This window comes from Peromyscus maniculatus, chromosome 8, assembly GCF_049852395.1.
Source record: "Peromyscus maniculatus bairdii isolate BWxNUB_F1_BW_parent chromosome 8, HU_Pman_BW_mat_3.1, whole genome shotgun sequence".
Taxonomy (NCBI): domain Eukaryota; kingdom Metazoa; phylum Chordata; class Mammalia; order Rodentia; family Cricetidae; genus Peromyscus; species Peromyscus maniculatus.
The window spans coordinates 59,553,981-59,626,069 of NC_134859.1; the positions used below are offsets into that span (position 1 = coordinate 59,553,981).

At 39.9% G+C, this 72,089-nt stretch overlaps 5 protein-coding genes across 9 annotated transcripts in view; all 5 read right to left on the reverse strand.

Annotated features, from left to right (window-relative positions):
• Positions 1 to 16,014: 16,014 nt before the first annotated feature.
• LOC102909386 (olfactory receptor 1468-like) lies at positions 16,015 to 16,959 on the reverse strand. Its single transcript, XM_006998215.3, has one exon. It carries the CDS (start codon positions 16,957 to 16,959, stop codon positions 16,015 to 16,017), a length of 945 nt encoding a protein of 314 aa, XP_006998277.3.
• Positions 16,960 to 31,242: 14,283 nt separating this feature from the next.
• On the reverse strand, positions 31,243 to 32,321 carry LOC102908769 (olfactory receptor 1). The gene has a single exon (XM_015991109.2). The coding sequence runs from the start codon at positions 32,289 to 32,291 to the stop codon at positions 31,347 to 31,349; it is 945 nt and encodes a 314-aa protein (XP_015846595.1). The 5' UTR covers positions 32,292 to 32,321; the 3' UTR covers positions 31,243 to 31,346.
• A 13,321-nt stretch (positions 32,322 to 45,642) lies between these two features.
• LOC102908140 (olfactory receptor-like protein I9) lies at positions 45,643 to 46,644 on the reverse strand. The gene has a single exon (XM_006998213.3). The coding sequence runs from the start codon at positions 46,642 to 46,644 to the stop codon at positions 45,700 to 45,702; it is 945 nt and encodes a 314-aa protein (XP_006998275.3). The 3' UTR covers positions 45,643 to 45,699.
• Positions 46,645 to 58,000: 11,356 nt separating this feature from the next.
• Positions 58,001 to 64,669, reverse strand: LOC143266912 (olfactory receptor-like protein I9). 5 transcript variants are annotated; one of them, XM_076542872.1, is made up of 3 exons: positions 64,376 to 64,669; positions 61,220 to 61,295; positions 58,001 to 59,849 (listed from the first exon to the last, which is right to left on the reverse strand). In XM_076542872.1, exon 3 carries the CDS (start codon positions 59,831 to 59,833, stop codon positions 58,889 to 58,891), a length of 945 nt encoding a protein of 314 aa, XP_076398987.1. In that variant the 5' UTR covers positions 59,834 to 59,849; positions 61,220 to 61,295; positions 64,376 to 64,669; the 3' UTR covers positions 58,001 to 58,888. The 5 variants fall into 5 exon arrangements, with proteins under 5 accessions (XP_076398987.1, XP_076398986.1, XP_076398988.1 ...); XM_076542871.1 differs by lacking the exon at positions 64,376 to 64,669 and adding an exon at positions 63,165 to 64,316; XM_076542870.1 differs by having other exon boundaries at positions 58,011 to 59,849; positions 61,231 to 61,295.
• A 7,096-nt stretch (positions 64,670 to 71,765) lies between these two features.
• Positions 71,766 to 72,089, reverse strand: part of LOC121831587 (large ribosomal subunit protein eL37-like) — an 854-nt gene continuing 530 nt past the window's right edge. Inside the window, exon 2 of the mRNA XM_076543991.1 lies at positions 71,766 to 72,089. This exon is cut by the window's right edge and continues 124 nt beyond it. Within this exon, the coding sequence (XP_076400106.1) occupies positions 71,821 to 72,089 (269 nt within the window). The 3' untranslated portion in view covers positions 71,766 to 71,820.

Consider the following 72,089-nt stretch of genomic DNA (forward strand, 5'->3'; position numbering starts at 1 on the left):
CACCCATCCCCTGAGACCCCAGGAACTCTCTGAGACACAAACACCACCAGTGCAAATTTGACCAAGTGTGGGTTCCCAAGACACAGACACCACTTGCACTGATTGGAGAAAGAGATGAGTAGATACCAGTGTAGGAATACAATCAACAACATGAAGAGCAATGTGGCACCACTAGAACCTAGTGGTTCTACAGCAGCAAGACCTGAACATCCCAATATAGAAGAAACCCAAGAAAATGACCTTAAAATGGCCTTATGAGGATTATAGAGAACTTTAAAGAGGAAATGAAAAATTCCCTTAAAGAAATCGAGGAAAAGACAAACAAAAATTGGAAGAAATCAATAAATCCCTTAAAGAAAGTCAAGAAAACAAAAAACCAAACAAAAAAATCAAACAGGTGAAGGAAACAGTTCAAGACTTCAAAATTGAAATAGAGGCAATAAAGAAGACCCAAACCAAAGGAATGCTGAAATTGGAAAATCTGAGGAAATGAATAGGCACTACAGATGCAAGCATAACCAACAGAATGCAAGAGATAGAAGAGAGACTCTCTGGTGTTGAAGATATGATAGAGGAAATACATTCATCAGTCAAAGAAACCATTAAAGCCAACAAAGTCATAAAACAAAATGTGCAGGAAATCTGGGACACCGTGAAAAGACCAAACCTAAGAATAACTGAGATAGAAGAAGGAGAAGAATATAAGCTCAAAGGCACAGAACATATATTCAACAAAATCTTAGAATGCTTTCCCAAACTAAAGAAGGAAATGCCTATGAAGATACAAGACACATATAGAACACCAAATAGATTGGACCCAAAACAAAGTCCCCTCACCACATAATAATCAAAATACTAACCATACAGAATAGAGAAAGAACATTAAGAGATGCAAAGGAAGAAGGCCAAGTAACATATAAAAGCAGAATAATACCAGACTTCTCAATGGAGACTCTGAAAGCCAGAATGTCCTGGACAGATGTTATGCAGACACAAAGAGACCACAGATGCCAGCTCAGAGTACTATATCCAGCAAAACTCTCAATCACCACAGATGGAGTAAACATATTCCATGATAAAATCAGATTTAAATAATATCTATTCACAAATCCAGCCCTACAGAAGTACAAGAAGGAAAAATGCAACCTAAGGAAGTTAGATAAACCCATGAAAACACAGGAAATAAATAATTCCACACCAACAAATCTCTAAGAATGGAAACACACACACACACACACACACACACACACACACACAATTTCCAAAAAATTGCAGGAATTACCAATCACTGGTCATTAATATCACTTAATATCGCCGGGCGGTGGTGGCGCACGCCTTTAATCCCAGCACTCGGGAGGCAGAGCCAGGCAGATCTCTGTGAGTTCGAGGCCAGCCTGGGCTACCAAGTGAGTTCCAGGAAAGGCGCAAAGCTACCCAGAGAAACCCTGTCTCGAAAAACCAAAAAAAAAAAAAAATATCCCTTAATATCAATGGACTCAATTCACCTATAAAAAGACACAGGCTAACAATGGATATGAAAACAGAATCCATTCTTTTGCTGCATACAAGAAACACACTTCAACTTCAAAGACACTACCTCAGAGTAAAGGGTTGGGAAAAAACTTTCCAATCAAATGAACTTAAGAAGCTGGTGTAGTTATTCTAATATCTAGCAAAATAGACTTCAAACTAAAATTAATCAAAAGGGATTGAGAAAAACATAACATATTAATCACAGGAACAATCCATCAAGATGAAGTCTCAATTCTGAATATTTATGCACCAAATACAAGGGCACCCATACATGTAAAAAAAATAAAGTTTAAATTGCCTATCAAACTCCACGTACTAATAGTGGGAGACTTGAATACCCCATTCTCACCAATGGATATGTCTGCCAGACAGAAACTTAACAGAGAAATAAGGGAACTATCAGATTATATAATTTAAATGGACTTAACAGACATCTACAGAACATTCCACTGAAACACAAAAGAATATCCCTTCTTCTCAGCACCCCATAGAACCTTCTCTATAACTGAGCACATACTCAGTCACAAAGAAAATCTCAACAGATACAAAAAAATTGGAACAACATTCTGCATTTTTTGGACCACCATGGTTTAAAGTTAGAATTCAATGACAACAAATTACAGAAAGCTTACAAATTCATGGAAACTCAGTAATGCTCAACTGAATCACCACTGGGTCAAGGAAGAAATACAGAAAGAAATGGAAGACTTCCTAGAATTCAATGAAAATGAATGTACAACATAACCCAAACCAAACTTATGGGACACTATGAAAGCAGTACAAAGAGTAAAGTTCACAGCACTAAATGCCTACATAAAGAAGTTGGAGAAATCTCACACTAGTGACTTAACAGCTCGCTTGCATTTCCCATTTTTTCAGGTATTATTATTTTCCTTCTCAGGTCTTTGATGGAGTTGAAGACCAGATAGTTACAGTTACAATCGTCTCATAGCTTAGCTAGAACATATTAGTATGAGAGAATCTTCAAGATAGCTATTGGAGTAATCTCGGTAATTTGTTCTGGACATTTCTGTTATTTTGTCCTTTTTTTTTTAACAGAGCTGAGGACCGAACCCAGGGCCTCGCGCTTGCTATGCAAGCGCACTACCACTGAGCTAAATCCCCAACCCCTGTTCTGGACATTTCTGGATATTTAGCATATCTTTCTTGTTTGATGTTATTCTTGTTGGATGTAGTTCCATTTTTGTTTATGTTATTACCCTTTGTTTTTCCTAGACAATACTTGATAATCATTCTTATTGTATACGGTTTGCATTAAGAACTTTCTTATTTAAACAAAAAGGGAAAAGGTATTTGCTCCGCCCATGACCTTGAGCTATATGGTCCGAAAGAAGTGGTGCTTCCTGCCATTGTACATGATCTCTTAAAAGTGGAGGGAGAAGGGGAATGTGACATGTACTTGTGCGTGTTTACAGACACCAATGCTCTATCAAACTAGAACAACAACACCTATTAATCTTCCTCAACATGGATTTGCTAGCATTAGCCCTTTACCCCTAATTTTGACTTCCTATTATAATGTACAATTATGTGACTTTGCAAACATGGACAATATAGTGGAGTTTTATGTATGAGACTTACTCAATTTACCAATTCAAATAATACTCTAAAAATCTTTATACTTGATTCCATTTCTCCCTGGTCCTGGCTGTGAGATGAATTTGCTCCTGGTCAGATCAGAGGACAACTTCAGCTGTCTGTTCTGTTCTGTATTTGTGAGTGTATTTCCTCAATTTACCTCAATAAATTTCCCTAATAACTTCTTAAACATACCTCCATGGGTTTATTGCTTTATGAAATTTTAATAAAAAGATGAAAATCAATATTTGAATAAAATACCTTGGTGATTTTCAGTCACACTAAATTTTAGAAGCACCATCTTATGTGATTCTTATGTTAACTGTAGCCAGGGAACTTGGGGTTTCATGGGTCAGGAGACATGGAGCTGTTGTCTCCTCCACACAGCATCTGCTTGTGAACTTTCTCATCTATGATTCCTAATCACTCTGGTGACTAGCAGGTCTCCTCAGGTACAAGGGGAGCAAACTTCTGACAAATTGTGTGAGTTTTCAGTGGATATTTTCCCCTTTAACACCAGCAGCTAACTTGCAAATATAAAAATTATTACTGCAGCTGAATTAAGCATTTTAGGAGGGAGACCTCAGAAGTTGGTCTTCTGAAGCTTTTTTTGTTTTGTTTTTTTTGAGATAGGGTTTCTCTGTGTAGATTTGGAACCTTCCTAATACTTACTCTGTAGCCCAGCCTGGCCTGAACTCACAGAGATCTGCCTACCTCTGCCTCCCGAGTGCTGGGATTAAAGATGTGTACCACCACTACCCATTTGTCAGATTTTAATTCACAGTGCAACTTATTGAAGTCAGAATATTGTAGAGAGTGAAAACAATGATACCACACTGTTGGACCCTAAAATCTGGGGGTCTCAATTGGGCGCTCCAAGAACCAGACTCCAGTGCAGTTGATGCAACAGCAAGAGGTTTTTATTTAAGCATCTGTACAGATGGGCAAACTCTTGTCCTGAGAGCAAGAGTCACATCTTACTGCAGCCCCATAAGGCCTTATAAAGGAAAAACCCACAAAACCCATAAGATTACAATTCCCATGCAATTTCATGGCCTGATCACAGAGTGGGTACAGTCATGTCCACATGCACATTCTTCCTGAAACCTCAAGGTGGGTATCAGGGCGGGAGTGGAGTTTACACAAAGGTCACAGTGGTACTTCCTGGAACACCTGCAACTATCCCAGTCATAGTTGAGCACATCTCTTAACAGAAATCTTTTTACATTGTTACATTTTGGTAGGGGTGATTGAATAGTGGCTGAATAGTGGCTGAGTCAGGTTGCCCTTGGAACTAGATTTTTAGTTTCTCAATTCCTGGTGCTTGAAGTTTCTCTTTTCCTGAGGCTTGGGGGTGTAAGCCTGAAGGGCTAGGGTCTTTCAACACCACATATAAGTGTACATAAAGGATAAAGGGAGAGAGAGAGAGAGGGAGGGAGGGAGGAAGGGGAGAGAGAGAGAGAGAGAGAGAGAGAGAGAGAGAGAGAGAGAGAGAGAGAGAGAGAGAGAGAGAGAGAGAGAAGAGAGAAGAGAGAATTAAAGTTTGTTTTAAGAAATCATTTCCTTGGACTACAGAGACTGGCCAATCTGGAAAGTTAGGGAAGTGAGCTGATGTCCAAGGCAGTCCTAGAACTACAGGCCTGAAATTAAAGGCACTCAGCAGCAGAGTCTTCTCTTTCTTGGGAGATTGCAGATTCTTCTGTTAATACCTTCCATTAACTGTATGAAGCCAACTATATAACATCAGGTAATTTGATTCACTCAAAGTATACTGAGGTAAATATTAACCAAATGGCACAATCAGTACAAAACAAAATGTAGGGCCAAGCTAAATTGGTCCATAAAATTAATGAGCACTGGGGGCACACATATTAGAGGAGCTCACACAAGTGGAGAAATATTCCCACACCTACTAAAATTGCCACCATATTTCTGTTTATTATACTGAAACCAATGGCATCACATGGAATCAAGTATAAAGATTTTTAGAGTATTATTTGAATTGGTAAATTGAGTAAGTCTCATACATAAAACTCCACTATATTGTCCATGTTTGCAAAGTCACATAATAGTACATTATAATAGGAAGTCAAAATTAGGGGTAAAGGGCTAATGCTAGCAAATCCATGTTGAGGAAGATTAATAGGTGTTGTTGTTCTAGTTTGATAGAGCATTGGTGTCTGTAAACATGCACAAGTACACTTCTAGTGCAAAAGGAAACTGATAATATTAAAGGCATTTTGGGTGAATGTAGTCAGCCTTTAGGGTGTCCCTACTCCAAGACAAAGGCATACATGCCTTTTCTGAATGTTGTTTATAATCTTTGGGGAGTCAGTGGTAAATATCTGATTAAGGTATCAAGAGCTGTAGGATGAGTACCAGACACTGGGAAAATTGCGACAGGTCTCACTTACTCTAGACTCAGGAGATTTATCTTTTTTTTTTTTTGGTTTTTTATTATTATTATTATTATTATTTTACAACACCATTCAGTTCAACATAATAGCCACAGAATCCCCTGTTCTCCCCCTCTCGCCCACCCCTCCCCCCAGCCCACCCCCCATTCCCACCTCCTCCAGATCAAGGTCTCCCCCGAGGACCGGGGTTGACCTGGTAGACTCAGTCCAGGCAGGTCCATTCCCCCCTCCCAGACCGAGCCAAGTGTCCCTGCATAAGTCCCAGGATTCAAACAGCCAACTCATGCAACGAGCCCAGGACCTGGCACCAATGCACAGCTGCCTCCCAAACAGATCAAGCCAAATGACTGTCTCACCCGTTCAGGTGGCCTGATCCAGTTGGGGGCCCCTCAGCCTTTGGTTCATAGATCCTGTGCTTCCATTCATTTGGTTATTTGTCCCGGTGCTTTATCCAACCTTGGCTTCAACAATTCTCGCTCATATAAACCCTCTTCTTACTCACTAATTAGACTCCCAGTGCTCCACCAGGGGCCCAGCCGTGGATGTCTGCCTTCAGATTCCTCAGTCCTTGGATGGGGTTTATGGCACCACTATCTGGGTGTCTGGCCATCCCATCACCAGAGTAGGTCAGTTCCTGTCGTCTCGCGACCATTGCCAGAAGTCTTTTGAGGGGGTATCTTTGTGGATCTCCGTGGGCCTCCCTAGCTCTCTGCTTCCTCCCCATCTCACCTTCTCATGTGGTCTTCATTTACCATGGTCTCCTATTCCTTGTTCTCCCTCTCTTTTCTTGATCCAGCTAGGATCTCCCACTCTTTCCCTCGACTGTTGCCCTTCATTGTTCCCACTCATGACCAGGCTATTCATGTAGATCTCGTCCATTTCTCCGTGTCTTTTTTTGGGGTCCCGTTTTCCAGGTAGCCTCACTGGTGATGTGAGTAGCAGTCTAGTCATCCTTGTTCCACATCTAGCATCTTCCTATGAGTGAGTCCATACCATATTTGTCTTTCTGAGTCTGGGTTACCTCACTCAGGATGATTTTTTCTAGATCCATCCATTTGCCTGCAAACCGTGTGATGTCGTTGTTTTTCTCTGCTGAGTAGTATTCCATTGTGTATATGTGCCACAATTTATTTATCCATTCTTCAGTTGAAGGGCATCTAGGTTGTTTCCAGGTTTTGGCTATTACAAACAATGCTGATATGAACATAGCTGAGCAAGTGCTCTTGTGGTATGATTGAGCATTTCTTGAGTATATGCCCAGGAGTGGTATAGCTGGATCTTGGGGGAGATTGATTCCCAATTTTCTAAGAAAGCGCCATATTGATTTCCAAAGTGGTTGTACAAGCTTGCATTCCCACCAGCAGTGGAGGAGAGTTCCCCTAGTTCCACATCCTCTCCAGCATAAAGTGTCTTCAGTGTTTTTGATCTTAGCCACTCTGACAGGCGTAAGGTGGTATCTCAGAGTTGTCTTGATTTGCATTTCCCTGATGATTAGGGAAGTTGAGCAATTCCTTAAATGTCTTTCAGCCATTTGGGATTCCTCTGTTGAGAATTCTCTGTTTAGTTCTAAAGCCCATTTCTCAATTGGACTGTTGGTCCTTTTGATGTCTAATTTCTTGAGTTCCTTATATATTCTGGGTATCAGTCCTCTGTCAGATGTGGGGTTGGTGAAGATCTTTTCCCATTCTGTAGGCTGTCGCTTTGCCTTGTTGACCGTATCCTTTGCTCTGCAAAAGCTTCTCAGTTTCAAGAGGTCCCATTGATTGATTGTTTGTCTCAGTGTCTGCGCTACTGGTGTTATATTTAGGAAGTGATCTCCTATGCCAAGGCGTTTAAGACTATTTCCTAATTTTTCTTCTAGCAGGTTCAGAGTAGCTGGATTTATGTTGAGGTCTTTGATCCACTTGGACTTAAGTTTTGTGCACGGTGACAGATATGGATCTATTTGCAGCCTTCTACACGCTGATATCCAGTTATGCCAGCACCATTTGTTGAAGATGCTTTCTTTTTTCCATTGTACACTTTTAGCTTCTTTGTCAAAAATTATATGTCCATAGGTGTGTGGGTTAATGTCAGGGTCTTCAATTCGATTCCATTGGTCCACATGTCGGTTTTTATGCCAATACCAGGCTGTTTTTATTACTGTAGCTCTATAGTAGAGCTTGAAGTCGGGGATTGTGATGCCTCCAGAAGTTGTTTTATTGTACAGGTTTCTTTTAGCTATCCTGGGTTTTTTGTTTTTCCATATGAAGTTGAGTATTGTTCTTTCCAGATCTGTGAAGAATTGTGTTGGTATTTTGATGGGGATTGCATTGAATCTGTAAATTGCTTTTGGTAAGATTGCCATTTTTACTATGTTAACCCTGCCTATCCATGAGCATGGGAGATCTTTCCATTTTCTGAGATCTTCTTCAATTTCTTTTTTCAGGGACTTAAAGTTCTTGTCATATAGGTCTTCACTTGCTTGGTTAGTGTTACCCCAAGGTATTTTATGTCATTTTTGGCTATTGTAAAGGGTGATGTATCTCTAATTGCCTTCTCAGCTTCTTTGTCCATTGTATATAGGAGGGCTACTGATTTTTTTGAGTTGATCTTGTATCCTGCTATGTTGCTGAAGGTGTTTATAAGCTTTATCAATTCCTGGGTGGAATCTTTGGGGTCACTCAAGTATACTATCATGTCGTCTGCAAATAGGGAAAGCTTGACTTCTTCCTTTCCAATTTGAATCCCCTTAATCTCCTTATGTTGTCTTATTGCTCTGGCTAGAACTTCAAGTACCATATTGAATAAGTATGGGGAGAGTGGACAGCCTTGTCTCGTTCCTGATTTTAGTGGAATTGCTTTGAGTTTCTCTCCATTTAATTTGATGTTGGCTGTTGGTTTGCTATATATTGCCTTTATTATGTTTAGGTATGTTCCCTGTATTCCTGATCGCTCCAAGACTTTTATCATGAAGGGGTGTTGGATTTTGTCAAATGCCTTTTCTGCATCTAGTGAGATGATCATGTGGTTTTTTTCTTTGAGTTTGTTTATATGGTGTATTACATTGATGGACTTTCGTATGTTGAACCACCCTTGCATCCCTGGGATGAAGCCTACTTGATCATGGTGGATAATTGTTCTGATGTGTTCTTGGAGTCTGTTTGCCAGTATTTTATTGAGTATTTTTGCATCAATGTTCATGAGGGAGATCGGTCTGTAGTTCTCTTTCTTTGTTGCATCCTTGTTTGGTTTAGGAATCAGGGTAATTGTAGCCTCATAGAAGGAGTTTGGTAATGTTCCTTCTGTTTCTATTATGTGGAACAATTTAGAGAGTATTGGTATTAACTCTTCTTTGAAGATCTGGTAGAATTCTGCGCTGAAACCATCTGGTCCTGGGCTTTTTTTGGTTGGGAGACCTTTAATGACTGTTTCTATTTCCTTAGGGGTTATTGGACTATTTAAATAGTTTATCTGGTCTTGATTAAACTTAGGTATGTGGTATCTATCCAGAAAAATGTCCATTTCTTTTAGGTTTTCCAGTTTTGTGGAGTAGAGGTTTTTGAAATATGACCTTATAATTCTCTGGATTTCCTCAATGTCTGTTGTTATGTCCCCCTTTTCATTTCTGATTTTCTTGATTTGGATTCTCTCTCTCTGTCTTTTGGTTAGTTTGGATAAGGGCTTGTCTATCTTGTTGATTTTCTCAAAGAACCAACTCTTTGTTTCATTAATTTTTTGTATTATTCTCTTAGTTTCTAATTTATTAATTTCACCTCTCACTTTGATAATTTCCTGGCGTCTATTCTTCCTGGGAGACTTTGCTTCTTCTTGTTCTAGAGCTTTCAGATGTGCTGTTAATTCACTAGTGTGCGATTTCTCCAACTTCTTTATGTGGGCATTTAGTGCTATGAATTTCCCTCTTAACACTGCTTTCATAGTGTCCCATAAGTTTGGGTATGTGGTGTCTTCATTTTCATTGATCTCTAGGAAGTCTTTAATTTCTTTCTTTATTTCTTCCTTAACCCATTGGTGATTCAGTTGAGCATTATTCAGTTTCCATGAGGTTGTAGGTTTTCTGTAGTTTTTGTTGTTGTTGAAATCTAGCTTTAAACCATGGTGATCTGATAGAACACAGGAGGTTATTCTGATTGTTTTGTATCTGTTGAGATTTGCTTTGTGGCCAAGTATGTGGTCGATTTTAGAGAAAGTTCCATGGGGTGCTGAGAAGAAAGTATATTCTTTCTTGTTAGGATGGAATGTTCTGTAGATATCTATTAGGTCCAATTGGGTCATGTCATCGGTTAAGACCTTTATTTCTCTGTTAAGTTTCGATTTGGGAGATCTGTCCAGTGGTGAAAGTGGGGTGTTGAGATCTCCCACTATTAATGTGTGGGGTTTTATATGTGGTTTAAGCTTTAGTAATGTTTCTTTTACATATGTGGGTGCCCTTGTGTTTGGGGCATATATGTTCAGAATTGAAACTTCATCTTGGTCGATCTTTCCTGTGACGAGGATGTAATGTCCTTCTTGATCTCTTTTGATTGATTTTAGTTTGAAGTCTATTTTGTTGGATATCAGGATGGCTACCCCTGCTTGTTTCTTAAGACCATTTGATTGAAAAGTCTTTTCCCAACCTTTTATTCTTAGGTAGTGTGTATCTTTGAATTTGAGATGTGTTTCTTGTATGCAGCAGAAAGATGGGTCCTGCTTTCGTATCCATTCTGTAAGTCTATGTCTTTTTATAGGTGAATTAAGTCCGTTGATATTAAGGGATATTAATGACCAGTGATTCTTCATCTCTGTTATTTTTGGTGGTAGTGTGTGTGTACTTCTCTTCTTTGGGGTTTACTGTTGTGGCTTTATCTATTGCCTGTGTTTTCAAGTGTGTATCTGACTTCCCTCGGTTGGAATTTTCCTTCTAGTGCTTTCTGTAGGGCTGGGTTTGTGGATAGGTATTGTTTAAATCTGGCTTTGTCTTCGAATGTCTTGTTCCTTCCGTCTATGATGATTGAAAGTTTTGCTGGGTATATTAGTCTGGGCTGACATCCATGGTCTCTTAGTGTCTGCATTACATCTGTCCAGGTCCTTCTGGCTTTCAAAGTCTCCATTGAGAAATCGGGTGTTATTCTGATGGGTTTACCTTTATAGGTCACTTGGCCTTTTTCCTTGGCTGCTCTTAATATTCTTTCTTTATTCTGTACATTTAGTTGTTTAATTATTATGTGTCAAGGGGACTTTTTTTGGGGGTCTAGTCTGTTTGGTGTTCTATAGGCTTCTTGTATCTTCATAGGCATTTCCTTCTTTAAGTTGGGAAAGTTTTCTTCTATAATTTTGTTGAGTATATTTTCTGTGCCTTTGAGTTGGTATTCTTCACCTTCTTCTATCCCTATAATTCGTAGGTTTGGTCTTTTTATGGTGTCCCAGATTTCTTGGACATTTTGGTTCATGACTTTGTTGGCTTTAGTGTTTCCTTCGACTGATGGAACTATTTCTTCTACTGTATCTTCAATGCCAGAAATCCTCTCTTCCATCTCTTGCATTCTGTTGGTTATACTTGCATCCGAAGTTCCTGATCTTTTACTCAGGTTTTCTATTTCCAGCATTCCCTCTGTTTGTGTCTTTTTTATTTTTTCAATTTCCCTTTTCAGTTCTTGGACTGTTTCCTTTGTTTGTTTCATTGCTTTTTCATGATTTTCTTTCAGTGCTTTATTGTTTTCTTCCAGGATTTTAATGTTTTCTTCCAGGACTTTATTGTTTTCTTGGAGGGCTTTATTGTTTTCTTCTAATTTGTTTGCCCTTTCCTCTAGTTGTTTACAGCGTTCTTCCAATTTTCTTGTCTTTTCCTCTACACAAGCCTCTACCTTTTTCATGAAGTTACTCATAAGGCTACTTTCTTCTGCTTCTTCCAATTTTTGGTGTTCAGGTCTAGATGTTGGAGGCGAGCTAGGTTCTGGTGATGCTGTATTGCTCTTCATTTTGCTGTATGTACTTCTGCTTTGACGTCTGCCCATCTCCTTGTGGTTCCTTCTTGGTCTTATCAGTGGACTTGTTTCACAAAGAGCTGACAGACTCAGGAAGACTCTCTCTCTTGTCCAAAAGGGAGTTCTCTTGTCCAACTCTTTGGTCCAGAAGGGAAGTCAGGGGCAAGCTCTGGTCCAGAATGGCAGTCGGGGACAGGCTGGGAGCTGGGGGCCGGTCTCTAAGTCTCAGGAAGTGGCTGGGGTCTTGGGCAGATGGGCGTGGGGGCAGGGCGCGGAGACTGCAGGGGCTGCCGGGGGCTTGGAAATGGGGATCCCTCCCGGTGGGGCTAGAAGGGGAGCTGCCCGGTGGCCAGAACCTGGTGCCAAGTTGGGCAGGCCTCTCAGGAGTGGCTGGTGGCCAGGGATGGGGTCCAGGCTGGACCCAGGCACTCACCTCTGGTCCAGAAGGGAAGTCGTCAGGGGCAGGCTGGGAGCTGGGGGCCGGTCTCTAAGTCTCAGGAAGTGGCTGGGGTCTTGGGCAGATGGGCGTGGGGGCAGGGCGCGGAGACTGCAGGGGCTGCCGGGGGCTTGGAAAAGGGGATCCCTCCGGTGGGGCTAGAAGGGGAGCTGCCCGGTGGCCAGAACCTGGCGCCAAGCTGGGCAGGCCTCTCAGGAGTGGCTGTTGCCCAGGAATCCAGGAGATTTATCTTAGAAAGCCACTCTTACATATCTGAAGGACAAAGGGTAATTCTGGTGAATGGGAGCAATGGGAAGGTACTAATAGGCAGATGAACTTCACACCAGAAAGTCAGCTCATTGAAAGATAGCCCGTAAAATCCAGCATAGCCCGCAGAATGGAATGTAAGGGTCACTGTGTGGCCAAATTCAGCAGTGGATATAGGGAAGACTGGGCTCAAGCGTGCCTATGATAGAAATTTAGCTTTATCTGAAGAGCAGTGAAAATTAACCAATGATTCATTCAACAAGAAAAGATGACTGGATTTTCACTTTACATGTAAAGAGCAAGAGAAAGCTGTTTGAGATGAGTACTGAAGATCAGAGTCAAGAGATAAATTGAGAGGTCAATAGTCCAAGTGAGATGATACCTTTGTCTAGGTATTAATATTTAGGACAAAGATGAATTAAAGTAATAATGAAGTTTAGGATCTATAGGACTCATTAAATAGGATATAGATAGTGAGAGAAATACATAAATGCACCAAAATTCTCAGATTTATGGCTTTGTTCTTCTCTCTTAGTTAGGGATTCTATTGCTGTGAAGAGACACCATAAGCATGACAACTCTTGTAAAGGAAAAACATTTAATTGGAGTGGCTTGCATTTTTAGATTTAGTTCATTATCATCATAGTGCAATATGGTGGTGTGTAAGCAGACACAGTGCTGGAGCAAAAGCTTGGAATCCTACATCTTGATATAGAGGCAAGAGAAAGTGGTCTGACCTCAGCATAGCTTGAGCACAGGAGACCTCAAAGCCTGCCTCCACAGTGACATTTCCTCCAATGAGGCCACACATCCCAATAATGCCACTCCATATGAGCTTATGGGGAACAATTACATTCAAACTACCACATTCTACTCCCTGGCCCCCATTGTCTTGTAGCAGTATTGTAATGTAAAAATACATTCAGTTCAACTTCAAAAGTACCCATAGTCTGTAAGAGTCTCAAACTTATTTAAAAGTCAAAGCCTAAAGTCTCTTCTGAGATTCACACAATCTCTTAAGTACAATCTACTGTAAAATCAAATTCAAAAAGCAGATAGATCACATACATCCAACATGTATTGGCACAGAACATCCATTACTCTTTCAAAACATAGGAAAAGGAGTATAGTGAGAAAATACTGGACCAAAGCATGACTGAAAACCAGCTGGGAAAAATACAAACTCTGCATCTCTATGTTTGATGTCAAAGCACTGTTCAGATCTTCAGCTCCTTTCAGTTTTGTTGACTGCAACATACTTCTTTCTCTTGGGCTGGTTCCATTTCATGTTAGTAGCTTTCCTTGACAGATATCACATGGCTCTGGCATCTCTAGCATCTTGGGTTCTCCAAGGCAATCCATGATTCAACCTCACAGCTTTACATAATGGTCTCTATGGGCTTCCACTAAGGGACACCCCTGACACATGCCTGGCCTCAGCACCTTTCCTTAGTTGCTCCTTGACTCTAAAGTCAGAAACACATGGCCAAAGCTTCCAAGTCTTGCTGTTTGCTGGGCTGAAACCTTGCCCCCTTGTTCAATTACAACTTTACCAGTTTTCTGTCCTTGAAGGTTTCCTTCACTGCCTAAGCTTGTCTATTCTGAAACTGGATCAGTAGACCAGGCTAGCCTCAAACTCAGAGATCTGCCAGCCTCTGCCTCTGGACTGCTGGGATTTAAGGCGTGAGTCACCACACCCAGCTCTGAGCTTTTCTTCAATTCCTTTTCACAAGTTGAAACTCTAGCATCTTGCCTTGAGGTCACCACTACTTTTATTCCATTTCTTAATTTGTTTATATCCTTGAACACACGACAGCTTCAACCCACTTCCTGGTGCTCCTTTTCTTTACAAATTGTACATTTTGTATTTTTCCTTGCTCAGTTTGCTCCTTTTCATTATAAATATATTTAAGAGTTACTGCTAATAACCACATGACAGAGTTTATATTAGACTGTTTTGAGATTTCCTCAGCTAAGGGAATTAATCCAAAACTCTTCATTTTAGCCTCAAGCAGACTCTTGGGAAAAGGGCAAAAGGTAGGCACATTCTTCACCAAATTAATACAAGAACAATCTCTAGACAACATATTAAAATTCTTCTCCTCTGAGACCTCTTGACAGGCCCCCATAGTTCATCAAATCACACTCAGCATCATTGTCTTCCATGCTCATACTAATGTTGCCCATTAAGCATCACTTAAAGCATTCAACTGCTTTTTAAATTCATATTCCCAAGGTCCATACTCCTTCAAACAAAAGCATAGTCAGTCTTATCACAATGATACCCTAGTCCCTAGTCCCTGGTACCAACATCTGTCATAGGGTATCTATTGCTGTGAAGAGACCCCATGACCATGCAACTCTTATAAAGGAAAACATTTAATTAGGAGGTGGTTCAGAGGTTTAGTCCATTTTCAACATGGTGGTGTGCAGGCAGACATGGTGTGGAAAAGGAGCTGAGAGTACTACATCTTGATCTGAATAAAAGACCCCAAAGCTCACTCCCACAGTGACACACTTCTTTCAACAAGGCCACATCTACTTCAAAAGCCACACATCCTAATAGTGCCATTTCCTATGAGCTTATGGGGGGCATTTACATTCAAACTACCACAATTATGGATTCCTTTTTTAATATGGGAGCCTCAAGGTGGATCGCAAAGTAGAGGAATAATCTGAAGATGAAAGTTTTATTTGTTATTTTCTGTAGATGGAAGGCAACTTGCCTTGGACAGCCAAGGGTGACTCCTAAATCCTGATAAAAGATCTTGCTCTTCATATTCACTATGGCCACAGGAAGGTACCAAGTCTGTAGTATTCTTCAGGGTCTACACCACATTTCAAGCACCTCCTTTCCTATGCATCCCTATATATGAGGCTCTGTGTCCCAATGGTGTTTAGGTGCTGCAGTAACTCATTAGAGACAGTAAATATCTAAGACATCTATAGAGGGGAGTAATAAGAGTCAGTGATCTTACATCTGGCTACAGTTTGGAGAGGAGAGTTTGAACAATTGTTAAAAGTAACTAGAAACTACATGATAAAAGACATAATATTTTTTAGAACTTTTTTTTAATAAATAGATGTTAAAGACATACCATTTTCAATTGTTGCTCCTGGAACTATGTGGATACATTGTAACTCCCTGTAAATAAGCCCTTTGAGGAATGAGTGTTTTGCTGGCATGGATACTACTTCTATGACACAAATTTTTATAGTTAATAATATATATTAAGGATAGTAATATCTAAAAATTATACTTCTACACATCATGTTTAATTGTTAAAAATGAAACAATATGCACAGACAATACATCCACTTACATGAAATAATACTAAAGATTAAAAAGTTTTAAGAATGAATAAAAGGCAAGATTTTCTCAGAAACAGCACATAGAAGATATTAGGAGATGGGAGGCTGAGATACCGGGATGTTATCATTGACTTATGATTTTGGAGGGAAATTTAAAAATTAGACCATAGTTAAAGCAGAATTCAACTGAACTGATAAAATTCTGGGATGACTTATGGTATAAGAACTGGAGGTCACTAAAATAGTAGCTCTAATATATGCCTTTTCAGGATCATCCAAGAAAAGCAAAGTAGAATAGTCAGGTTCACAAAAACAGTTTCTGTCTTCAACTTCACACTTAGAAGTCTCCTCTTTTACATGCTGGACAATTGCTGTTCTATGCTTTTAACAGAATCTTGGATGGCAATGAGGAAATCTGGAATACCATCCCCACATTAGTACATTCTATTAATTGGGTGAAAATTTCCAAAATTGTCAAGTGTGGTTATCAAAGACAGATGGGAATTTTCTTCTTACAAAGGACTCTTACCAGGGCCTCCTTCATGTCTCTGTTCCTCAGACTATAGATGAAGGGGTTCAGCATGGGTGTCACCACTGTGTACATCATAGCCATGACAGTTTCCTTCACAGTAGAGTTATTAGATGATGGACATAGGTAAAGGCCAATTATTGTCCCATAGAAGAGAGACACCACAGACAGATGTGACCCACAGGTGGAGAAGACCTTGTAGATGCCTCGAACAGAAGGAGCCTTAAGAATAGAGGAGACAATTCGTGCATAGGACATGACAATGAGAAGGAATGGAATGACAATAGCAAGCCCCCCCATGATAAATATCACCAGCTCATTAACATGTGTGTCAGAGCAGGACAACTTCAGCAGAGAAGATATGTCACAGAAAAAGTGTGGGATCACATTGTTCTTACAGAAAGATAATCTGGCCACAAGGAGGGTGTGCAGCATGGCGTGGAATATGGTCAGCACCCAGGACAGCAACACCAGACTCACACAGAGCTTAGGACTCATGATGTTTGTGTAATGAAGGGGGAAGCAGATGGCCACATAGCGGTCATAGGCCATGACCACAAGGAGGAGGCTCTCAAGGTCTGCAAAATACAGGTAAAAGTACAGTTGTGCCAGGCAGCCTGCATAAGGGATGGAGGGGACTTGGCTCTGCATGTTCTGCAGCATTTTGGGCATTGTGACAGAGGAGAAGCAGAGGTCAGAGAAGGACAAGTTGCTGAGAAACAAGTACATGGGTGTGTGGAGATGGGAGTCCAGTAGAATGAGGATGATGATGATGAGGTTTCCCAGGACAGTAGTGAGGTACATGGCCATGAACAGGGCATAGAACAGCTGTTGTTGCTCTTTGGGGATGGGCAGGCCCAGGAGGAGGAACTGGGAGATGACACTTTGGTTCTTTTCTGTCATATTCTTTCTCCTGGACTTTAAGGAAAAATGATATAGATCCTTAGAAATTCAAATAAAAATAAACAGATTTTTAGGCTCTTTATCTATTATTTATTTTAAAACAATTGATCTCACAACCAAAATTATAAACTTACAATATCTGTAATCACTGATTATCTTTTTTAAAAGCCTTCTTGCGTGTTTCAGTATTTTATCATTTTCTGAACACATTCACCTGTGAGCTTCTGCGACACAAATCATGTTAGTTGTTTTCCTTACGTGTCTGAATGGCCATCCTAGGCAGCTGTAATTGGCTTCTTTCTCTTAGTGTCTCTTACACATTGGTGGTCCTCAGGATTCTGAAAATTTATTTTTTAATAGGATTCTGAAAATAAAATTTTTAAATAACTCCATATATATGTATACATATACATATATGTGTGTATTTGTCTATGCCAGGGGCTGAAATTGACATCTGAAATTCAGCAGTGAAGTCTCTGTCTCCTTCAGAACTGTATCCTGTTGCTAAGTAGTTGTAACTTCTTGGATATGTCACAGGCGTGTCAAGTGCAGCAGATCCAAGTGAAACACAGGATCCCACTTTGCTCTTTCCCAGCTGCCCCTGTTCCGCTCTCGGTTCTGTAAAGAGGACACTGGGGACTCAGTTCTGTAAAGGTGACACTGGAGAACGGATAAATCCAATGTCTGCAAGGCCTGGATCCAATAAGAAATGTGTCCATTTTATTTCTCTTCCTAGCACTGTCAATCTAGCAAATCCTGGAGCTCCTCTTCGTCTTTCTACTTCCTCCATTCATCTCCTCAACACCACACTCCTAGAGCAGGCTGGCAACTAGATACTGCCAGGATTGTATTAACAAGATTGCCAACATTTAATTCATTACACTTTGAATAATTTAATGTGATGAACCTCAGGAAACCAGTTAAAGGACTGACCATCCTTACCTTCCCCCTTATTCAAGCCAACTTTCAACACTATCCAAGGGTCTTATCATATTCACAAATGATGCTTTGTTACCAGAGCCATGATACACCTGTGCGCTGCTCTTCTCCAATGCTAGTCTTAAAAGTCACATTTTCTTGCTTCTGGCATTTTACACTTGTTGTTTCTCTTGCCTGTAATTTCTTCCCCTCTTTAGCCCCTTCACCAATGTTATCCTCATTTATCTTTGGTAGATATTATATGCCACTTGCTAGTCAAAAATTTCCACACCAGATTGAGATCTGTTACCATGATCTCACAGCAGCCTATGTTCTTCTCACATGCCTCGATGCCCCTGATCACTGATTCATGTAGGTTTTCCACCAGACTGTGCACTAAATTCAGGAGAGGCCATGTCCTCCTTTATCTTGCAGCATGGCCAGCCCATGGCATGATGCTTGTGTGTGACCAGTGTTCATAAATGATTTTTTTGTTTGGTTGTGTTTCAATCTGAAACAGACTCCTTAAATATTAAATGCTACCGGCCCCCCACTAAATTAGAGCCAATACCCATACTAAATCTTGAGTTGGCACATGCCTTTAGCCCCAGTATTCTGGACACAGAAGGAGGCAGACCTTTGTGAGTTTGAGGCCAGTCTGGTCTACATAGAGTCCCAGGCCAGTCAGGGTAACACAGTGATACCTGTCTCAAATCATACTATCCATATTAATAATCACTAGACTTGATCATTTAGCACTATTTTTCACACTTGCCAATGTGACTAATGCTATTTTGTATTTAAAAAATATAGGAATATAGGGATAGATCTGATGTGCTGCTCTGCTCAGTAATGGTGATGATTCAAAATAAAATTCTTATGTTTCATTCTATAAGAATTGATGTCCTGACTAATTTACGTGTGAGTTGGACTAGACTCTGGCACTGATTTTTGTGAAATACAAATCCTAATGTTGCTAAGAATGTAGTTTTCAATGTCATTAGTATTTAGGAAAGCAGAGTCAAAGTAAAGAAAAATACCCTCTGGAATAGGATGAGCCACCCACAGTCAAAGATAAGAGAATAAATGTAGTCTACTGAGTAAGAACTCTGACTCCAGACTGCTTTGTGCTCAGGTGTGCAACCTCAACTCAGCCTAGGGGTTTATCTACTGACTGACCTCAAAGACAGACATTTATCAGTTCTCAGCATCATGTGATACTTAGCTTAAAACTACTCATCTGGACCAACACACACACACACACACACACACACACACACACACACACACACACACACACACTCATGTAAGCACATGTTTTATTATCAACAACACCAACAAACTCCATATGTTTTCGAAGTTGACCAAGAAAACAGAGAAAGAGCATTAGGGAACGTTGGAAGCCTTTTCTCTAAGAAATATACTAAGTCATGATTAACTTATGTATGGATAGACTAGGCTCTGGTACTGATTTCTAATGGTGTTATAAATGTGATTTTCAATATCATTAGCTTTTAGAACAGCAGACTCAAAGTAAAGTAAAAATAGTTTGCCAAAATTCTACTTCCCTTGTAAGTGAGAGGGACCAATGCAGTTTAGGGATATATGTAGAGGTCACAAACCAGAGACTTCACCTGTGGGTGCTGTCCCAAGTGATCCAGGGAGCTTCCTATCTTCTTTAGCCATTAAATTGGTAATTCTCAACCAGGTCAGCACATAGGAATCCCCTAGGAGACAGTGTGGTTCACATTAAATACAAATCACCTAGAATTCTGTGAAAACATGGATTGTGGTTCTGTAGCTCAGATTTTACTTTATAAATGAAACATCAGGTGATGACATCTGGATGTTGGAACAGGCAGCACTTACATTATCCCTAAAAATACACATTAGTGAGTCCCATGAGATAAACTGAAACAATCTTTGATGGGAGGTCTGCTTAAGGTTTATTAATGCTCCACAGCAAAGTTAAAAAATGTCTTTATAATCACAATGCTGCTATGTTGATAGAGCTTTATCTTAGGAGAATAATTACACAGTTCTTAATAAGAGGAACCACATAGTGAACAAAATATTACAAATGGCAATCATTAATTCAAATACATCTGAGGTGTGGCAAAGTCTCTGAAGGATGAGGGATTACAAAGAAGGAACATTATTATCTCTGAAAAATCTTACAGAACATCATATCCTGCAGGATATTGAAACTCCGTGTTAGAAGGACAGTAAAACATCAGGTCATTCACCCACCTGCCAACTCACCCAGAATATCTGAAGGTGAGGCATAGTCCCTGATAAAATACCATACTTCCCTTTATTCACTGTGCTCACAGGAAATAACAGTCTCTGGTCAACACCTAGATCTGCATCACCCTTTTACCTATGTCTCCTTCTAGTTACCTCTGGGCTTAAGAGGTTCTGTGTCCCAGAGGAGTCCAGGTCATGAACAACTAATTAGAGTAATTATCCAGGACCTTTCTAGGACCAATTCTTTCAGAGTCCTGTAGTTGTGACTGATTAAGGTTATTGATCACTACACCCAGGGGAAGGTAAAGAAGAGAGATTCATAGGTAGATGCTTATTCACAACTTGTTCAGGGAAGAGCAGCTTAACAATGTTTCCAGAGTCTGTAGTTTGAAGAATAATTAGGGACTATGGATATGAAAATGTATTGAAGAAACCATTTTTTGCTATTACAGAAACATCACCATGAAAAACATGTACTTTGGAAAGGTTCCCAAATGGCATTCTCTGAGTAAAACATAAAACTGTATAAACAGCCCTCAAGATATATAAACATCCGAATGTTTGAGGCCAGCCTTGTCTCCAAAGTGAGTTCCAGAAAAGGCACAAAGCTACACAGAGAAACCCTGTCTTGAAAAACCAAAACCAATATATACATAATGCTAATAAGGACCAGAATTTATGACTCAACTTTATGTACCTGGCAATATATGTTAAGGATAGGAATAAAAACAATGTTTGATGAATTCCTTAAGATCATGTTAATCTGTCTTCAGGCCAAGATATAAGAAGAATCCCAGATTCCCACTTCTAATCAGTTGTTTTTGGCTCTTCATCTCTTGTGGTGGTATTGTGTTCCCCAAAATATTGTGCACCCTAATAAACTTATCTGGAGTCAAAGAACAGAACAGCCACTAGATAGAGAGGCTAGAAAATGGCGGTACTCACACCTTTAATCCTAACATTCGAGAGGCAGAAATCTGTCTGGATCTCTGTGAGTTCAAGGCCACATTGGAAACAGCCAGGCATGGTGACACACGCCTTTAATCCCAGGGAGTGATGGCAGAAAGCAGAAAGGTATATAAGGTGTGAAGACCAGAAACTAGAAGCATTTGGCTGGTTAAGCTTTCAGGCTTTTAGCAGCAGTTCAGCTGAGAGCCATTCAGATGAATACAGAGAGGCTTCCAGTCTGAGGGAATAGGATCAGCTGAGGAATTGGTGAGGTGAGGTGGCTGTGGCTTGTTCTGCTTCTCTGATCTTCCAGCATTTACCCCCAAAACTGGCTTCAGGTTTGTTTTTATTGATAAGAACTTTTAAGATTCATGCTACAATCTCTCTAGGAAAACCTTAATTGTATCCACCACCATTACTCCAACCACTTTCTGTGTCTGCATCAGTGCATCCTAGTGCATGTTCCACATCCCTGCCATTGTGACTGAAACCACCGCTGACAGTTATAAGCCTTGCCTTTGCTATCTGTCCCCTGTGTTTAACAATCATCAGCTGAATGAGTTTCTGTCCATACTAATAAAAAGCACATTATCATCCTAGCGAACCTGGGTCTTCATTGGCTTTACCTGTATTGGGTTGCTATAGATGACATTAACATTTCATTTGGGACATTAAGCTATTAAAGATGTTAAAACACTTCCCCAGGATTTTAGACAGAATGATGCTTCTTTTGAGCAGGAATCATGTTGTCCATTGGGTATCAGCATCAACCACACCAGGTAGAGTAGTACCACTATTCTCTGATAATGGTTTACATAATAACCCAAAGTGGCTGGGTGGTAGGTTCAACTTTGAGTTCAGTGATACTGGTGTTCTATCTACTGACATAAAAAACCCATATATTGAAATATACTATTAACCTTTATAAAGTGTATAATTATTGGTATATTCAAAGCTGTGCAAATATCCCACCATCATTTTTAAAACCTACTCATTACATCTGATGGATCTCCTGAGTTTATTCTAACTTTGCATTAATTATTTGTCTTGTTGCTGTGACAAAATACCCAACAAATGCAACTTAAGGAGAATGGGACAATTTTGGCTACAGTTCCAGGAAATAAAACTCATTATAGCAGCAGGAGCAGGAGGCAGATGGTCACATTGAGTTCAGAGTCAGGAAGAAGAGTGATGAATGCCTGGGCTCATTATGTCTTCTCTTTTTCATTTAGTCTGAAACCCCACACCACAGAGTGACATTGCCCACATTTAGGGTAGGTTTTCTTACCTCATCTAACTTAGCTAAATAATCCCTCACAGATGGGCTCAGAGATTTGTTTCCATTGTGATTCTAAATCTCATAAATTGACAGTTAACATTAACCAACACTTAGCTCCCCTACACTTTCCCTACTTTGTCTATCCTGACTCAGCCACAGGCAATTACAGTCTATTTTGTATCTTTTTGGATTTTCTTGACCTTAACATTTTTGCATACACACAATCATACAGAATAATGTATCTGCTTCCTTCCAGCTAATGTGGTTGTTTGAATGAAAATGGCCCCTATAGACTCAGAGGAATTAGCATTATTGGAGATGTGGCCTTGTTGGAATAGGTTTGGCCTTATTGGAGGAACTGTATAATTGAGGGTGGGCTTTGAGGTTTTAGAAGTGCAAGCCAGACCCAGTGGTTCTGTCTCTTTCTGCTGGCTGCTGATCCAAATGTAGAACTCCTAGTTACTTCTCCAGTACCATGTCTGTCTGTATGCTGCCATACTTTTTACCATGACGATAATGGACTAAATCTCTGAACCTGTAAGCCATCCCCAGTTAAAAGCTTTCTTTTATAAAAGTTGCTGTGTTTATGGTGTCTCTTCACAGAAATAGAAAACCTAAATATGGCAGTTAGTCATATTCAAGGCACATGCATGTGTCAATAGTTCATTTGGTTTTAATACTGAGTGGTATTTCATGGATGCCCCATGTTTTATTTGGGCAATGATCAATTGATATCTCTTTGTATATCGGGACTGTGATGAATAGTTCTCTTTTGGATATTAATGTAAATTTTTGGCTTGAATATAGCAGTTCTTTCATGTATATACCTAAGAATAGGAATTTTGGATGATAGAACAATAATTCCATGTTTAACTTTTTGAGAAATCACCAAATAATTTTTACATGGCGGCAGTACCATTTCACATTTCAATCAGTAATATTTGTGTGTTCCAGATTCTTCATATTTTCATCAATGTTTACTTTCCATTAAAAAGAAAATCAAAAGCCAGGTATGTGAGCACATGCCTTTAATCTCAGCACTTGGGAGGCAGAGGCAATGATAGGCAGATCTCTGTGAGTTCTAGGCCAGCCTGGTCTACATAGTGAGTTCTAGGATAGAGCTATATAGTGAGACCCTGTCTCAAAAGGAAAAAGAATAGCAAGTAAGCAAGAAAGAAAGCCAATACACACACCTTGGCTGACATGAACTTGGATCAGCCTTATTACAACTAAGTTTATGTACAACAAATACATAGTCCACATTATACAAAATGAAGGAAAACTCAAAGCATTTTCACTATAATCAGGAAAAAAACAAAACCTATCCTCTTTCCATTCTTGTTCAGTATAGTTCTTGAAGTCTTAGCTAAAGAAATAAGCAAAAAGAAAGAGATAAATGTGCTGCAAGCCAGTAAGCTAGTTGTTGTGGCCAATGATTGTAATCCCAGCACTCAGGAGGCAGGGAAGAAAGTGTTACCATGAGCTCTAGGTCAGTCTGGTGAACTCAGTGAGTTCCAGGCCATTCAAGACTGTGTTGAAGACCTAAGTCCTTGTCATTGTCTTTCTCTTTTACACGCTTGCGCACGCACGCGCGCGCGTGCGCGCACACACACACACACACACACACACACACACACACACACACACACACACACTTTAAAAGATGTCTTAGTTTTAAATTTAGCCATTTAAAAAAATAGCTAGTGTAGTTATTCCCTGCACAGGGGAGTTTTTATCTTTAAGAAAAAGGCTGAAATTTCTTTGGCCACATTCCCAGTACTGTGATTGTGAGCTATATGATAGTTCTATTTCACATTTACCAGGGATCTCCACAGTGTAATGTAAATGCTAATTTTTATTCCTACCAACAATTTCCAAGGTTTCCTTTTTCTTTAAAATCTTACAAGCATTTGTTATCTTAAGTCTTTTTTTTTTTGGTTTGTGAATCTTCTTTTCCATTTTTCTTTATTAAGAAATATTTTACTCACTCTACATACCACCCACAGATCCCACCTCCTCCCTCCTCCCATCTCCCAGCCCTCCCTCCCAAGACACCTCACATCCCCCAAATAAAGGTCTCCATGGGGAGTCAGCAGAGCCCAGCACACCGAGCCTAGGCAGGTCCAACCTCCTTCCCACTGTACCAAGGCTGTCCAAGGTGCCACAGCACAGGCACCGGATTCCCAAAAGCCTGCTCATGCACCAGGGATGTATCCCCATCGCCCTGCCTGGGTGCTCCCCAAACAGTTCGAGCCAAACAACCGTCTTCTATATCCAGAGGGCCTAGTCCAGTCCCATGAGGACTCCACAGCCACTAGTCTACAGTTCATTGGCTTCCTCTAGTGTGGCCGATCATCTCTGCACTTCTTTCTGTCATGATATCGACATTCCCCAGCTGCAGAATCCCTCTTCTCTCATCAATTGGATTCCTGGAGTTCAGCCTGGTGCCTGGCCATGGATCTTTGCATCTGCCTCCATCAGTAACTGGACAAGGCTCTATGATGATAGTTAGGGTATTCACTAGACTGATCACCAGAGTAGACCAGTCCAGGCACCCTCTGGACCACTGTCAGTAGTCCAAGGTGGTGTCATCCTTGTGGGTTCCTGAGAGCCTCCCAAGTACCCTGCCTCTTCCTTTTCCCATGATGTCCTCATCTATTATGGTATCTCCTTCCCTGCCCTTGCACTCTGTCCTTGTTCCAGCTCTACCCTCCCATTTCTCAATGTTCTCATTCCCCACTCCTCACTCTCTACCAACTACCCCCTCAGTCCACTCATGTAGATCTCATCCACTTCTCCTTCGCTGGGTCACCCATGTGTCCCTGCTAGGGTCTTTCCCTGTTAGCTAGCCTCTCTGGAGCTGTGGGTTGCAGTATGGCCATCCCTTCACTCACATCTGGTATCCACTTATGAGTGAGTACATACTATGTTTGTCCTTCTGAGTCTGGGTTACCTCACTCAGGATGATATTTTCTAGTTCCATCCATTTGCCTGTAAATTTCATCATATCATTGTTTTTTTACTGCAGAGTAGTACTCCATTGTACATATGGGCCACATTTTCTTTATCCATTCTTCAGTTGAGGGGGCATCTAGGTTGTTTCCAGGTTCTGGCTATTACAAATAAGGCTGATATGAACATAGTTGAGCATGTGTCCTTGTGGTAAGATTGAGCATTTCTGGGGTATATGCCCAAGAGTGGTATTGCTGGGTCTTGAGAAAGACTTATTCCCAATTTTCTGAGAAACCGCCATCCTGATTTCCACAGAGGCTGTACAAGTTTGCATTCCCACCAACAGTGGAGGAGTGTTCCCCTTGCTCCACATCCTCTCCAACACTAGTGTTTTTGATCTTAGCCATTCTGACAGGTGTAAGGTGGTATCTCAGAGTTGTTTTGATTTACATTTCTCTGATGACTAAGGATGTTGAGCAATTCCTTAAATGCCTTTCAGCCATTTGAGATTCTTCTGTTGAGAATTCTCTGTTAAGTTCTGTAGCCCATTTTTAAAATTGGATTGTTCAGTATTTTGAAGTCTACCTTTTTGAGTTCTTTATATATTTTGGAGATCAGCCCTCTGTCAGATGTGGGGTTGGTGAATATCTTTTCACATTCTGTAGGCTGTTGTTTTGTCTTATTGACTGTGTCCTTTGCCCTACAAAAGCTTCTCAGTTTCAGGAGGTCCCATTTATTAACTGTTGCTCTCAGTGTCTGTGCTACTGGTGTTATATTTAGGAAGTGGTCTCTTGTGCCAATGAGTTCAAGACTACTTTCTACTTTCTCTTCTATCAAGTTCAGTGTAACTAGATTTATATTGAGGTCTTTGATCCACTTAGACTTGAGTTTCATGCATGGTGACAGATATGGATCTATTTGCAATCTTCTGCATGTTGACATCCAGTTATGGAAGCACCATTTGTTGAAGATGCTTTCTTTTTTCCATGGTACAGTTTTGGCTTCTTTGTCAAAAATCATATGTTCATAGGTGTGTGGATTAATGTCAGGGTCTTCAATTCGCTTCCATTGGTCCATGTGTCGGTTTTTATGCCACTACCAAGCTGTTTTTATTACTATAGCTCTATAGTAGAGTTTGAGGTCAGGGATCATGATGCCTCCAGAGGTTGCTTTATTATACAGGATTCTTTTCTTTCTTTTTTTTTGGCTTTTTAAAACAGGGTTTCTCTGTGTAGCTTTGCGCCTTTCCTGGAACTCGCTTTGTAGACCAGCCTGGCCTTGAACTCACAGAGATCCACCTTCCTCCGCCTCCTAAGTGCTGGGAGTAAAGGCATGCACCACCACTGCCCAGCTATACAGGATTCTTTTAACTATCCTAGGTTTTTTGTTTTTCCATATAAAATTAAGTATTGTTTTTTCCAAGTCTGTGAAGAATTGTGTTGGGATTTTGATGGAGATTGCATTGGATCTGTAGATTGCTTTTGGTAAGATTGTTATTTTTACTATGTTAATTCTATCTGTCCATGAGCATGAGAGATCTTTCCATTTTCTGATATCTTCTTTGATTTCTTTCTTCAGAGACTCAATGTTTTTATCATACAGGTCCTTCACTTGCTTATTTAGAGTTACCCCATGGTATTTTATATTATTTGTCGCTATTGTAAAGGGGGATGTTTCTCTGATTTCATTCTCAGTCCATTTATCATTTGTTTATAGGAGGGCTATTAATTTTTTTGAGTTAATCTTGTATCCTGCCACATTACTGAAGGAGTTTATGATCTGTAGAAGTTCCCTGGTAGAATTTTTTGGGTTACTAATGTATATTATCATTTCGTCTGCAAATAGTGAAAGTTTGCCTTCTTCCTTTCCAATTTGTATCCCCTTGATCATCTTATGTTGTCTTATTGCTATACCTAGAACTTCAAGTACCATGTTGAATAAGTATGAGGAGAGTGGACAGCCTTGTCTTGTTCCTGATTTAGTGGAATCGCTTTGAGTTTCTCTCCATTTAACTTAATTTTTGTATGTTGAACCATCCTTGCATCCCTGGGATGAAGCCTACTTGGTCATGGTGGATAATTTTTTTTGATGTGTTCCTGGATTCAGTTAGCCAGTATTTTATTGAGTATTTTTGCATCAATGTTCACGAAGGAGATTGATCTGTAATTCTCTTTCTTTATTGCTTCCTTATTTATTTATTTATTTATTTATTTTTTACAAATGGTCATTGTTATTGGGGTGAGATGACAGTTATTATGGGTTTCATTTAAACTTCATATGTTGAGAATTATTGTCACATACTCACTGGCCTTCTATAGATAACTCCTTCCTTAAGTCGGTTCCCACTTTTTAAATTGCATTATTATATTCTGTTGACTTGGAGTGAACACCATACATAGGATACATATGAACATGCTGTCATATGTATACTTGTTAGCTCCTATTCTGCATGGACTTCCATGGTGGAGTTGCTCCTTTTAATTACAGAACCTTTTAAACCTCATATAATTGCATATGTCTACTTTTGCTTTTGCTTCTGTACTTTCAGTGTCTGGAGAAAAAGAATATCCTTCATTCCAGCACTCTAAAACTTCCTTTATGTTTTCTTACAATAATCTCATAGCTCCAGGTCTTATATTTAGGTCTACAATTCATTTAGAGTTGACTTTTATAACTGGAGAGATAGAGGCTGAATTATTTATTTTATATTGCTCTCATAGGATGCCTGCTATAAAATTTAAAAGGAAGAAAAATTAATTTTGGCTCACAGTTTCAGAGACTTTAATCCATCATGGTGGATAACATGTGACTAAGAAAATTAGTTCACAAGATGGAGGCAAGCAAGCAGAATAAAGGAAATACAGGAAGAAATTATAGCAGGTACAGCTTCTAATGGCACATTCCTGGTTGACAATTTTCTCCAATTAGGCACCATTTCCTACTTTTTTTTTTACCATGTCCTAGTGACATTATATCCTGAGTCTATCCAGGTAACAATTCATTCACCGTGTCATGGACTTTACTTATGATCTAACTATCTCTAGAAATGCACTCACAAACACTATCTATGCAGGAGTAGAAATAATCTGCACCTCCCATCTGTTGAGTCCATCAGGATATATAACACATATGCACAGAGGGATATAACTCAGACATAAAGCACAATGAGATACTGTCATTTCTAGCAACATGGATGGGCACAGAGCTGGCTATGTTAATTGAGAAAAGACAGGCACAGTAAGATGGGTATTATATGACTTTATTCTTAGTTGAATTTAAAAAAGTTTATCTTGTTATCCTGGAAGTTGGAGGTTGAATAATTCCTAATATGTGGATGGGGGGAGGCTGATCAATATATTCTAAGAAGACATAAACAAAAATTTCAGGTATGCTATTGCATATTAGGATGACCACAGGCTATATTTATGTTTTATTTGTCTCAAAAGAGAAGAAAGATTTTGTCAGTCTTCATCATAAAATGATAAATATTTTATTTCATAATCTTATTCAACTTGATATTAAGCTCCACACAATGTATATATAACTTAATGCACTGGTCAATTAAAAAAAATAAAAACTATAGGTATTCTTAGAAGGAGACCTTCTTTATAAGGTCCACTGTATATAACAATTTATTGTAATCTGTGTCCCTTCTAGAGCTACCAAACTAATTTTCATTGCTATCAACTATAGCGTCTGTTTTTAATGTGGCAGTGATTAATTTAAATATTAACATTCTATTTTTTCTCTGATAATTATGTTCTACCAAGTCACTGAGATTTTGGAATTATATGTATGCCAACAACAAATACACAGATATAATTTCAGATAAATTATAGTAAGATAATTTCAGACAAGTAATCTAAGTAAAAAACAACAGGAAAATTATGTGTATCATGATCTAGTTTTGTAGATAAGAAGCCATTTAAGCAACACAGTGAGAGGTGATATTATAAATGGGGAAATGACTAGGAAGAATATCGTGTAGAGTACAGAGTTTAGCATTGTGTAAGTGTTGAATATTGAGCTGTCTGTGGACTCTTAGGCAGGAGCTTCCACTGAGGAAGTACACAGAGAACAGTACGAACCTGGAGGAAGATGAGCTTCCAGTAAAGATGCATATTTCAGCAAAATATCTGAGATGGTGAAAGAAGTGTTGGTACTGTACACTCTGAGGGACAACAGCTCCCTTTTCTGTTTTGTGAAAATAAGAATGTCTAGGAAAACAATGTAGACTCCTGCCTTAGTTAGGGTTTCTATTGTTGCAAAGAGACATCATGTCCATAGTAAATCTTATAAAAAAAAAATGGGCCAAATTTGAAACCCTGGCTCATATCATGAGACACTAAGAGACAGAAAAATGGTTACTCCTATCTTTTTGAAGTGGAGAAACTGCAGAATCACTAAGTTTTTGTATTACTAAGACTCAGCCATTGACACTAAGTGATGAGAGAAGGTGTTGAAATTCAGTTCTTATCTAGTAAAATAGTGATATAAAATTATAAAATAAAAAAAAACAAAAATGAAAAAAAGACAAAAAGATGGATATGAACAGGAACAAAACCAAAAAAATCAATTATATGCATATATTAGCAAAAAATCAAACAGAAGGAAGGCAAAATGGAAAGTTAACTTTGTGTTTGCCTCTAGTTCCTTTTTCTGTTTTGTGAAAAAAAGAATGTCTGGCAAAACAATAGTAAAACAATGTAGACTCCTACTTTAGTCAGGGTTTTTATTGCTGCAAAGAGACATCATGTCCATAGCAACTCTTTTTTTTTTTTTTTTTTTTTTGGTTTTTCGAGACAGGGTTTCTCTGTGTAGCTTTGCGCCTTTCCTGGAACTCACTTGGTAGCCCAGGCTGGCCTCGAACTCACAAAGATCCACCTGCCTCTGCCTCCCGAGTGCTGGGATTAAAGGCGTGCGCCACCACCGCCCGGCTATAGCAACTCTTATAAAGGAAAACACTTAATTGGGGCTGGCTTACAGTTTCAAAGGATTAGACCATTATCATCATGGCTGGATCTGGCAGTGTGCAGGCAGACATGGTGCTGGAGAAGGAGCTGAGAGTTCTATATCTTGTTCCACAGGCAGCAGAAGGAGAAAGTGCTGTACTGGACATAGCTTGAACATATATGAGACCTCAAAGCCTGCCCCCAATAGGGTCACACTTCCTCCAACAAAACCAAGCCATACTTCCTCCAAAAAGGCCATACCTCCTAATAGTGCCACTCCCTATGGGCCAAGCATTCAAACACATGAGTCTATAGGGGTCATTCCTTTTAAAACCACCACAACATCAAAGGAAATAATGGATACAGGAAATTAAGGAATAAGATAATGCCAAAATTTGTGAACAAAGGACAAAAAAATGCAAGGCAGCATAGGAAGTGGAGGTATTCAAATATCACTGATATCGAGTTGAATTACAAGTATTATTTAAAAAGGATAGAGAGATCAAAGCAGAAATCTGGACAAATGGTACAATCCTGGAATAACTTCATTATCATAAGGAACAAGTATCCAACATAGTAGTATATCTATTATATATTTTTCTCACTGATTCTTTTTTCATTTTTCTTTATTCAGAAATATTCTACTCACTCTACATATCACCCACAGATCCCACCTCCTCCCTCCTCCCACCCCCAGCCCTCTCTTCCAAGCCACCCCACATCCCCACATCCCTCAAATCAAGGTCTCCCATGAGGAGTCAACAGAGCCCAGCACACTGAGCCAAGGCAGGTCCAAGCCCCTCCCCACTGCACCAAGGCTGTGCAAGGCATCACACTGCACTGCAGGCACCCGGCTCCCTCTATTATATTTTTTCCAGGGCCACCTGGGCAAGACAATGAGAAAAATTATTCTGGTCCCCAAGACCCACTCCCCATGTTAAACTACTTGGCTTAACTTCTTAATGTAGTGGATAATTAGTATGACCTATGAACATGGTGGGCTTCCTTGGTGGGTAAATTCTACAAAATATTCCAATGTCCACATTAATATATTTATGGGATGATATTTGTTAAATTTCCAAGTTTTACCATCATAGGTTTAGTTGAATTTTCTTTTTGCAAAAGATTCTTTCCAGAGCCTCCTTTATGTCTCTATTTCTAAGGCTGTAGATGAAGGGATTCAGCATGGGGGTCACCACTGTGTACATCAAAGACATGACAGTATCCTTCACAGTAGAGTTATTAGCAGAAGGACATAAATAGAGACCAATGACTGTCCCATAGAACAGTGACACTACAGACAGGTGGGAGCCACAGGTAGAAAAGGCTTTACGGATACCTTGTGAAGAAGGGACCTTGAGAATGGAGGAGACAATTCGTACATAGGACATGATAATGAGTGCAAATGGAAGGATAAGGAAGATGCTGACCACAATAAATATCACCACCTCATTAACATAGGTGTCTGAGCAGGACAGCTTTAGCAGAGCGGACATGTCACAGAAATAGTGGGGGATCACGTTGTCCTTACAGAAAGACAATCTGGCCATGAGCAGGGTGTGCAGCATGGCATGGAATGTGGTCAGCACCCAGGACAGCAACACCAGACTCACACAGAGTTTAGGACTCATGATACTGTTGTAGTGAAGGGGGAAGCAGATGGCCACATAGCGGTCATAGGCCATGGCCACAAGGAGGAAGTTCCCAAGGTCTCCAAAAAACAGAAAGAAGTATATTTGTGCCAGGCAGCCTGCATAAGGGATAGATGGGTCCTGGCTCTGCATGTTCTGCAGCAGTTTGGGCATTGTGACAGAGGAGAAGCAGAGGTCAGAGAAGGACAAGTTGCTGAGAAACAAGTACATGGGTGTGTGGAGATGGGAGTCCAGTAGAATGAGGATGATGATGATGAGGTTCCCCATGACAGTAATGAGGTACATGGCCAGGAACAGGGAATAGAACAGGTGCTGTTGCTCTGGGGGGATGGGCAGGCCCAGGAGGAGGAACTGGGAGACAACAGTTTGGTTCCCTTCTGTCATACTGCCTCAGGTTCCTTTAAGAAAAATCATGACAACAGCTTTCAAAATAAATATGATCATGTCTTCTTGTTAACCATCTGTTATGTGTTCGCTAATATAAATTTCCCAACCATCACAATAATTGCATATACATTCCCATGTTTGTTATCTCTATAATGCTGAAGATTGAATATTTAGTTCTTTCTATCATATTTTAGTGTTCATTACGTCCTAAACATTTTATGAATTTGATTCTGAGACACACAGTTCACTGGTTTTTGTCTTATCTGCCCGATTTGTCAACATTATTCTGTGAATATTATACAATCGTAGTTGGCTCGTTTTCTATTACTATCTGCCATGGCCATGGTCCTGAAAGATTTTTTTGAGCCACATCCTCTTGTAATTCTATGTACTTTGGATTATCAATAAAAATGGTCTCTTTTTACCTATAGATTCTGTATTGCATTGCTAATTAATTATCTTCTCTGGGGTATACCATAGGAATCTTTAGTTCAACATATTCCAAATATGTTGAGTCCCATGCAAGGGGAACAATAAACAGCCTTGGAACTCAAGGAACATGGCTGGTGGTCAGCAAAATCATGCTCAGTGAGCCTTGGAGAGGTGGAGTCCCAAGGACTCTATGTCCTGAGGACCACATGCTGTTATTGAGCACAGCTCTGCTTACTGCCCTAGTGGTCACCACGTCCCTCATCATGTGTGGGTTGTACAAAAACTCTCAGGGGGTTCTAGCCCCTCACTGGACAGTGTTACTGGTACTTACAATAACAGTGACTGACATTTTCCAAGCATTGCTGCTGGAGCAGATTAATGTTTCAACCACCACCCTTAGAAAGAATTTAGAGACAGGTATTGTTAGTTAAATTAGGTTAAGATGTTTTTGTTATAGCTTTGAGGTAGAAAATCTTGGAAAACAATTTAAAGTTTAGAAAGGCACACTTTTAATTGTTGAGTGAGGGACTTGTTGAGGTCATGGAACAGGACAATAGTACCCTGGCTCTTGCTGGCTAACTTACTTTTCTTGCCAGGACGGGTTGGTGATCAAAGGTAATGATTAATTCCTTGTACCCATTTCTCTTCAGCCTCCTGATACTATTTAATAAAAAACTGTAGGCCGGGCAGTGGTGGCGCATGCCTTTAATCCCAGCACTTGGGAGGCAGAGCCAGGTGGATCTCTGTGAGTTCGAGGCCAGCCTGGGCTACCAAGTGAGTCCCAGGAAAGGCGCAAAGCTACACAGAGAAACCCTGTCTCGAAAAACCAAAACAACAACAACAACAACAAAAAAAAAACCTGTTTATGAGTGGGTACGCACCCTGGGGATTTAAAATAGAGATGACTGGTTGTTTTTCATATATAAAAGTGTACATTTATGATTCTTTTATGATTTTTAAAATGAGATTACCCTTTGAGATAAATAATAAAATTATAGGTACATTCTTTGTAATCACAAAATGTAGCCAGACAGTAAAGGAACTGGATGAGAAAAAAAACCTTGCTTGCTTACACCTTGTTAATCTATAACAAGTTGCTTGGACATGAATGTATGTGGGTTCTTGGGGATAATTTGTTTTTCACCTGCAATACATAAAATGTTTAATCATGTAAGAGAAATAAGAAACATGATGATTTTTACTTGTTCTCATTGTAATCATTCACTTGAAATATAGAATGTAACAACATTGTAATTTTAATGTTGGTTGGAAGAATTTGTTGGGATATGTAAAGTGTAAGGGAAACAATAAGAAGTTAGAAGGAACTCAACAGGGAAGAGGAGGAAGGGAAACATCAGGCTAGAGGAACAGAACAGAAAAAGAACAGAGTAGAACAAGCAACAGAAAGAGGAATAAAACGAAGGAGGTTTTATTCCTCAGAAAAGAAGTCTGTGTGTTTTTCTCGCTGTCTCTGCATCTCGTTCTCAGTCTCTCTGACATGCAGAAGGCTGGACCCTCTGCACAAATGCATCTTAATGATGTCACTCAGCTCTCTCTGGACCTCCCACTCTCCTGCTTTTCTATCTCAGTAAGAGGAATTCCAAATTGTATCACAAGACTCAGTTTTAGGGGATTCATTTATTTATTTTACCTTCAATGTAGGATGTCTGATAGGTTCTCCTCCATGTTCACCCGTTGCTCCTATTACTGGGAGACCATATTCCCAGAGCAGTGTGACATCTTCTGTCTCCTGGAACATCAAAGCAGATGTTTCCTTTGTGTCAATAACCATGCTTTCAAACCCTCTTTACATATGTTTCATCCATACAGTAGCATCCTGAGATGGCAATCTTATTGTGTTTTTCTGATTATTGCTTCATGGGGATTATCATTGCTCTTTAGAAAAAGACATAATCTTTATCATACACTTAGCCTCAAATTTTATCCTATTCTGCAGTAAAGCCTTTGTTGGGAGTTATAGCATCTTGTCTCCAGTTTTCAAAACTTGCTATTCCTTATTACTATCATTCATTGTTATCTGCGATTCTTCATTTGGCATATTCTTCATGCATGTTAGAAGATAGTTACTTAATCAAACCTTGTGTACCTGATTAGACTGGGAGAGTCCTGGTACCATGTTTCCAAACAGCCCATACTCTCCCCAGTGCGTCAGATTCCTCCAATCAATGGGTATAGCTGATTTCACACCAGATTGATTGCAAACTCCATGCAGAAAAGACTCTATCTGCCTTACAGCAGGGCAAATACCTGGCATGAAGCTTGGTTGAAACCAGTGTTTCCTGAATATATGTTGGCTGTGCTTCAGCCTGAGACTAATTCATTTAATGTTAAAGGCATAAAATTTTCATTTCAATTTAAATATTATTTCAAAAAAATTTTCAGGATACAACCTTGCTATATAACAATTTAGCATGAAAATGTGACATTCTGTGAATTTCAAGCAGAAAATTTTGTGTTTCAAAAATATGTGGGTAGGTCAGGTGTACTATTTTTTTCTCTAATATTGGTGACTAATAATGGTAAATTTTTATGCTTCTGTTCTGAGATTATCATGGAAGTTGATGTAGAAAAATGAACATGATAATTATTACTATAAATACTGAAAATATAAAAAGAAGAATGTACTTGTTTTAAAATCTCTGGGGCTTTCCTCCCTCATTTATCCAATTATGTCTGGCTCATAGACACATCAGCTTTGGTTCTGATACTAGGTTTTGAGAAACATCAGTTTTAAGGTTTCTTTGAAGTTTTATTTCAACCTTGTCAATATTTTAGTCAGTACATTTGAATAAAAAAGATTACCATTCATACTGTAATGAGACTCATACAATAAAGTGAAGGAAATTAGAAGAAAGTGTACTCTCCTGAAGAATTTTGCCTCCAGACTGCTTTGGGCTTACAACTTCTATCTCTAATATTTCAGGAACTCCACTCTGCTGACTGTCCCTGCAGATACTGAATTTATACAACTAAGAATAGACTCCTGCTATATTTCTTCTGGACAACCTTCTCTAATAATACTCAACCTGTCTCAAGTCTGGCAAAGAAAGCAGAGGAAGATTCTTGAGCATTGTGAGAGGGCTGGGAATGCCGCTCAGTGGTACAACTCTTGCCTAGCATATGTCTAAGGTACTGTATTTTATGCCTAGCATCAAACAATCAAAGAAAGAAAAACATCCTCTAAAATGAAAGTGAGTGTGGAAAGAGAGAGAGAGAGATGGGCATAAAGAGAGAGACAGAGATAGAGACAGAGACAGAGACAGACAGGTAGAGGCTGTATGAGTCAAAATCAAATGCTGGGATCTTCATCCTGTTGGTGATGTTTATGGCACTCACTGTGTGCATATTTGAGTATTACAAAGGGAAGAGACATATAGGAAAAATCACACTGGTTCTGAAATTTTGCTTTTTCTGTGAATGATTGGGTTCTGTGTCTTGAGTAGGAGCATGTGGAGTAATCAGAACCCAGAGACCTTACCTGGAGTTGTTGCCACTGATGACCTAATGACTGTATCTTCTTCAGCTGTCAAGGATACAATTTTAGATCTGGAAAGCATATAAAAGGTTTAATGAAAGTGTTTGTAGCATTGAATATGCAAGTAACTCTTCAAATAATAGTATAGACATGGGAGGAATAGCCTTAGAGATTCTGAAACAAGTAAATGCTTCTTTTTATATTTACAATAATGTATAGAACAAATTAACCATCACATCTATTTTCCCATATCAACTTCAATCACATTCACTGAACAGAAGCATGAGGAAATTATTTTTAGTCACCAATATTACAGAAAACTGTACATCTGATCCACTCACATATTTTTCCTAAGTTCTAATTTCCAGTCTAAAATCGATCACAGACACTGATTTTGCCTCTGAAGTTCTGATTCTACATGAGAAATGAGCACACAGGTGAGGTCAACAGTACTGCCAGTTGATTGTATTTAGGAACAATTACAGCCATCACTATTAAACATATAGGTTTTTGAGCTCAGTCAGATAAGTTTAATTACTTGTTCATGGTTTGTTAAAAGCTCCATAGGTGAAGGTATGTTAAAGATTTAAGAACCACTGAGGTGTGTTAAAACCAATGTAAGAACCAGCAGACTGGGCATAGCAGTTCATAACTAATCACAGCGCTTGAGAGGCTGAGGCCATAAGATCACCTTGAGTTCAAAGCACGCTTAGACAACAAAGTGAGTCCCTTTCTCAAAAACTCAAACAAACAGTTGTGCTGCAAGGGTATGACCTTTGAGAACTTTACATAAGATATAATTGTAAAGAAGTCCTTCATTACTAAAGAGATTATAAATGGTGTCCAGGAAACAAAATATTTCAACAACAGCAAATTCTTCAGGGGGAAGAGATAACAAATAATTTTAGCATACCTGACAACTTGTGTTGCAGAATGTCACACAATGGATACCCACAGGCTAAATGAACTGTAAAGAAGAGTTTAGCCTTACCTAGAGTGCACAAGATGATGCCCACGCTCTGGTAGAAGATACTGCTCTTTATTCACCATTGACACAGGTTGTAACAAGTCCCATAGTCATCCCCTAAGTCCACACCTCTGCTTCTCTCTTATCTCTTTCTAGTCATCCCTGAGCCTTAGAGCCTCTGCATCCCAGAGGAGTCCAGTAACTCACTAAAGATTTTAATTACCCAGGACCTCTCTAGGACCTGTTTTCTCAGAGTTCTACAGTAGTGACTGATTATCACTGCCAATCACACATTACTATACTTAAGGGATTGTGGACTTAGAAACTCATGAATGGATGCTTATTTGTTTACATGTTCATGTAAAGCCTATTCCTTGTGGAGTGGGGAGGGGAGCCTGAGGAAGAGAGTTTGCAAAATCCCTAGAAATAAGCAGAGACTACACTGATGGATAGAAAACACATTAGAGGTCATAATTTACTAAAGAAGCCACAGTGGCTTTTGAAGAGACAGTTTGGAAACATTCCCAGGTAGCGAGCAGCCTGTTAGTATAAGTTGGCCTCTTGTAAAGCAAGCTTATGTGAGAAATAGTCATGTTGCTAGGATGGCTCAGACTTCTGTGACAAGCTTCCTTTATCTGCCAGTATGTTAAAGTCAGAAATAAGACAAAAGATAAAGTGGCCCAGACCATGTTTAATTCTTACTTTAATTAAGATATAAAAGAAAAACCTAGATTCCCACCCCATTTGGTTACTCACTTTTCATCCTCACTTCTTCAGAAAAATGTTGATGACATTGCATCACCATTCTCCCAGCCATTCACTGTAGGCTTCACTTTATGTCCTAATGCCATGGCTTATTCCCTGTCAATTCTCCTAAAGCCATAGATAACTTGCAGTTTCTCACTTCTGGACCAGCTCCATGTACATGGCAATGACCAGTTAGGCAATGTACATCTGTACATCGCAGACATTCATTGAGGGAATATGAATTTTTTCTCACTGGTCTTGTATTTATTGGTTGTGAGAGGTTAGAGCAATGTCTATTTTTGGACATGCAAAACTAATTTTGTATAAAGAATTCCACAGAACTTAAATTATCCCAACAGTAATCTACATTTACAAGAACTTAAGACTCTACTTAACATCTCTTAGATTTTGCAAATACTTCCCACAAAGTAGAAGAATGAAAATAATCAAGATACAAAAACCAATAGCTGTCCTGTATACCAATAATAAATTTCTGGAGCAGAAAATCAGGAAACAAAATCTCATTTATAACAGCTTTAGAAATTACCTAGGTGGGGAAAGATCCCAAAAATGACAAATTTGAAACAGTGGAGAAAGTAAGCTGAGGTAACCAACATCTAATTGGACTTAAGTTCTGCTCAAAGGAAGGAACTCATTCCTGATAGTCTAAAACTTAGCTATCTACCCATGGCTGGTGAGGTCATGGATCTTATAGGAGACCTACGGCTCTTCTTTACTAAACTAGTGTAATTTCTAACTGCATCAACATACATATTCTTATATCCACAGGTAAGTGTAGTTTGGGAGCCTCACCAAGGAATCTTCAAAAAAAGTAGCAGAGAGAGACTATTATAGAAATCCATAACTGGTCAAAAAGCTGAGAACAACTGACTATGGCACACCCACACCCTATAGATACATCTACATCCCAACTCCTACTCCTCAGATTTAGGGAACATTATGGAAGAGTTAGAGGACCAAGACATCTGCCACAAAATAGTGTTTTCCACGTATGACAGAGGTACTGCACCTATGAAATCTCAACAGTGGGGCTGCCTAAATAAGGTCAGCCAAATGACAGCACCAGCTGACATGCTAATGTGAATGGGGGACTATCATAAGGTTCTACCCTTAGGGAAAGCTACAGGCAACCAATGGCTGCTGAGAGGGAGGATCATTCTTTGCCAGGGATGAGCTCCTGATATGTTGGTTAGCCAGTTCACAGTTGTCAGTGCCCCCCCACCCTCCCATACATGTATGAGCAACTCTAAATGGACTCAGAAGACTGTATGGATGTGTATATATGCATATATATGTATACTTATCACAATAATAAAGAAGAGATCATGAATTTGGGGAAAGTGGGAGGACTTATACAGGGAGAAGAAAGGCTAGAAATGATGTAAATATAATATTAATGTATGAAAATGTCACAAAATATTTTAATTAAAATAATAAAACTAAATCTTTTACAAAGCAAAGTAAAAAAGTGAAGTAAGCAAGACTTAGGAAGATAAATATTGCATGTTTTCTCTTAAATTTAAAATTTTTATTATATTATTTTTTACTATGCATAAGTGCCTGTGTGTGGATGTCCTCCAAGATCAGAGGCATCATATGTCCCTAGAGATGGAGTTACAGGATTTTTGAGCAACTTTTATGTGGATGCTTGACCAAATCAGGACATCTGCAAAAGAGTACATGGTTTGTGCAGCTGAACCATCTTTCCAGCCCTGATCTTATCTATCTATCTATCTATCTATCTATCTATCTATCTATCTATCTATCTATCTATCTATCTATCTATCTATGTATCTGCCTGCCTCTCTCTCTCTCTCTCTCTCTCTCTCTCTCTCTCTCTCTCTCTCTCTCTCTCTCTCTCTCTCTCCCTATCTATTTGAACCTAAACTTTGAAATTTAATAGGAAAGTAAGTAAAACAAAGTGTAAATAAGCACAGGCCAGGACTTTCTGGAAAGGATTCCCATAACAAGAAATACTAAGAAAGAGGTTATAAGAAATTCAAAAGTTTCTTCACAACCTTCAGGTTCAAGATATAGTCTACAGAATGGGAAAATATTTTCAACTACGAATAAGAATATGTTGAATATCTAGGATATAGAACCTGGGGCTTATGCAGTGATACTTTGCTCAGCCTAGAAGGAGGGCACTGGACCTGCCTGGACTGAATCTACCAGGTTGGACTGAATCCCCAGGGGAATCTTTGCCCTGGAGGAGATAGGAATGGGGGGTTAGGCTAGGGGGAAGTTGGGTGGGATGGGGAAGGACAGGGGAATCTGTGGATGATATGTAAAATTAAATTAAATTATAAAAAACTGAAAGTAACCGAGCATCACAAACATCAAACAATCTAATCAATGACTGGTCAATGAATAGATACACCATTCTCAACAGAAGAAACACAAAATAGAGAACAAGCAGCAGAAAAAGATGTTTCTCTGAGTCTGGGCCACTTCACTCAGAATGGTTGTTTCAAACTCTGTGCATTTGTCTACAAGTTACATGATTTCATTTTTCATTCTTATTTAACTTTCTTTTTATTTATTCTTTGTGTCTTTCACATCATGCATCTCTATCCCATTCAATTCCCATCCCTGCATATCTGCTCTCTACACTTGCAGCCCATCCTCCCAAAAAATTTATAAGATAAGGAAAAAGAAAAAAAAAAGGGAAAAAATCTCATCATGGAAGCTGTAGTACGACACAGTAAGTCACACAGTAAACCCTTTAGTCCACATATCTTTACTTGTAAACTTCCATTGCAAAGAGTCACTGGTCTGGTCCAAGGTCTCTGGTGTCTGCTACATTATCAATACTGGGTCCTCACTGGGACTCCTCTCGTTATCCTGCTGTTGCCCTGTGTCATGGAGATCCTGCAGCTTTAGGTCTGCAGGAACTGCCCCTCATGGGCTCCAGCAGATCACTGATGGGGTGAATGTTGGGGTGGACCAACACACAAACCTGGATCTTGGCCTGGGTAGTTGCCTTGTTGGTCGCCCTCCATCTCTCACTTGTCCTCCCCACCAAGGTGAGGTCTCCCACATTGTCTTGGTGAGTTCACCCTTTGCAGTGATGAGCAAGGGGCAGGGGCAGTTCTCCTGTGTCCTCATGTCCTCACGGTCGGATCTTCCACACCTACACCTTCAGGGCCAGCTCTCCCACCTGCCTCAGGCATTGAGGGTTCGGGGCATCCCTCCCCTACCCATGCTGCCACATGACAGATGAGTGATGGAGATAGCTCTCCCATGCTAACAAGATTTCATTTTTTTCTTAAGAGCTGAATGATATTCCATTATGTAAATGTACACATTTTCATTATTCACTTATTAGTTGATAGACATCTAGCCCAGTGGTTCTCAACCTGTGGCTTGAGGGGTTGCATATCAATATCCTGCATATCAGATATTTACATTATGATTCATAATAATAGCAAAATTACAGTTATGAAGTAATAACAAAAATAATTTTATGGTTGAGATTGTGACAACATGAGGAACTGTATTAAAGTGTCGTGGCATTAGGAAGGTTGAGAAGCATTGATCTGGGATGTTTCTACTTCCTGGCCATTGTGTATAGAGCAACAATGAACATGAATGAACAGGTATCTCTGTGGTAGGATATAGAGACCATTGAGAATATTCCCAGGAAGTATACAAATGGGTAATATCTATTATTTCATTGTTTTATTAATACTAAGTTATTTTATTTTTACATTTGTAATTAAATATAATCACACCACTACTCCTTTCCTCCCTCTAATCTATCCCATATCAGCTCTCTCAACGCAATAGCCTTTTCCTCTTTTATTATTGTTACATATCTATCTATCTATCTATCTATCTATCTATCTATCTATCTATCTATCTATCTATCTATCATGTAAAATTAAATAAATACAACCTGCTGAGCTCATATTTGTTGTTTGTGTGGATATGATTTCAGGGCTCACCACTTTGCATTGGAAAACTAATCAGGGCTCCGACCAGGGAGAACATAATTCTTTCTCTCTCAGCAGTTAATAGCTGCCTGTAGATCTTTATCTATGGGTAGGACCCTGTGAGATTTCCCCCCGTCCTGTATTAACATGTCTACTGATAATGTCATTGTGCAGGCCTCATTTAAGTAGACATTTCTAAGAAAGGCATTCACAAAGCAGACTTCCTGGTGTTCTTTTTTTGAATTTTTAAATTTATTTTACATACCAACCACAGATCACCCTCTCTTCTCTCCTCCTGTTCCCCAAGCGTTCCCGCAAACCATCCCTCATTCCCTCCTCCAACAAGGTAAGGCCTCCTGTGGGAGTCAGAAGAGTCTGGTACATTCAGTTGAGATAGGTCCAAGTCCCTCTCTCCAGCATCAAGGCTGTGCAGGGTGTCTCACCATAGATGGTGGGCTCAAAAAAGCCAACTTATGCACCAGGGATGGATCCTGATCCTACTGCCAGGGGGTCCCTTAAGCATATCAAGCTACACAACTGTCTTACTTATGCAGAGGGCCTAGTCCAGTCCCGTGGAGGCTCCACAGCTGTTGGCCTAAAGTTCATGAGTTCTCACTAGCTTGGTTTGGTCGTCTCTGCAGGTTTCCCCATCATGATCTTGATGCCCCTTGCTCATAGAATCCCTCTTTCACTCTTCAACTGGAGTCCTGGAGCTTGGCCTGGTGTTTGGCTGTGGATCTCTGCATCTGCTTCCATCAGTTACTGGATGAAGGCTCTTTGATGACAGCTAGAGTATTCACCAACATGATTACTGGGGTAAGCCAGTTGAGGCACCCTCTCCACTATTGTTAGTAGTCTAAGCTGGTGTCATCCTGGTGCATTCCTGGGAACTTCCCTATGTAGATGAATTTTTAAGCAGTCTTATTAAATAAGAAACACAGAGCCAAATACAGGGGTAAAAAGTGTAGCGATCAGAGTAATAGGAATATCCACCAGGTAACCTTAGCTCACCATGCCGCCATAGCTTCCCCAGAGACCCAGCCTCTTCCCTGTCTAACCTGCACCTTTATTGCCTTGCTGTTCTGCCTTCTCACTTCCTCATCACTGCCTGTCTGTACAGACCTCCAGGTCTCTATTGCTGGTACTGGGATTAAAGCCATGTGTCACCACAAAAGGCTGTGTCCTTGAACACACAGATACTCAGCCTGCCATGTGATTGGATTAAGGGTATGTGCTACCAACACCTGACTTTTGTTTATGGCTGGCTATGTCCTCTGATCTGCAGGGAAACTTTATTTATCTTACATACAAGTAAAATATTACCACATTTCAACACAAATAAAATATCACCACATCCCTAGCATCAGGTTTCTCCCTATCCTCATAATGTCTCTCTCTATCATGGTATCTTTTTCTTTGCTCTCCCATTCTGTCCCTGTTCCAGTTCAACCATCTTGTTCCTTTATGTCCTCATCCCCCTTTCCCTACTCTATATTCCCCCATCCTAAGTTTACTCATGGATATATAATCTATTTTCCCTTCCCAGGGTGATCCATGTGCCCCTCTTAGGGTCCTCATTGTTAGCTAGCTTCTCTAGAGATTTGAGTTGTAGTCTGGTTATATTTTGCTTTACATCTAGTATCCACTTATGAGTGAGTACATACCATGTTTGTCTTTCTGAGTCTGAGTTACCTCTCTCAGGATGATATTTCTAATTCTCTCCATTGCCTGCAAATTTCATGATGTCGTTGGTTTTTTTAAACTGATGATTAGTACTCTATTGTGTATATACACCACATTTTCTTTATCCATTCTTTAGTTGAGGGGCATCTAGGTTGTTTCCAGGTTCTGGCTATTATGAATAATGCTGATATGAACATAGTTGAGCATGTGTCTTTGTGGTATGATTGAGCATTCATTGGGTATATGTCCAAGAGTGGTATAGCTGGGTCCTGAAAAAGACTGATTCTCAATTTTCTGAGAAACCACTATACTGATTTCTAAAGTGGCTGTACAATTTTGCACTCCCACCAACAGTAGGAGTGTTCCCCTTGCTCCACATCCTCTTCAACATAAGCTGTCATCTGTTTTTCATCTTAGCCATTCTGACAGGTGTAAGATGGTATCTCAGAATCATTTTTATTTGCATTTCTCTGATGACTAAGGATGTTGAGCAATTTGTTTAATGTATTTTGGCCATTTGAGATCTTCTACTAAGAATTCTCTCTTTAGATGTATAATATATTTTTAGTTGCCTTCCTGGAATTCTGACTCTCACAATCTTCCCACTCCTGTGATGTTCCCTGAGCATGGGATGCAGTAGCTATGCTGCCAATGTATCCATTGAATCAGGGTTCCCCTCAATACATTGATATTTGCATTGTGTGCAGTTGTGACTTATTTTTTAGAAAATTTTAGATAATTTCAGATATGTACACAACTCTCATCCCCCACTTCCCTAAGCTCCCTGACATATTCCTCCTCCCCACAAATCTCTTTTTACATTTATGACTATTCATTTTGTTTTGTGACCTATCGAGTTTAATTAGTACACTCCATGTAATTGTGGGCTTGGGGATATCTGTTGTCGCCTGGTGGCTCCAATTTTTATTTTATATTTGAGGATTTCATAAGCTTCTAGACATAACTGGGAATAGTCAACAAAGAGACAACCTTCAGAATAGGAGAAAACATTATATGATAAGATTTGCTATACAAACTATATAAGGAACTCTTAGAACTCCATAAAATCCATTAACTGTCCAGAAGCTTTTTAATTTGATGTAATCCAATTTGCCTCTTTTTGATATTGTTTTTTGTGCTCTTTTTTTCTGTCTGTGTTCACCCCCAAATCTTGAAGCTTTTCTTTGCTGTTTACTTCTAATAATGGTCTCATATTTCCATGTCTTCTGTTTAAAACATCATTTCTTGGGCTTGAGAATTTAAAAAAAATTATTATTATATTTTGTTTTTATTATTTAAAACAGTTTTAAAAGTTAAATATATTTGAATCATATTCCCATTCTCTAGATCCTCTTCTCTTCCCTTCTTACCCAATTTTAAGATCTTTTTAAAAAACAAACCAATACAACAACAAATCCCTCCAAACCCAAGAAAAAAGAATATAATTATGCCCCCAAAGGAAGATAAAAGTAAACAAAAAAGCAACAAAATGTAATCAAATATTTTTATCTTATTTTGATAAAATACATTAAGGTGTTCCTGATTAATATACTGATTAATACCAGGTATAGAAAAAAAGTACAATAATGAGAGCAATATGCTAAAGGCTTACAAAAGCCTGTTAAGAGTCAAGACAGGTCAGAAAACCAATTAGACAATTACATAAAAATAGTGTCTAGGGACTTAAGTGATGTAATTATCTCATGACAGGCTGTAGAAAGAACATGTGAAAGCCTGGAAAAGGGCTAGCTGAGGTAAAATACTTGAATATTATTAGGTATTGATCTGTGATCATTGACTACACATTTAGAATCCCACAGTCACAGCATTCCTTTGGACAAAATGAGAAAATCCTGGAATAACCATGGGGATCAGTTATGATTTTAAGTCTACACTCTATTTTCCAGGACCATATGGGCAATACAACAAGTGCATATTTGGATCTCCTAAGCTTATTTCCCAAATTCAACTACTTTTATAAACTCCCTGTAATTTGTGTAGTGAAAGTTATGTTGTGAGATCTCTAAACAGAAGTATCCACAATGAGATAAAATTCTGTAGCAACATCCAATGTTAATATTAATATTTTCTAGAGAAATTATATAAAAATCTGAAGAGTTACCATCACAGGAATGAGAGAATTTGCTTTTTGCAAACTACTCTTTCTACTGCTCCCTTCACATCTCTGTTTCTCAGGCTGTAGATGAAGGGGTTCAGCATGGGAGTCACCACTGTGTACATCAAAGACATGACAGTCCCCTTCACAGTAGAGTTATTAGCTGAAGGACATAAGTAGAGACCAATGATTGGCCCATAAAATAGTGACACTACAGACAGGTGGGAGCCACAGGTAGAAAAGGCTTTACGGATACCTTGAGAAGAAGGGACCTTGAAGATGAAGGAAACAACTTTTGCATAGGAAACAATGATGAGAAGGAAAGGGAGTACAACTATCGGGCCTCCCAAGATAAATATTGCCAATTCATTGTCATGAGTGTTAGAACAAGCCAGTTTCAGCAGAGTAGACACATCACAGAAATAGTGGGGTATCACGTTGTCCTCACAGAAAGAAACTCTGGCCATGAGCAGGGTGTGCAGCATGGCATGGAATGTGGTCAGCACCCAGGACAGCAACACCAGACTCACACAGAGCTTAACACTCATGATACTGTTGTAATGAAGGGGGAAGCAGATGGCCACATAGCGGTCATAGGCCATGACCACAAGGAGGAAACTCTCCATGACTCCAAAAAACAGAAAGAAGTATATTTGTGCCAAGCAGCCTGCATAGGGGATGGAGGGGACTTGGCTCTGCATGTTCTGCAGCAATCTGGGCATTGTGACAGAGGAGAAGCAGAGGTCAGAGAAGGACAAGTTGCTGAGAAACAAGTACATGGGTGTGTGGAGATGGGAGTCCAGTAGAATGAGGATGATGATGATGAGGTTCCCCAGGACAGTGGTGAGGTACATTGCCAGGAACAGGGCATAGAACAGGTGCTGGTGCTCTGTTGGGATGGGTAGGCCCAGGAGGAGGAACTGGGAGACAACAGTTTGGTTCCATCTAGTCATTCGTTTACTCCAATGCCTTTCAGAAAAAAAAAATGTTAAGTGGCACTTAACATTCCAAATGAAGGTGAAAATATTTCAAATTCATTGGATAATGAACAGAAGATGTAACATATTTACATGCTCTACAAAACATTATCACAATAAGTATACTGTTTAGATCAACATGTCTATATTAATATTTTTTAAGGACTTATTAAATCTGTTCAACATATTTCACCAACTAGTCTTTTTGTAGAAAGTTTTTTTTAATTTGATTTGCATTAAATCTACTTGTTTCTCTTGAGCTTACCTGGTTAGTCATCCTAGACAAATTTGATTGCCTCATTCTTCATCATTCTCTCACAGTGTGAGATGATGTTTTCCATTATCTATCTATCTGTCTATCTATCTATCTATCTATCTATCTATCTATCTATCTATCTACCTTAATATTTATCATCTGTCTGACTCTCTTCCAGTCTATCTGTCCATCTGTTTATCTATCTCTCCAAGAAAAATTTTATATACACTAAAGTTATATTGCCACTTAAAATTCAGCTGTATGTGTTTTTCCTAACTACAGAATTTACATGCCGTCATTAACTAATTATCTTCCTTTGGGTGTATCAAGGATGTTGTGTCACAAAAGATTCACAAAGAAACTGATGACCCTACTCTTGTAGTGCCTTCCTTTACTGTCTCTTATGTTAGTAAAAGTAATTCAGAATCAAAAAGGATATATTTTATTGCATCCACTTATTTCTTTCACTTTAATCTAGGGCATTCTAATTTTCTTCTTCATTGTATTTCTACTCCCAGCATTCCTCACCATGAGACCATATTCCTAGAACAAAGTGCATCTCTAGGAATATCATATTAGATTCTTATTTCATGCCACCATTTCCTGCCTCAGTGCCTCATGTCAACACGCTTCAGTTATATCTTTGCAATCTAAGATAGCAATCTTATTTTCTCTTTTCTAATAAATGTTTCAAGGGATTATCATTGCTTTTAAGATAAAGGCACATTCTTTTTGATTGCACAAATGATACATTATTGCTGGACCTGTGCATATCCTTTAGGCCACATAAGGGCTCACAGTGACTCTTGCATTCCACTTCTCTGTGGATAACAACTGAAGCCATAATTTCCAGTCTCCATTCTTCAACTTTTTTCCTTGTAACTATTAACTTCTTCCCTTAGATCATGCTTTATCTGACTTATTCCTACTTATTCTTCATGTATAGTAGCTACTGCTTGCTTAGAAAATCTTTGCCTACCTGCTTGGTAAGACCTACTGCCATGCTCACATAGCATTCTGAACTCAACCTTCAGCTCCCTGGTTCTCCTGATCACTGGTTTAGAGCAGACTTCCCACCAGAATTCAAATTACATGCAAGAAAAATCATGTCTGCTTTTATCTCGTAACAGGGCTAACACTTGGTATAGTACCTGGATATTACCAATGTTTCCTCAATATTTCTTGGCTATAATGCAGACTGAGGTATGTAAATTGAAATTCTTCACCTTTAAAAATAGAAAATTCCCATTAAAATGGGAATACATACATTTATTTAAACTTTGCATAATGCAAACTAACTAGCTTAACCACTCAAAACCTTGGCACAATGTGATCAAATTCAGAAAGGTAATTTGGTATTTACTAAACACTGAGGGTATGAGGGTATGACTGTTTTCAGCAATTCTGGTGACTCAAAATGCCACAGAGAATGTCTCTAATATTGATGTAGGAAAATCAATATGATGGTCATTTTATAAATATTGAAGATACAAAAAGAAGCACAATGTATGTACAGACATGCAAAATTTATCATGAGTACTCCCTAACATAAACATAACATCAAATGATGGATCCTTCCTTAGTCACTGATAACAAGATTTAACAAATGCCAGTTCTTAATCCTGTTAGGAAGATATTCTCAAAATTATTAATGTTGAAGTCAGTAGACCTAGCAAATCACCCTTCACAACATGACAAGCCTCATGGAGCAAGTTGAAGAATATACAAGAAAATGTGCTGTCTTCTGAAGAAAAATTCTCTCTTCAGACTGCTCTGGACTCAAGCCAGCAGTCTCTACTCTTCCTAGAGTCTCTTGAGGCTGGCTTTGTAGATATTAGACCTCCAGTTGCCAATATTGTCTAAGCTGTAAGCTGTATCCTTAAAACAAATGGCTCTTTCTGTTCTGTTTTCCTGTTTTCTTCTAGACAGTCTTGACTAATGATCACCCCAGCATGCTATAAGATGGCAAAGAAAGCAAGGTGGGTGCATTAAAGGCATGTGACGTTAGGTATGTAGCTCAACTCTATAATATTTGGGTAGCATGCCCAGCATGCCACAAAACCACACTGAAGAGACTTCACTGTGTTGATGGGTATTTAATGCAGCTGCATTCATTGATGTACACTTTAGAATTATGTTTCAGTATTATGGAGGGATGACACATGTAGGGAACACCATAACCCAGTTCCCCAAATTCTACTTCCCCTATGAAGGATAGGCTAGGTGTGTCTGTAATCCCAGTGCTCTTATGGAAGATAAGAGTTGGAGATAAGAGAATCTCTGAAAGATTGCAGGCCAGCTAGCCTGGCATATGCCATGGCAAACAATAAAACATTGTGTATTGTGAAATGTGAGCTCATGGATGCCAGATACCCTCTGACTTCTATATGCACAGATACAGCAAGAGACAGACAAATAGAGACAGAAACATACACAGAGACAGAGAGGAAGAGAGAGATTTAAAGACAGAAGAACTACAAAACTGATCCCTGTGTAGTAGTGCAGACCTATGTCCCAGCACTTTGGAGTTTGAGGCTAGAGACCACCATGAGTTTGAGTCCAACCTGGAAGAGAGTCAGTCTTTCCCCACAAAAATCCAAAGTAAACTACAGAACTGAAATAAATTTCCCAGACCTGTTATTATCTTGAAATGATATGATTTAGGAGACAAGATGAAGAAAAAGAGTAATTACAAAGACCCTCATAGATAATAAGATGTTTGCTAATGTTGATCACAAAGCAAATACTCCATTATTTAACAATAATGTGAGTCAGAGAACGGGCAAAGATGAATATTATCACATCCAAAAAAAACTATCCTGAGAATATGTGATCGGGAAGAAAAAGAAAATACTCTCAAGTTGGAAGGCCAGCAAGGAAACAGCCCAGTCTCCTGATGATTACCTGGATGGCCAAGGGTGACTCCTAAATCATGATAAAAGATCCCACACTTCTTATTCACTATGGGCACAGGAAGTCACCAGGTCTGCAGTCCTCTCCAGTGTCTACACCACATTTCATACACCTCCCCTGCTATACACCCCTACATAAGAGGCTCTGTGTCCCAGAGGAGCCCAGGAGCTGCAGCAACTCATTAAAGGCAATCATTATCCATGACCTCTAAATGACCAGTTCTCTCAGAGTCCTACTGAAGTGAATGATAATAGCCAGTGACACATGTAACTAAATTTTAGGGCAAAGTAGAGTGGGAGAGAAACTTATGGAGAGTTTGACAGTTGCTAAAATAACCAGAAAGTACATATTCAAGGACATAACATAATATGTCTTAGAACATATTTTTTTAAGTGCCTGTTAAAGACACACCATTTCCCTTTCTTTAAAAAACAACTAATCAATTAATTTTTTACACCCCAGACACAGTTTCCCGTGCCTCTTCTCTGCCCAGTACCTCCCTTTGCTCTCCCATCCACTGCCCCCCATTTCTATTCAGAAAAGGGCAGGCGTCCCATGTACAAAACAAAAACAAAAACAAAACAAAAAAAAACAAAAAAACCATGCTCTATCAAGTTGCCGTAAGACTATAAACCTCCCTTTGTATTAAGGCTGGGCAAGGCAACCTGGTTTGAGGAATAGGGTCCAAAAAGCCAGTAAAAGAGTTAGAGACAGCTCCTGCTCATATTTTTAGGTGTCCCACTGCAAGACCAAGCTATACAGCTGTCACATATATGCAGAGAAGACACCATTTTCAAAGGTTACAATTTGACATTCCGTGAATACATTGTAACCCTCTCTAAACTTGTAAAAATGCAGATAAGACATCATTTTCAAAGGTTGCAATTTGGAACTCTGTGGATACACTGTAACCACCTGTAAAGCCTTTTGAGGAATGAGTGTGTTACTGGCTTAGATCAGACTTCTATGACCCCGCTTTCTATACCTGTTAGTATATGTTAAGGATAGGAATGTGTGAAAATTATACAACCACACAATATTTAATTGCTAAGAAAAAAATGAAACACACATTCCCATTTTTTAAGGTGACTTTTGACTCCTTAGCTTAGAGAAAAAATCTTAATGTCACCCATCACCACTGTCTTCTGAGCTACTCTCTCTGTAATATTCCAGCCTAATAATAAAGTCCATGCCTCTGTTATTTTTTGAAGCAATAGCTTAGATCCATAATTTTGTTTTTGACTAATCCTTTATTGTATATAGCAAACATCTGTTCCTGGTCTAGCTGGGACCTCCCGCTCCCCTAAACTCTCTTTCCCCTGACCTTTGCCCTCCATTACCCCTCCCACCTCAAGTTTGCTCATGTAGATCTCATCCATTTCTCTGTTGTTGGGCGATCCCTGTGTCTTTCTTAGGTTCCTCTTTACTAGGTAGCCTCCCTGGAGTTGCGAGTTGCAGTCTGGTTATCCTTTGCTTTATATCTAGTATCCACTTAAGAGTGAGTACATACCATGTTTGTCTTTCTGAGTCTGGGTTACCTCACTCAGGATGATCTTTTCTAGTTCCATCCAATTGTCTGCAAACCTCATGATGTCATTGTTTTTCTCTGCCGAGTAGTACTCCATTATGTATATGTACCACATTTTATTTATCCATTCTTCCGTTTTCATTTTTGGGAATATGCATCTCCATTATTCTTATGTTATTTGGCCCAATATAGGTCATATTAACATTTACTTTGGGATATGAAATATTACTATTTCTTAGAGAATCCCCAGAAAATGACACAGTATTACTTGTTTTACTCTTGCATTGCAACCACGTTTTCCCTTGGTCATAAGCATCAACAACCCCAGGCACAATGGTATCTTTATTCCAGCTGTCTAGACCCTTTGGGCAGATTGAATGACCATTTCACATGGGTAACCTAAGACCACTGGAAAACACAGATACATACATTAGGGTTCATAATAGTAGTAAAAATACAGTTCTGAAGTAGTGATGAAAATATTTTCATGGTTGGGTTCACCAGAGCATGAGGAATTATATTAAAGTGTGGCAGCATTTCGAAGGTTGAGAATCTCTGCTCTATTCTCTGTATACTGGTTTATTTAAGAATCCAAAGTGACTGGGATTTGCTTTACCTTCCAATCTAGTAAAACTTTTTGTTATATCCCATGATGGAACTATAGAAATATAGGTATTGAGACTATACTGTTATTTGTTGTAATAATTATGCTATACTGTAATAATTATAGTAACTGAGAATATGTAACTGAGAACTCTATTCACTACTATGAAATCTATAGTTACACAGTTTTGTGCATTCACTTTTGCAGTTATCACACAATTATTTTCTTCAAACAAACTTCTGTTCCATTCATTGTTACTTTCCTCAGCCTGATCTCATGCACCCAGAGCAATCCCATTCTACTTTATGTATTTTTCTTTTTTTAAAAATTTAATTTAATTTAATTTTGCAATACAATTCAGGTCTACATAGCCACAGATTCCCTTGTTCTCCCCTTTCCTGCTCCCCTCCCCTTCCCGCCAGCCTACCCCCCATTCCTCCCTCCTCCAGGGCAAAGCCTCCCCCAAGGACTGAGATCAACCTGGTAGACACAGTCCAGGTAGGTCCAGTTCCCTCCTCCCAGGCCAAGCCAAGGGACCCTGCATAAGCCCCAGGTTTCAAAGAGCCAGCTCATGCACTGAGCACAGGACCCAGTCCCACTGGCTGGATGCCTCCCAAACAGATCAAGCCAATCGACTGTTTCGCCCATTCAGAGGGCCTGATCCAGTTGGGGGCCCCTCAGCCATTGGTTCATAGTTCATGTGTTTCCATTTGTTTGGCTATTTGTCCCTGTGCTTTATCCAAGCTTGGTCTCAACAATTCTTGCTCATACAATCCCTCCTCTTTCTCGCCAATTGGACTCCCGGAGCTCCACCTGGGGCCTGGCTGTGGATCTTTGCATCCAGTTCCCTCAGTCATTGGACAGGGTTTCTAGCACAATTAAGTTGTTTGGCCATCCCATCACCAGAGTAGGTCAGTTCGGGCTGACTCTCGACCATTTCCAGCAGTCTATTGTGGGGGTATCTTTGTGGATTTCTGTGAGCCTCTCTACTACCATGCCTCTTTCTACTCTCATGTAGCCTTCATTTACCATGGTCTCCTATTCGTTGTTCTCCCTCTCTGTTCTTGATCCAGGTGGAATCTCCTGCTCCCTCAAGCTCTCTTTCCCTCAACCCTCGCCCTTCATTACCCCAACTCATGTCCAAACTGTTCACGTAGACCTCATCCACTTCTCCATCATTGGGTGATCCCCGTGTCTTTCTTGAGGTCCTATTTTCCAGGTTGCCTCCCTGGTGATGTGAGTAGTAGTCCAGTCATCCTTGTTCCACATCTAGTATCCTCCAATGAGTGAGTACATACCATGTTTGTCTTTCTGAGTCTGGGTTACCTCACTCAGGATGATTTTTTTTCTAGATCCATCCATTTGCCTGCAAACCTCATGATGTCATTGTTTTTCTCTGCTGAGTAGTATTCCATTGTGTATGTGTGCCACATTTTTTTCTTTTTTTAATTATTATTATTATTTTACAACACCATTCAGTTCAACATAATAGCCACAGAATCCCCTGTTCTCCCCCTCTCGCCCACCCCTCCCCCCAGCCCACCCCCCATTCCCACCTCCTCCAGAGAGAACCTCCTGGGAGAACCTAATTCTCTCTCTCTCAGAAGTTAATAGCTGCCTGTGGATCTATGAGTAGGACCCTGTGAGATTTTTCTCCCTCCTGTATTAACATGTCTACTGATAATGTCATTGTGCAGGCCTTTTATTTATTTATTTATTTATTTATTTATTTATTTATTTATTTATTTATTTATTATTTTACAACACCATTCAGTTCCACATAATAGCCACAGATTCCCATGCTCTCCCTCCCTCCACCCCCCGCCCCCTCCCCCCAGCCCACCCCCCATTCCCACCTCCTCCAGATCAAGGTCTCCCCATCGACCTGATAGACTCAGTCCAGGCAGGTCCAGTCCCCCCCTGCCAGACTGAGCCAAGCATCCCTGCATAAGTCCCAGGATTCAAACAGTCAACTCATGCAAAGAGCCCAGGACCCGGCACCACCGCCCAAACACATCAAGCCAAATGACTGTCTCACCCATTCAGAGGGCCTGATCCAGTTGGGGGCCCCTCAGCCTTTGGTTCATAGCTCATGTGTTTCCATTCATTTTGTTATTTGTCCCTGTGCTTTATCCAACCTTGGCTTCAACAATTCTTGCTCATATAAACCCTCCTCTTTCTCACTAATTAGACTCCCAGCGCTCCACCAGGGGCCCAGCCGTGGATGTCTACATCCAGATTCCTCAGTCCTTGGATGGGGTTTATGGCACAACTATCAGGGTGTTTGGCCATCCCATCACCAGAGTAGGTCAGTCCCAGCCGTCTCTCGACCATTGCCAGCAGTCTTTTGCGGGGGTATCTTTGTGGATCTCCGTGGGCCTCCCTAGCTCTCTGCTTCCTCCCCTTCTCATGTGGTCTTCATTTATCATGGTCTCCTATTCCTTGTTCTCCCTCTCTTTTCTTGATCCAGCTAGGATCTCCCACTCCCTTCAACTGAAGAATGGATAAATAAATTGTGGCACATATACACAATGGAATACTACTCAGCAGAGAAAAACAATGACATCATGAGGTTTGCAGGCAAATGGATGGATCTAGAAAAAATCATCCTGAGTGAGGTAACCCAGACTCAGAAAGACAAATATGGTATGTACTCACTCATAGGAAGATGTTAGATGTGGAACAAGGATGTCTGGACTGCTACTCACATCACCAGTGAGGCTACCTGGTAAACAGGACCCCAAGAAAGACACGGAGAAATGGATGAGATCTACATGAACAGCCTGGACTTGAGTGGGACCAATGAAGGGCGACGGTCGAGTGTGCAGGCCTTTTTTAAGTAGACATTTCTAAGAAAGGCATTCACACAGCAGACTTGAAGGTATTCTTTTTCTTTTTGATTTTTAACATTCATTTTACATACCAACCACAGATCTCACTCTCTTCCCTCCTCCTGTTCCCCAAGGCTTCCCCCAACCCATCACCTATTCCCTCCTCCAACAAGGTAAGGCCTCCTGTAGGGAGTCAGCAGTGCCTGGTACATTCAGTTGAGACAAGTCCAAGTCCCTCCCTCCTGCATCTAGGCTGTACAGGGTGTCTCACCATAGGTAATGGGCTCCAAAAATCCCACTTATGCACCAGGGATGGATCCTGATCCTACTGCCAGGGAGCCCCTTGTAGATGTAACCAACCATCTTATTACATAAGAAACACAGAACCAATGTAAAAGAGAAAGGCGAAAGGTCAGAGCTCAGAGCTAAAATCTTACCCTTTCACCTGCGGTGCTCCTAGCTTCCCGAAAGAGAGCTACTTCCCATGTGTCTGTCTTTAAATAATCTTTCTGTTCTGCCTTCTCATTGGTTGTAAACCCAAACACATGACTGCCTCGTCACTGCCTGTAAGTACAGCACTCGAGGTCTTAAAGGCGTATGTCTCCAATGCTGGCTGTATCGCTGAACACACAGAGATCTATGGGATTAAAGGTGTGTGCCACCACCTCCATGCTCTTTCTATGGCTCTAATAGCTCTGACCCCCAAGCAACTTTATTTATTAACATACAATTAAAATCACATTTCAGTACAAATAGAATACCACCATAGCCCCTTAAGCATATCAAGCTATACAACTGTCTTACTTATGCAAAGGGCCTAGTCCAGTCCCGTGGAGGCTCCACAGCTGTTGGCCTAAAGTTCATGAGTTCCCACTAGCTTGGTTTGGTTGTCTCTGTAGGTTTCCCCATCATGATCTTGATGCCCCTTGCTCATAGAATCCCTCTTTCCTCTCTTCAACTGGAGTCCTGGAGCTCGGCCTGGTGTTTGTCTGTGGATCTCTGCATCTGCTTCCATCAGTTACTGGATGAAGGCTTTTTGATGACAGCTAGAGTATTCACCAATATGATTACTGGGGTAAGCCAGTTGAGGCACCCTTACCACTATTGTTAGTAGTCTAAGCTGGTATCCTGGTGCATTCCTGGGAACTTCCCTATGTGGACAAATTTCTAATCAGTTTTATTAAATAAGAAACACAGAGCCAAATACAGGGGTGAAAGCTGTAGCGATCAGAGTAATAGGAATATCCACCAGGTAACCTTAGCTCACCCTGCCGCCATAGCTTCCCCTGAGAGCCAGCTTCTTCCCTGTCTAACCTGCGCCTTTATTGCCTTGCTGTTCTGCTTTCTCATTGACTCTTAGCCCAGCCACCTAAATTCCTCATTACTGTCGTACAGGCCTCCAAGTCTCTATGGATGGTACTGGGGTTACAGGTGTATGTCACCATGCTTGGCTGTGTCCTTGAACACACAGAGACTCTGCCTGCCTTGTGATTGGATTAAGGATATGTGCTACCACCACCTGACTTTTGTTTATGGCTGGCTATGTCCTCTGATCTTCAGGGAAACTTTATTTATTAACATACTAATGAAGTATCACCACATTTCAGCACAAATAAAATATCACCACATCCCTAGCATCAGGCTTCTCCATATCCTCATGATGTCTCCCTCTATCATGGTATCATTTTCCTTGTTCTTCCACTCTGTCCCTGTTCCAGTTCAACCATCCTGTTCACTTATGTCCTCATCACCAATCCCCTACCCTATAGTGGCCCCCATCCTCAGTTTACTCATGGAGATCTCATCTATTTCCCCTCTCCAGGGTCATCCATGTGCCCCTCTTAGGATCCTCCTTGTTAGCTAGCTTCTCTAAAGGTGTGGGTTGTAGTCTGGTTATTCTTTGCTTTATACCTAGTATCCACTTATGAGTGAATACATACCATGTTTGTTCTTCTGAGTCTGGGTTACCTCACTCAGGATATTTTCTAGTTCTTTCCATTGCCTGCAAATTTCATGATGTCATTTTTTTTTACTGCTGAGTAGTACTCTATTGTGTATATGCACCACATTTTCTTTATCCATTCTTTAGTTGAGGGGCATCTAGGTTGTTTCCAGGTTCTGACTATTATGAATAATGCTACTACAAACATAACTGAGCATGTGTCCTTGTGGTATGATTGAGTAATCCTTGGCTGTATGCCCAAGAGTGGTATAGCTGGGTTTGAAGAAGATTGATTCCCAATTTTCTGAGAAACCACCATGCTGATTTCCCAAGTGGCTGTACAAGTTTGCACTCCCACCAACAGTGTAGGAGTGTTCCCCTTGCTCCACATCCTCTCCAACATAAGCTGTCTTTAGTGATTTTTATCTTAGCCATTCTGATAGGTGTAAGAGGATATCTCAGAGCCATTTTGATTTCCATTTCTCTGATGACTAAGGATGTTGAGCAATTCCTTAAATGTCTTTCAGCCATTTGAGATTCTTCTATTAAGAATTCTCTGTTTAGATGTATAGTACATTTTTCAGTTGTCTTCCTGGTATTCTGACTCTCACAATCTTCCCACTCCTGTGATGCTCCCTGAGCATGGGATGCAGTAGCTATGCTGCCAATGTATCCATTGAATCAGGGCTCCCCACAATACATTGATATTTTCATTGTGTGCAGTTGTGACTAATTTTTTAGATAATTTTAGATAATTTCAGACATATATACAATTCTCATCTCCCACTTTCCTAAGCTCCCTGACATATTCCTCCTCCCCACAAATCTTTTTTTTACATTCATGACTGTTCATTTTGTTTAGTGACCCATCGAGTTTAATTAGTACACTCCATGTAACCATAGGCTTGGAGCTATCTGTTGGAGCCTGGTGGCTCCAACCCTTGCTTTATTTTCGAGGATTTCATGAGCTTCTAGACATAACTGGGAATAGTCAACAAAGAGGCAACCATCAGAATAGGAGAAAACATTATATGATAAGATTTGCTATACATATTATATAAGGAACTCTTAGAACTCCATGAAATCCATTAACTGTCCAGAAGCTTTTTAGTTTGATGTAATCCAATTTGCATTTTTGATATTGTTTTTGTGCTCTTTTGTTTGTTTTTCTGTCTGTGTTCACCCTCAGATTTTGAAGCTTTTTCTTGATATTTCCTTCTAATAATGGTCTCATATTTCCATGTCCTATGTTTAAGACATCAATTTCTTGGGCTTCAGAATTTTTTAAAATAATTATTATGATATTTTATTTTTATTATTTAAAACAATCTTACAAGTTAAATATATTTGAATCATATTCTCACCCTCCAGATCCTCTTCCCCTCCCTTCTCACCCAATTTTATGATCTTTTTAAAAAACAAACCAATACAACAACAAATCCCTCCAAAACCAAGAAAACAAAATAAAATCATGCCCCCAAAGGAAGATAAAAGTAAACAAAACAAAGCAACAAAGTGTAACCAAATATTTTTATCTGATTTTGAGAAAATACATTAAGGTGTCCCTGGCTACTGATTAATACCAGATATAGAAAAAAAAGTACAATAAATAGAGCAATATACTAAAGACTTCCAAATCCTTTTAAGAGTCAAAACAAGTTAGAAAACAAATATAGACAATGAAATAAAGATAGGGTCTATGGAATTAAGTTGTGTAATTATCTAATGACAGGGTGTAGAAAGAACTTGTGAAAGACTGGAAAAGGGCTGGTTGTGGTAAAATACTTGAATATTATTAGGTATTGATCTGAGATCATAGAGTATACATTTTATAAAAACACACTCACAGCAGACATTTGGACAAAATGAGAAAATCCTGGTATAACCATGGGAATCAGATATGACTTTCTGTCTACACTGAAATTTCCAGGGCACATGGGCAAGACAGCGAGTGCATATTTAGATCTCCTAAACTTATTTCCCACATTCAACAACTTTTATAAACTCCCTGCAATCTGTGTAGTGAAAGTTATGTTGTGAGATCTCTAAACAGAAGGATCCACAGTGAGATAAAATTCTGTAGCAACATCCAATGTTAATATTAATATTTTCTAGAGAAATTATATAAAAATCTGAAGAGTTACCATCACAGGAATGAGAGAATTTGCTTTTTGCAAACTACTCTTTCTACTGCTCCCTTCACATCTCTGTTCCTCAGGCTGTAGATGAAGGGGTTCAGCATGGGAGTCACCACTGTGTACATCAAAGATATAACAATCTCCTTCACAGTAGAGTTATTAGCAGAAGGGCATAAGTAGAGACCAATGACTGGCCCATAGAATAGTGACACTACCGTCAGGTGGGAGCCACAGGTAGAAAAGGCTTTACGGATACCTTGAGAAGAAGGGACCTTGAAGATGAAGGAGACAACTTTTGCATAGGAAACAATAATGAGAAGGAAAGGGAGCACAACTAAAGAGCCTCCCAAGATAAATATTGCCAATTCATTGTCATGAGTGTTAGAACAAGCCAGTTTCAGCAGAGTAGACATATCACAGAAAAAGTGGGGAATCACGTTGTCCTCACAGAAAGAAACTCTGGCCATGAGCAGGGTGTGCAGCATGGCATGGAATGTGGTCAGCACCCAGGACAGCAACACCAGACTCACACAGAGCTTAGGACTCATGATGCTGGTGTAATGAAGGGGGAAGCAGATGGCCACATAGCGGTCATAGGCCATGGCCACAAGGAGGAAGTTCCCAAGGTCTCCAAAAAACAGAAAGAAGTATATTTGTGCCAGGCAGCCTGCATAGGGGATGGAGGGGACTTGGCTCTGCATGTTCTGTAGCAATTTGGGCATTGTGACAGAGGAGAAGCAGAGGTCAGCGAAGGCCAGGTTGCTGAGAAACAAGTACATGGGTGTGTGGAGATGGGAGTCCAGTAGAATGAGGCTGATGATGATGAGGTTCCCCAGGACAGTGGTGAGGTACATGGCCAGGAACAGGGCATAGAACAGGTCCTGGTGCTCTGGGAGGATAGGCAGGCCCAGGAGGAGGAACTGGGAGACGACAGTTTGGTTCCTTCTAGTCATCTGTTTACTCCAATGCCTTTTCAGAAAAAAAATAATAGTAGAACTTAACATTCCAAATGAAGGTGAAAATATTTCAAATTCATTGGATAATGAACAAAAGAAGTAACATATTTACATGCTCTACAAAACATTATCACAATACATATACTGCTCAGATCAACATGTCTATATTAATATTTATTAAGGACTTATTAAATCTGTCTAACATATTTCACCAGCTAGTCTTTTCCTAAACAGTTTTTTATTTGATTTGCATAAAATCTATTTGCATCTCTTGAACTTACCTTGTTAATTATCCTAAACGAATTTGATTGCTTCATGCTTTATCATTCTCTGAGTGTTTTCCATTATCTATCTATCTATCTATCTATCTATCTATCTATCTATCTATCTATCTATCTATCATCTGTCTGTCTGTCTGTCTGCTTGACTGTCTATCTATCTCTCCAAAAAAATTTATATACACTAAAGTTTTATATTGTCACTTAAACTCAGCTGTAGGTGTCTTTCCTAACTATAGGATATATATCCCATCATTAACTATCTTCCATTGGGTGTGTCAAGAGTGTTTGTGTCACAATAGATTCCCAGAGGAACTGATAACCCTACTCATGTAGTGTCTTCCTTTTCTGTCTCTTATATTAGTAAAATCAATTCAGAATCAAAAAGGGTATATTTTATTGCATCCACTCATTTCTCACTTTAATTTAGGGCATTGTAATTCTCTTCTTTTTTGTATTTCAACTCCCTGCATTCTTCACCATGAGACCATATTCCTAGAACAAGGTGTATCTCTAGCAATATCATATTAGATTCTTAATTCATACCCGCTTTTCCTGCCTCAGTGCCCTCCTTCAACACGCTTCATTTACACCTTTGTAATCTAAGATAGCAATCTGATCTTCTCTTTTCTAATAAGTGTTTCAAGGAATTATCATTGCTTTTAAGATAAAGGCACATTCTTTTTGAATGCACAAATAATACTTTATTACTGGACCTGTGCCTACCCTTTAGGCGACTTATGGCTCACAGTGACTCTTGCATTCCACTTCTTTGTGGATAACAATTGAAGCCATAATTTCCAGTCTCTATTTTTCAACCCTTTCCCCTTGTAATTGTTAACTTCTTCCCATGGAGCATGCTTTATCTGACTTATTCCCACTTATTCTTCATGTATAGTAGCTAGTGCTTGCTTGGAAAAATCTTTGCCTACCTGCTTGGTAAGACCTACTGCCATGTTCACATAGCATCCTGATCTTAACTTACAGCCCCCCTGGTGCTTCTGATCACTGGTTTAGAGCAGACTTCCCACCAGAATTCAAATTACATGCAAGAAATATCATGTCTGCTTTTATCTTATAACAGGGCCAACACTTGGCATGGTACCTGGATGTTACCTATGTTTCCTGAATATTTCTTGGCTGTAATGCAGGCTGAGGTATGAAAAAGTGAGATTCTTCACCTTTAAAAATAGAAAATTCCCATTAAAATTAGAATACATACATTTAAACTTTGCAGAATGCAAACTCACTAGCTTAACCACTCAAAACCTTGACACAATGTGATCAAATTCAGAAAGGTAATTTGGTATTTACTAAACACTGAGGGTATGAGGGTATGACTGTTTTCAGAAATTCTGGTGATTCAAAATACCACAGAGAATGTCACTAATATTGAAGTAGGAAGATCAATATGATGATCATTTTATTTTTTTATTTTTTTTTATTTTTTATTTTTTATTTTTTTTTTGGTTTTTTGAGACAGGGTTTCTCTGCGTAGCTTTGTGCCTTTCCTGGAGCTCACTTGGTAGCCCAGGCTGGCCTCGAACTCACAGAGATCCGCCTGTCTCTGCCTCCCGAGTGCTGGGATTAAAGGCGTGCGCCACCACCGCCCGGCTATGATGATCATTTTATAAATTATTGAAGATACAAAAAGTAGCACAAGGTATGTACAGAGATGCAATATTTATCTTGAGTTCTCTCTTATATATACATAACATCAAGTGATGGATCCTTCCTTAGTCACTGATAACAAGATTTGACAAGTGCCAGTTCTTAATGCTGTTAGGAAGATATTATTAATGTTGAAGTCAGTAGACCTAGCAAATCACCCTTCACAACATGACAAGCCTCATGGAGCAATTTGAAAGATATACAAGAAAATGTGCTGTCTTCTGAAGAAAATTTCTCTCTCCAGACTGCTCTGGACTCAAGCCAGCAGTCTCTACTCTTCCTAGAGACTCTTGAGGCAGGCTTTGTAGATATTAAACCCGCAGTTGCCAATATTGTCTAAGCTGTAAGCTGTATCCTTAAAATAAATGGCTCTTTCTGTTCTGTTTTCCTGTTTTCTTCTAGACAGTCTTGACTAATGAACATCCCAGCATACTTTAAGATGGCAAAGAAAGTCAGGGAGGGCATTAAAGGCATGTGAGGTTAGGTATGTAGCTCAACTCTGTAATACTTTGTGGCCCAATATGCCACAAAACCACATGGAAAAGACTTCACTCTGTTGATGGGTATTTAATGCAGCTGCATTCATTGATGTACACTTTAGAATCATGTTTCAGTATTATGGAGGAATGACACATGTAAGGAACACCATAACCCAGTTCCCCAAATTCTACTTCCCCCATGAAGGATAGGCTAGGTTTGTCTGTAGTCCCAGTGATCTAAAGGAAGATAAGAGTTGGAGATAAGAGAATCTCTGAAAGATTGCAGGCCAGCTAGCCTGGCATATGGCATGGCAAACAATAAAATATTGTGTATTGTGAAATGTGAGCTCATGGATGCCAGATATCCTCTGACCTCTACACAGACAGAGACAGCAAGAGACAGACAAAGAAAGACAGAGACATACACAGAGACAGAGACAGAGAGGGAGAGAGAGATTTAAAGACAGAAGAACTACAAAACTGATCCCTGTGTAGTAGTGCAGACCTATGTCCCAGCACTTTGGAGTTTGAGGCTAGAGACCACCATGAGTTTGAGTCCAACCTGGAAGTGAGTCAGTCTTTCCCCACAAAAATCCAAAGTAGGCTACAGAATTGAAATGAATTTCCCAGACCTGTTATTAGCTTGAAGTGATATAATTTGGGAGAAAAGATGGAGAAAGAGTAATTACAAAGACCCTAATAGATAATAAGATGTTTATTAATGTTGATCACAAAACAAATACTCCACTATATAACAATAATGTGTGTCAGAGAGACTGCAAAGATGAATATTATCACATCTAAAACACTATCCTGAGAATATGCAATTTTATTTTTAAAGATACAATACTCTCAAGTTGGAAGGCCAGTAAGGAAACAGCCCAGTCTGCTGATAATTACCTGGATGGCCAAGGGTGACTCCTAAATCGTGATAAAAGATCCTGCTCTTCTTACTCACTATGGGCACAGGAAGTCACCAGGTCTTCAGTCCTCTCCAGTGTCTACACCACATTTCACACACGTCCCCTGCTACATACCCCTACATAAGAGGCTCTGTGTCCCAGAGGAGTCCAGGAGCTGCAGCAACTCATTAAAGGCAATCATTATCCAGAACCTCTAAATGACCAGTTCTCTCAGAGTCCTACTGAAGTGACTGATAATAGCTAGTGATCACATGTGACTACTTTTTAGAGGGTGGTAGAGAGGGAAGGAAACTCAAGGAGAGTTTGAATAGTTGCTAAAAGTAACCAGAAAGTACATGTTCAAGGACATAACATAATATTTCTTAGAACATACTTTTTGTAAGTGGCTGTTAAAGACACACCGTTTCCTTTTCTTTAAAAAACAACTAATCAATTATTATTTTTTTACACCCCAGATAGTTTCCAATCCCTTGTCTATGCCCAGTCCCTCCCTTTGCTCTGTAATCCACTTCTCCATTTCTATTCAGAAAAGGGCAGGCCTCCCATGGATTAAAAAAAAAAACCATGCTCTATCAAGTTGCATTAAGACTATAAACCTCCCTTTGTATCAAGGCTGGGCAAGGCAACCCAGTTTGAGGAATAGGGTCCCAAAAGCCAGTAAAAGAGTTAGAGACAGCCCCTGCTCATATTTTTAGGAGTCCCACAAGACCAAGCTATACAACTGTCACATATATGCAGAGGAGACAAGATTTTCAAAGGTTACAGTTTGGCATTCTGTTGATACATTGGAAGCTTTTATAAATATGTAAAAATGCAGAAAAGACATCATTTTCAAAGGTTGCAATTTGGCACTCTGTGGATTCATTGTAACCACCTGTAAACAAGCCCTTTGAGGAATGAGTGTGTTACTGGTATAGATCAGATTTCTATGACCCCACTTTCTATACCCGCTAATATATGTTAAGGATAGGAATGTGTGAAAATTACACAACCCCACACCATGTTTAATTGCTAAGAAAAAAAATGAAACACTCATTCCCATTTTTATGTGACTTTTGACTCCTTAGCTTAAAGACAATCTTTTTTATATATAATTTAATTAAATTTTACATATCAGCCACGGATTCCCCTGTCCTTCCTCCTCCTGCACCCCCCATCCTCGCCCCAGCCCACCCTCATTCCCATCACCTCCAGGGCAAGGACTCCCCTGGGGATTCAGCTCAGCATGGTAGATTCAGTCCAGGCAGGTCCAGTCCCCTCCTCTCTTCACCCAGGCTGAGCAAAGTGTCCCTGCATAGGCCCCGGTTCCAAACAGCCAGCTCATGCACTAAGGATAGGTCCTGGTTCCACTTCCTGTTGGCCTCCCAAACATTTCAAGCTAATCAACTGTCTCACTTATCCAGAGGGCCTGATCCAGTTGTTGGCTCCTCAGCTATTGGTTCACAGTTCATGTGTTTCCACTAGTTTGGCTATTTGTCCCTGTGCTTTTTCCAGTCATGTTCTGAACAATTCTTGCTCATACATTCCCTCCTTTTTCTTGCTGATTGGACTCCTGGAGCTCCACCTGGGGCCTGCCCATGGATCTCTGTATTTGCTTCCATCAGTCATTGGATGAGAGTTCTAGCATGACAGTTAGGGTGTTTGGCAATCTGATCACCAGAGTAGGTCAGTTAAGGCTATCTCTCTACCTTTGCCAGTAGTCTATTGTGGAGGTATCTTGGTGTATTTCTGGTGACCTCTCTAGCACTTTGATTCCTCCTATTCCTATGGGGTCTTCATTTAGGGATCGCACAACAACAGAGAAATGAATGAGATCTACATGAGCAAACTGGACATGAGGGGGGGTAATGAAGGGCAAGGGTCAAGGGAAAGAGAGCTTAGGGGAGCAGGAGATCCCAGCTGAATCAAGAACAGAGAGTGTGGTGGTATTGTGTTCCCCAAAATATTGTGCATGCTAATAAACTTATCTGGGGTTAGGGAACAGAATAGCCACTAGATACAGAGGCTAGAAAATGGTGGTACTCACATCTTTAATCTTAGTATTCCAGAGGCATAAATCCATTTGGATCTCTGTGAGTTCAAGGCCACCTTGGAAATAGCCAGGCATGGAGACACATGACTTTAATCCCAGAAAGTGAATCTTTAATCCCAGGAAGTGATGACAGAAAGCAGAAAGGTATATAAGGCATGAGGACCAGAAACTAAAAGCATTTGACTGGTTAAACTTTTAGGCTTTTGAGCAGCAGTTCAGCTGAGATACATTTGGATGAGGACTCAGAGGCTTCCAGTCTGAGGAAACAAAATCAGCTGAGGAATTGGTGAGGTGATGAATCTGTGGCTTGTTCTGCTTCTCTGATCTTCCAGCATTCACCCCAATAACTGTCCTCAGGTTTTATTTTATTAATAAGACTCTTAGAGATTTCTGGTACAAGGGAGAACAAGGAAAAAGAAAAAATCTTAATGTCACTGATCACCACCATCTTCTGAGCTACTCTCTTTATTTGTTATATTCCAGCCTAATAACAAAGTCCATGTCTCTGTTATTTTGAAGCAATAGCTTAGATCCATGATTCTGTTTTTGACTAATCCTTTATTGTATATAGCAAACATCAGTTGGATGAAATTAATAATGCTGTATTATATAACACAAGTTTTCCTTGTTCTCCCACTCTGTTCCTGATCCAGCTGGGACCTCCCGCTCCCCTAAGTTCTCTTTCCCCTGACCTTTGCCCTCCATTACCCCTCCCACCCCCAGTTTGCTCATGTAGATCTCATCCATTTCTCTGTTGTTGGGAGATCCTGTGTCTTTCTTAGTGTCCTCTTTACTAGGTAGCCTCTCTGGAGTTGTAAGTTGCAGTCTGGTTATCCTTTGCTTTATATCTAGTATCCACTTATGAGTGAGAACATACCATGTTTGTCTTTCTGAGTCTGGGTTACCTCACTCAGCATGATCTTTTCTAGTTCCATCTATTTGCCTGCAAACCTCATGATGTCATTGTTTTTCTCTGCTGAGTAGTACTCCATCATGTATATTCCACATTTTATTTATCCATTCTTCAGTTTTCATTTTTGGGAAACTGCATCTCCATTATTCTTATATTATTTGGGTCAACATAGGTCATATTAACATTTACTTTGTGACATGAAAATATTACTATTTCTTAGAGAATGTCCCAGGAAAAGACACAGTTTACTTGTTTTACTTTTGAATAGCAACCATGTTTTCCCTTGGTCATAAGCATCAACAACCTCAAACACAATGGTATCTTTATTCCAGCTGTCTAGACCCTTTGGGGGGATTGAATGACCCTTTCACAGGGGTAAACTAAGACCACTGGAAAACACAGATACATACATCAGGATTCATAATAGTAGCAAAAATACAGTTCTAAAGTAGTGATGAAAATATTTTTATGGTTGGGTTCACCACAGCATGAGGAACTGTATTAAGTGTGGCAGCATTAGGAAGGTTGAGAATCACTGCTCTATTCTCTGTATACTGGTACTTAAGAACCCAAAGTGACTGGAACTTGCTTAAGTTCCAATTTAGTATAACTTTGTGTTATTCCATGATGGAAATATAGAAGTATAAGAACTGAGACTATACTATTATTTATAGTAATAATTATGCTAAACTATAATAATTATGGTAACTGAGAATATATAATTGAGAACTCTACTATTCACTTCTATGAAGTTTATTGTTACAGTTTTGTGCATTCATTTATTCAGTTAACACACAATTATTTTCTTCAAACAAACTTCTGTGCCATGCGTTGCTACTGTCTATTTTCCCCTGCCTAATCTCATGCACCCAGAGATGTCCCATTCTACTTTATGCATTTTTCTATCATTAACATTTCATACGAGTGGAACCATATAACATACAAACTCCACCCTCTTTTATTACTATGTTTTCCAAGGTACATGCATATAGGAATACACATCAATATTTCAGTTAATTTTTGTCACTGATTATTATGTCCTTTTATTGTATGAAACATTTTCCCTAGTCATCAGTTAATGGCTCTTTCTACCTTATGAAAGTAATAAATACTGTTGCTATAGACGGTCATGTTCAACTGCTTGTTTGACTATCATAGTAATTGTAGGTAGACAATTAGTAGAATTTTTGTCTCTGGTGGTAGCAATCATATGTTGAACTTTCTAAAAATTGTTTTCATTTATCTTTGAGAATTTCACACACAGTATTGTTATTACATACAATGTATTTTATATAATTTCACACAATATATTTTAATTTCCCCTTACCTCAATTCCTTAAAGATCATGTATTACCTCTATATTCTCCAAATTTCATGTTCTTTTTCTCTCTTAAAACAAAAAACAAAAACAAAAGAATAACTAATTACTAAGGACATCCCACAAAAAACGTAGAGTCTGATTCATGTTGGCAAACCACTCCTAAACATGGGTCCTACCCTGGAGTGTGGTTGATTCACCCAGTAACACTCCAGTGAAGCAAACTGAGTTTCCCTCTCCTGACAGCTTTCAATTGCAAATAGCTTCTTGCCTAAATCTGGCCTGACTTGTGCTGGTCTTGTGTGTGCTGCCACAGTATTCACATGTGCATCTGTCCTATTGGGTCTAGATAAGCTGCTTCCTAGGAGTCGTCTACTGCTTTTGGCTCTTAAATTCTTTTTTGGAACAACCCCTGAACCTTGAGGGGAAGGGTGGGATATAGACATCCCATTTCGGGCTGAACACTCCAATGCCTCTCATTCTCTTCACATTGTCTAGTTGTGTGTCTTTGTGCTAATTTCTTTCTCCTGCAAGAAGAAGCTTCCTTGATGAGGTTTGAATGATGCACTGTTCTATGTGTATAGGAATCCATCATTAAGAGTCATTTTTGTTGCTGTTCAGTTTGCCAAATAATAGGAGTGGGTTTCCCCTCAGGTCTATGGCATCCAGTTTTGGTTTCTTCATCTAATACACACTGTTGAGTATAGGTCCAATCTCATGGAGCAGGTCTCACATCTAATAAAAAGTGGTTGGATACTCCTATAATATTCATGGCATGATTGAGCATGATTGCATTAGTGGGCATTTCTTGTGGACAGATAGTTATTGTAGGTCACATAATTCATAGCTGGGTGAAACTTATGTCTATTTTTCTCACCTATTTCTTCCACAATCGGGTTTTAATGTCAAGTTGGGAAGGGTGATCCATGGCATTGGCAATAGCCTGTAACGTTTGGGGTGTGTGTCTATGGGAGTCCATTTGGTCAATGACTCAAAACACATAATTCACTTATTGGTACTAAGCCCAGGAAAAGATTTTCTGAATAGGACTGCATTTTCTCAGGAATTAATGCTAACAGCTGACCCTCAGCCTAATGAAACTAGATTGCTTCTGTACATGAAGGAAACCATCATTTGTGAAGAGGAAGGACACAGTGGGAGAAAATTCGTATCTAAAATACTCAAAGAACCTAAAAAGCAGAGCATCTAGGAAACAAATGATCCAATCAAAATTGGCCTCAGATCTGAACAGAGAGTTCTTTTTAAAAAATACTTTCGTTTATTCTTCTCTCATATAATATATCCCAAGTGAACCCTTCTCTCCTCCAGTTGCCCCCATTCCACACATCCTCTGCTCCCCCATTTACCCTCAGCAAATAGATCTATATTCATCACTGAGCACAAAACTCAAAACCAAGTGAATCAAAGACCTCAACATTAAACTATACACTGCATCTTATAGAGGAGAAAATGGTGGTGGGGTAAGCCTTGAATGTATTGGCACAAGAGACATTCCTGAAGAGACTTCCTGAATAGAACACCACTAGCACAGACACTAAGATCAACAATTAATAATGGGACGTCATGAAACTGAAAAGCTTCTCTGTAAGGCAAAGGACACTGTCAATTGGACATAACTGCAGCCTACAGAACGGGAAATCTTTTCACAAACTCCACACCTGATAGTGGATGCATATCCAAAATTTATAAAGAATGCAAGAATCTAGACACCAACAAACTAAACAATCCAATTAAAAATGCAGTACAGATCTTAACAGAGAATTCTCAATAGAGGAATCTCAAATGGCTGAGAAACACTTCAATATTCATCATCCTTAGCCATCATGGGAATTCAAATCAAAATTGCTTTAAGGTTCCATCTTATATCTGTCAGAATGACTAAGATCAATGGCAGAAGTGACAGCTCATGCTGGTGAGGATGTGGGCCAAGAGGAACACTTCTCTATTGATGGAGGGAGTGCAAGCTTGTACAGCCACTGTGGGCATCAGTATTCCAGTTCCTCATAAAATTGGGAATCCATCTACCTCAAGACCCAGCTATACCACTCTTAGGCGTATACTTAAAAGATACTCCATCTTATCACAAGGACACTTGCTTATCTATGTTCATAATGACTTTATTCACAATGGCCAGAAACTAGAAACAACATAGACATCTCTCAGTTGAAGAATTGGTAAAAATTTTGGTATATTTACATAATGGAGCATTCCTCAGCTATTGAATTGATCACCTTTAACCAGCATCAGCTCCCTTTGCTGGAACTGGGCCACCAATCCATCCATAAAACCTTTGACCCAGGCCAGTCCTGGCTGGAAGATGTGCTGGGGTGGCTCAGAGCTTGTGTGAGTGGTCAAACAATGACTAGTCTAACTTTAGGTCCAAGCCAAAAGAGGGAGTACAGGACCTGTAAGAGTGGCCAGGAACTGGAAGTTGGATGGCTCAAAGATCTAAGATAGAACCAAAGTTGACCTACCAAAAAAGTCAGTGAAATTATTCCTAATGATACTCTGCTTTACTAATAGACTGGTGCCTATCTCAATAGTCATCAGAGAAGCTCCCTCTGGCAGCTGATGGGAACCAATGCAAAGACCCACACCCAAACATTAGGTGGAGCTTGGGGAACCTTGCAGATGATGGGGAGGAAGGATTGTAAGAGAGAGAGGAGTCAAAGACATCAGAAGAACATGGCCCACAAGGTCAACTAACAGGGCTCATAGGGTCTCACAGAGACTGAAGCAGCAGTCAAGGAGCCTGCATATGTCTGTGCTAGGGCCTCTGCATACATGCTGTGGTTGTTTATCTTGGGGTTTTTGTGGGAATCCTAACAGTAGGGGTTGGTGTGTCTCTGTCTCTTCTGCTTGCTCTTGGGAACCTTTTTCTCTTACTGAGTGCCTCATCTAGTCTGGGTATGAGGGTTAGTGCCTCGTCTTAATGTATCTTGTAATGCTGTGTTCAGTTGACATCCCTGGGAAGCCTGCTCTTTTCTGAAAGGAAATGGAGGAGGGGTGGTATTGGAGAAATTATTTTGGCCACTCCACATAGTTAAAAGGATATTTATTTAATGGCGTAACTCACAAATTAAGTGAAAGGTAGGTCTCAGGGTCTGGGGAAGGTGTATTGCAATCCAGCGGTGTTCTCCAGAGCTCTGCACAGTCTACCTTCACCGTTCAGCATCCTGGCACAGAGAGAGCGCACAGAGAGAGCGCTGGCCCATCCAGCTCTCGGGTCTCCAGGCGCCTCCCCTCGCCCTGCCTCGTAGGCGTGGCAGTTGCCAGAGTCTCAATGGGGGTTGGAACTTCCAGATCCAAGCTGGAATGGCTACCCACTACATCTCCCCCTTTTTGTCTAAATAAGAAGGTTCTAAACTAATACAAGACTATATACAAAGGTGTAGCTAGAGTTTTCCTGCCTTGCCCACAGTCAGGACAAATCTTTGTCACCCTCCAGTCCCACAGCCGCTCAGACCCAACCAAGTAAACACAGAGACTTATATTGCTTACAAACTGTATGGCCATGGCAGGCTTCTTGATAACTGTTCTTTTATCTTAAATTAATCATTTCCATAAATCTATACCTTGCCAGGTGGCTGGTGGCTTACCGGTGTCTTCACATGCTGCTGGTCATGGCGGCAGCTGCAGTGTCTCTCCCCCTCAGCCTTCCGCTTCCCAGAATTCTCCTCTCTCCTTATCCCACCCACTTCCTGCCTGGCCACTGGCCAACCAGTGTCCTATTTATTGACCAATCAGAGCTATTTGACATACAGACCGTCCCACAGCACAAAGGAATGGTTATTAAATAGTGTCCAGAAATAATGAAGGATAATTATCTAGGTAAGATGTAACTACAACCAATGCAAACAATATCAAGGAAGAAACACATATGAAAATCCAGAGAAGTATAGAGCATAGGTAAATGGCATGTTATAAAGATCATTCAAAGGTGTCCTATCCTAAAGAACCTGAATCTAATATTTAATATGTTCTATCTAAGATATTATATATACTAAGTTGTAACTATAACTGCTCGTCTTCAATCCCATCAAAGACCTGAGAAGGAACATAATGGTACCTGAGAAATGGTAGATGGATGCAAGCAACTTTCGGGAATCTTGCAAGAGTAGAACAAGACAGCTGGCAGCCTGGACAGTCACCTAATGTTTCTCAGCATTGTTGGTGCATTCAAATTGGCTACAGGCCTAGAGTATCTGACAGACCATTTTCAGAAGCAGGATTTTTGAAAGACCATCTTACCCTGTCTTGGCAGAGTACAGTGGTCGCTTTCCTTGTGTCCCGCTTTTTTTTTTTTCTTTTGAAACCAGAACATTTATTTTATGACTGACTGAAATTCCTCAAGATGAACTGGATGCTGCAACAGCTGTCCTCTTGGGTTTAGGTGTTGTCCCTTCACGGAATCCATGTCTGAATCTTCGATAGACAATTTTCAGGTGCCTCATCTGCCCAGTCGCGGTAGTGTTTCGTCTTTTAGCCTTTGCACTCCAGTTATACTTTCTCTTGCGCTTGGCCGGGTAGCCACACTTGCCACAGGTCGACTTCTGAAGGTGGTAGGCCTTGGAGCCGCAGCGGCGGCAAAGCATGTGCGTCTTGTTGCGACGCTTTC

Coding starts and splice junctions, on each gene's coding strand:
- LOC102909386 (XM_006998215.3), bottom strand. CDS start 16,959: ATGACAGAAAAGAACCAAAGTGTCATCTCCCAGTTCCTCCTCCTGGGC.
- LOC102908140 (XM_006998213.3), bottom strand. CDS start 46,644: ATGACTAGATGGAACCAAACTGTTGTCTCCCAGTTCCTCCTCCTGGGC.
- LOC143266912 (XM_076542872.1), bottom strand. CDS start 59,833: ATGACTAGAAGGAACCAAACTGTCGTCTCCCAGTTCCTCCTCCTGGGC.
- LOC102908769 (XM_015991109.2), bottom strand. CDS start 32,291: ATGACAGAAGGGAACCAAACTGTTGTCTCCCAGTTCCTCCTCCTGGGC.